The 60,948-nt window shown below is 30.5% G+C and overlaps 2 protein-coding genes across 2 annotated transcripts; one reads left to right on the forward strand and one right to left on the reverse strand.

Annotated features, from left to right (window-relative positions):
• Window positions 1–12,631: 12,631 nt before the first annotated feature.
• On the forward strand, window positions 12,632–17,822 carry LOC132752708 (RYamide receptor-like). Its single transcript, XM_060743072.1, has 2 exons — window positions 12,632–13,962; window positions 16,591–17,822. The coding sequence occupies exons 1-2, from the start codon at window positions 13,234–13,236 to the stop codon at window positions 17,026–17,028; spliced, it is 1,167 nt and encodes a 388-aa protein (XP_060599055.1). The 5' UTR covers window positions 12,632–13,233; the 3' UTR covers window positions 17,029–17,822.
• Window positions 17,823–41,578: 23,756 nt separating this feature from the next.
• On the reverse strand, window positions 41,579–45,437 carry LOC132752709 (RYamide receptor-like). The gene is made up of 2 exons (XM_060743073.1): window positions 44,378–45,437; window positions 41,579–42,485 (listed from the first exon to the last, which is right to left on the reverse strand). Exons 1-2 carry the CDS (start codon window positions 45,104–45,106, stop codon window positions 42,057–42,059), a joined length of 1,158 nt encoding a protein of 385 aa, XP_060599056.1. The 5' UTR covers window positions 45,107–45,437; the 3' UTR covers window positions 41,579–42,056.
• Between the last annotated feature and the right edge of the window lie 15,511 nt (window positions 45,438–60,948).

The raw sequence follows: 60,948 nt of genomic DNA on the forward strand, positions 1-60,948 counted from the left end.
AGATAGAGTTGGTGGACAGACATCTGTAGGATATCATTCGTTATTTCTAAATGCACTTTGTCAAAACCATGCTTAGAATATTCTGGAAACAAAAGGATCAGATTTCACAGATCATAACCGTGTAAATGGGTTAGTGTTTGTTTCCTAAATAAAAACTAGCTTATTGTATGTTATGATTTGAAGATATCATCACTTGCTTTAAAGAATAAAAGAAAAAGAAAAACTTCTCAAGTAGGCCTATAAGTGAAGTGACACTTAAAACTTTAAAAGGTAAGGGACAGTTTAGTTATTGTTACTCTTGGTTTATTTTTGTTACAGTTAGATTTAGTTGACAATTTCAGATCATCTCAATATTTTTGTTCGGGGTAATAAAATAAATAACACATGGGTTTGTGAGTAACAGTAAAAATATCATCCCTCGTAAAAATACTGTTAACAGTATTTTCCTCGGGATGATATTTTTACTGTTACCCACAAACCCATGTGTTATTTATATATTGTTACCAAACGAATTCAATTTACACATTATCAATGGCACTTACAGCCCATGTAAATTACTATAAAGAGGTCCAAATATTTAAAAAAGAGCCCTTATTGCGTTAGTACAGTAACGGAGTAGAAATATGATTATACATACTGAAAATTCGGTCATTAGTCGCATATAACATGTAAATTTTTACTAAAATATTGAATCTTTATATCTTTCCAAAAATCTTAGTACATTTTCTCAGGTTTGATTTTATCGAAATATTTTTGCTCATCTGGAGGCGTAAAGCTTAATTGTTTGTACCGAATTTGAATTTTAAACGTTTAAGTTTTATTGTTTTATATGTAAAAATAATGATTCAATGTTGAATATTCTGTATATAAATTAAAATGTATTTATCAAACAGACGTACAAAGGAAACAAGGAATTCTTGTTATATAAAACACAATCGCAACTGTTATACGCATACAAAGTACATTTGCGTCAGAATATGTCATTACCCTTATGTTGAAACATATCAATTATTATAGTGAATCATCATTTGAAAAGAAAAAATACAAACCGGCACTTTTGTATCTTCAAGAACGCAGTTTATTCATAACCCTAAGGGATGGTAAAATAAGTTGCAGCTAAATACACGAGGCAAGGGTAACATTTGGCTGGTGCACATTTTATTGCATTTATTTACCGTCGAAATGTATCACAATGTAAACATATTGAAATCGGCATCACATGCTTATGGTTTACTAGTTAATTAGCCATCGCTGATAAGAAGCAATATTTACACTTATATCAATCTAAATTATCTTTCCGTAATAAAACAACAAATATTACTTTAATATGACATTAGAACAGCATATATGATGATTTCACATTTCCTGTTTGAAGGTTTATAGGGCTTATCGTAACAACATTTTTGTTATCATATCATAACTATACTATGAGTTTTTATAAATGATAAAGTCACTTAACCATATAGAGGCGTACCATTTTCCGGAGGTCACCGTCATATTCCAATGTCTCCGATGCCAGTGACGCATTGGGTTCGTTTAAGAAGTAAGGTTGCAAACTGACCGCGTTTCAATGGCCCCAGTCCTTTATGTGTAGATAGATTTATGTATGTGTTTCCATAAACATACAACATTTTCGGAGCCGACAGTTCGCTATTTATGCATTTCTATGATCCCAATGAAAAATTAAATATGAAAAAGTTTGAGTCTCAAGTTAATGGAAACCTAAAACACCTTGTGCTCGCCCTAGAGACAAGGCAGGAAAATGTCGCATGCAAGATTTGTAACCGTTTTCGGAGACATTTAACAAGTCCTGGCTAATGCAATTTTAGTACAAATACTTAAGATGCACCTTTTTCCAATACATCGCAAAAAGCAAGGTCACAGATTTGCAGCAAAGAATAGTCTCTAAGAAGTTTTCAATCTAATAGAGGAAGTCATAACAATAAGTGTATAATTGTCAACGAACAGTTTATCGGGACCAACCGTAACCTGCATATTTCTCAATTTTCAATGCAGATTTCTTGGGTGGGGCCGGGGGTGTTGCGAAATTTGTCAAATTAACCCGACCTGTGTATCTTTGACTATAGCAAGTGTTATTACAAGTATAGAAACTATGTCTCAACATTTTTCTATTTTTTATTATTTCCCTTTCTTTTAAAAGCGATACAGAGCCTGCCGTATCTATCGTCAACTACTCTTTTCTCATTTTAGTGCACATTTGCTGCTGTAATAGCTTGATGTTTATTGACCATGTAAGACACATTGTACTTAACGTCACAAAATGCCAACGAAAGCATATGTTTCATTCGGCTCAGTGCTTCTTTTCTACGTATTTTTAATGAACCTTTTTCCGAAAAAAAATAAATGAATATTTGATGTTGCAATCGATTGGGGATGGCACAAGAATTAAGGTCGTTAATTGTCCGCGCCGAGCACGTTCTAGTATTTTATTTCTGTATTGAAACTCTTATTAAACTCCATTTGTAATATTTAAAATGTTTCAAGAACACATCATCTCATCTCCTCTGTTTAATGGATTGAGAAGAATCATTAATTAAACAATTGTGTTTGTATGAAAGATTAAAGGTGATTGATCCTTTTGTGACATGGCCTGCTGGAAAAATTAAAGTAATGTTGGCACATTTATTTGAATCACAGTATATAAAACGTTAAGAACGTAGTTTCACTAGATATACCCTTTACAGCGGAAAGTGATACATTATATACACCAAGCAAATAATTTGGTAAACTACTGGTAAATTTCGCTTGAAATTCTGTCTGAAGTACTATTAAGTTGGAGCAATAATTCACCTGGGGTTCATAATTGTCTGCTCAATTATTAAACATTTGTAATAACTTAATCGCGTCAATTAGGAAAGAATAGCATCAGAATAAGTTAATGAAAGCTAATGTCTAGACTCATTTAATGGTGAATCACCTATACATTGCATGGTATTACGATAACAAATATATCTAGTATACAGTTATAATGAAGTTATGCTAGTGGTCACTGCAACATTTCATTAGTGAGCTAACCCTTTTTGCATCGATGCTTTTCCTTTTTTTTTGTAGTCTCAAGTTTATATTTATTTATTAAGCATCTTTTGTAATATTCCTTTAAGTTAACTTCAAATGTGTTGATTGATATGTAATATATTTATAAAATGATTTACACGTCTACATTTTTATTTGTATTTTCTCATTCAGAAACAAGAAGCTACATACAGTCTGTCGAACTTCGGATCAAAGTTGCATCCCATATTACTATTACGCCAGTCAGTCAAGAATTAGTGCGTTACCTGTGTAAAATTTCGAATATGATTTTTTTGCAATGCGTTCGTTATAAAATCATAGAATACATTTTTTTATTAAGATTGTGCAAAAGTACTTTTGAAGGTTAGTCAGTGTAGAATTGGTAATAATAGGATCAATTTGCTTTCAAAAACAGTCTTGGTACACGTACCATTGTATAATAACATTTTATTGATGCTGGTGCACCGTTTTCATCAGTCAAACATAGCAATTTGTGGCGTTATATACCTCAAAGTCCCATAAACTCGAACGACAGTTATCAAAGGTAGCAGCTCGAAATGATGTATTCTTCTGTTGAACTGATTACCTAATACTTATGAAATGCAGTATAGAATATAGTATAAGCAGATCAAATCAAAGAAGAAAACGTTTACAGAAAATCATACTAACTGTATAATAGACTGACAATACCAAACACACGGCAGAAAAAATTCAAATCCTTTAAATCTTACGAATATCTTGATTCAAATTGATAATTATTCTATTCTTATAACCTTGAATAAATACCGCAATATTACGAATCGGTGAAAAGTAAGGCCAATCGACAATCCCTTTAAAATGCCATTTACTGTTGTAACTTGTTTGTTATTATAAAAATCCTTCAAAGGTGTACATCTTTAACAATATTTAAGTCGGCAAAGGAATATACAGTTACAAGGGTGGGAACCAAAGCAATCAATTTCTGAAATTACGTCAATACTGCACGTCTGGGTCATGATAACACTCTATACAACAACTATTAAACGAATTTTCACAATTTGACATCAGTCTACTTCCTTCCAATTTGCATAGTATCCCTCATTTTGCAAAACAATAAGCATAAGTGATTATTTACTACATAATCTTAGGTTTGATAGAATATTTAGCTGTTAAATTTTCATTGATTTTAAAGTGAGAAAAATTTATATCGTGTATAGCTGTTATATAAAATAGTTATTGCACAAAGACACTTGTACCATCATTTTATTCCAATGACACCTCTTGTGGCTAAGGGATTGCCTTTAAAGTTTAAGGCATTAGAACTACAGTCGTTGTTTATCCCTGCGTGATCATTAGTGGCGACTGAATTAAGTTCAAATGACTGGAGTCTATGCATCTATGAGTCTATGCAATAAACGTTTCGTCATGCCCAGCATTTTCACGTGGTCATAAGAAATTTTCATCGGTACCAGGATAAATAAATTATGTCCTAAAACTTTGTTTAAATCCTTCAAGATTTAGTCATTTATAGATTTAGTCAATATATCAGCCGCAGTAACCCAGGCATGTGAACACTTCATAATTAGCAGAGGAATCAGTGATCGTTAGTTATGACGGTGAAACCCTAAATATAACATTTGTTTTTGTCACTGTTTCACAAGAGAAAGCTTTGTTTTAAATTATAGGTCTAATGACGAAAGTCCGAAAAGACAGGAAAAATAAAGCGTCACTTTCTAAAATTTTAAATGAATGTTTTTCGAAATAATACTTGCAGTGTTTTTCATGAGATACAAACAAATTACCACTCCTAGCGCAAGCATCGGTGAGGATTGGTTGTTAATTATATCGTTGATTATTTACGACACATGTTAATCTATCAAACTCTCTGCAAGTCCTTTAATTTCTCTTGAGATCAATAAAGGACTATCATTAAGTAGGTTCATACATCTAGCAATTTTGAAAGAGACCATTTTATGGTGCCAGCAACGCCGTTACCTAAATAGAGTTGCATCACGATCATGATAGATTCAAATAAAACAATACAAAAGAATCAGAACGACCGAGGCATAATATTTATAATTTTGAAAATGAATCTAATTGTATTCAGTTTTCAATGTCATATGTTTATGTCCACGGTTTTGATCACAACGCGTATGTTTTTTTTTTTGTTTTTTTTGTTATCTTGCTTACTTACAGCGAATTGATTGTGATTAAAATGGCAACTAGCATTTTTTCGGACTTAACCTGATAACAGATTTATTGCTTTATTTACGTCCGTACGATTCCTGATCTGAGCGAGTGAATCCCAGCATGATGTCAGATTAACTTGTAATTGCCATAGGTATTTAACTTGTCATTACCGCAGGCAATCACGCCTCTATCTTAACTTTTATTAGGATTCATCAGTGATCAATTATGGCAAAATTTGTTACTTAGCTGTGAAAAAGTAGGTTAACATTCTTTTTGTCATTCTCATTCATTTGTGTCATTTGCTGAATTAGGTGAAAAATGTCTAAGAAACTCTTAAAAACATATTATTTTTATTATTTGTACACATTAAATATCTAGGAAATCGACTTAACTGGTAATCGTTTTGTACTTAGTCTACAAGAAGAAAACTCATTAACCTGACAAAGTTTACCTAGGAATAAATTCTGACATAACTGGTGTTTGTTCGCTCTGCAAAAAAAACATCCATGTATTTTTTACATGAAACAGTTAATCATTTCTATTCATTTATCATCTATTTCATATGAGTTATTTCATTTTTGAAATTAATTTTATTTGTTTTTTGTTGTTGTTGTTTTTGTTGTTGGAGTTGTTTTTTTTTTTTGTATTTATTTTGTTTTTTTTTTGTTTCTTTGTTTTAATCGTTTTTTTTAAATATAAATCTGTTTAAAAGAAGTATGTGAACAGGTTCAAGTAAACCTTTCAGTATGTGAACAGGTTCAAGTAAACCGAAAGGTACGCTTGTATCATTGATTTAGAAAAAGCACAATATTACTTTTGAATTTACTTGTCTATTTAACAGCTGTCTACGTAAAAAGATTTGAATGAATCAAATGAAGAGTTTTATTTTTTTCAAATAGTTGTTGTTATTTTTGTTCATTTTACTTTCCCTTCGAAATTGTTTATCATTTTAATGAATCAAAGAAGATGTTTTGTTTTGGTGTGTTTGTGCCTAAATGCTATAAGTACTTTAATTTTTTAATTGTTACTTACATTGTAGCAAATAAGCAAATAAGCATATAAACATCTGCATCAGGATCAATTACAAAAGTTGAGTCATGGTTCACTCTGCATTTGATTGCATTTGCACGCTATTGCTAGTCTAAGATTCTTTTACTTGCATTTGACAATTCAACAAATACTACGTTTTTTATATACGACTACTTTCAACTAATATCAGAAATTCAATTTAATTTCTTTATCAACACCTAATACGTTATTTAGTTTTGATTGATAACAATTCACGATAATTCTTTGTCTATTAGCAACGATATTGTCTTGTTGATTTTTTTTCTTTTAGAATGGAAATTCATAATCACATAATACATCAAAACGACAACTGTATTGCTCGATTTGTCATTCTAGCACTGTAATAGCTTTATTTAAAGTCAACTTTTCCTAGTCTGATTACCAAAAAACATCCTGTTACTTGAAAGGCAAATATCTAGACAATTTGCTTGTAAACCTTTGCTCAAAATTAATGAAAATGATATTCAATGAGAAATCAGTTGCATATCTCCCATAAATACATCTCCGTTTGATGGATTAACTTGTGCGAAATTGTGAAAGATAGAATAAAGCAGTAATTGAAACTGGAATGCTAAATTGTTTATTGTAATTTTATATTGCTTAGACTCACATATAATACTGTATAAGTTCTAAACAATGTGATTTTGAGAAATCAATTTATTATGAATATTGTTATATCTTAAATGTTCAATGTGAAATATGATTGTGTCAATGTTTACGATATTTTATGAACAAAAGGAGTTAATCAAAGCTTAAAAAGGGCATTTGTTACATGTACATGTTACTTCTATGTTACTTTTATGAGAAACAAACGTTTTTGAACGAAGTGTCCATAATCATACTTATTTTCGGACTTTCTGTAAAATTAACAGGGAAGGACTGAATATAACATTATTTTTCATTGATCATTTTAGAATTGCAACCTAAAATCGGTGAATCTCATTGGTTATTCTTAAACAGAATTTAATGAAAGCTCTCTTCATTCTTAGATAAAATTTAAAGGGATAGTTTATGCCAGTATAAAACAAAATGTAAATGATAGTTCTAAAACTACATGTACTGAAATAAGAATAGTTCTTTTACGTAAGTGATCACAAAATTTAGTAGTAAATTGAAATAGAAGTTGTCCTACTTTGGAAAATCATCAATATCAATATGCTAAAATTTTATTTCAATGTTTATACAAAATTGTTTTTTCTTAGCTACAAGAAATAATTATTATGTCATTGTTATTCAAATTCTGTTAACATTTCTTTATGTATTGAAAACTTGGAAATAACATAATTTTGCATGTTAACCAGTTTTACTTCGGCCGAGTATCTTTTTTAAAAATACTTCTTCTTTCAAATAAATAAATTGTAAATGATAAGGTATCTAAATATTACACACATTGTTAAAAAAAACGTTTCAGGAAGCATTTTATGACACAGATATTTTATAATTATGATATAATTATACATTGAACACCTTTGCCATCAATGTTTTTTTTCGAATGAAATAAAACAGTACTTACTGTCATTGGTGGACTACACAAAAGCGTCTTTGAAAATGTATATATATGTATTACCGTTTCGAAATGACAAAAGATCTGTAAAATGCCATCGTCTGTTGTAACTTCTACACAAAAAAATAAAAAAATGTGTCTACAAAAGATCACATAAAGGTTAGTAGACGATTCGATGATCAATAAACGTTGATATATGGGTGAAATGATTTGAAAGACGTTTTATGTCCGGAACATTTATTCAAAAAATTATAAGACTTCCTTTCTATCTGGTATTTATATATTCATAATTATTTTTCTGCTTATACATTTCTTTTCTCGAAGACAATTAATTTCATGGATTGCTTGATTGACTGAATGACTTAATTTAAATCAGGGTTTTTTCCCGAACATTTAAAAATCCTATACATATTGATTTAAGCGATAAACGAATTTGATATGATTTGCACTATACAATACACATGCAATTACGATAATATGTTCTAAATACATTTCAATTTCAGCCTTGAAGTCTTCTTTTCCCTATGGTATAATTAATGAGTAAATGCTAAAACTCACAAAATTATTGATAGATGTTTCCCTTTCCCCAGAATCTTCTTATTTTTGAGAATGTAGATGACAATTTTATAATAAACTTCCTCTGACAACATTTTAAAATATTTGTCGTTTGATAAAATTTTAGCTGATTTGCAGGATAAACAAATTTCATATTTTAGAGAATTGAAAATCACACTATCTAGATATTAATCATTGTCTTGCTCAGTCTGTATTAAAACCTCCCTAACCACTCCACATTATACTAGTGACTGACGGGATATTTAAGATTTAAATCCAAAAGCAATTGAAAATAATTGTTTTAAAATCGTCTTAACCCAAAACAAAAACCGTTAAAAGTCTTATTTATTTTGGTGATTTATACATTGAATGTGCAAACTCAGAATATGTTACTGTATCAGGTAGAAACATTCTAAACGTTCACGTTGATACTGTAATTAAATATTTCAGACTGCCCAAACATAAATAAGATTACATGTACATCAAATATAAAAGAACGTGCATAAATTGTAAGTCGGCAGACATGTTTGTACTTAATTTTTTATAAACGAATAAAGCATTAAGTCATGCACAGGGATATTCTTGGAATAATCATATCACAAACGATATAAAATGATGAAGAATGATACGCTTTAACCTCGCATCTGAATTTAGTATTAATGCGTACATGGACAAGCTTAACCAATAAGCATCGTTGCAGTGAGCATCGTTGCCAACAATTATCAACGTACCTTAGAAGCCTTTTTTATGTTTTCTTAAAACTTTTAAACATTTAAAAATTTCCAAATTATAAATAAGTTATGTCATATATCGTGAACTCATATAGTTTTTATTAACGGATTTCGAAGTTCAAAGTTATATAATTTTCCAAGTCAAGCTTATGTTTTGTGTATCCCTTTTGCTCAAATAATTACATCTAAATTGCCATGATAACTTAATAATGCGTGCTATTTGTGTAATACAATGATACTACTTTTGATTCTTTCATTGTGTTTTAGTAATAATATTTAAGTTCATTATTTATATTATTAAGTCTCACGGACACTGACAGTTTTACTGGTACAAGCAGAGAAATGTGAGAAAGCTATCCAGCTAGCTTACAAAACGTCAGTTGTTTTACTCCGGTGCTTGCTTTTGCCTGAAATAATGTACAGAGGGGCTTGAGGTCTTCCTTCGCCAATAATGCTGGTAAGTCGCCAAATGACCTATACTTTGTTGGTGCGACGTTAAACCCAATAAAAAATATATCATGTGTTCATACGTTCACCAAATTTATGATTCAATTTATTCTTTCCAATCCATTTTTATACATAGGTAAACACTCAAGCAAACCATTAGATACGTGTTTAAAGATTCACGAATGTTTTGAAGTTGTGTTTATCAAGGATACCTTTCAATTAAATAAAATGTAGGGGTGAAACGTCTTGAATATGACATTTCATGTCTGTATAATCTACTGACATTATAGTTTTCGAGTTTCATTTATTTAAATCTGGTTTGAATATTGTATATTTCTATCTTCATGGCATTTACATTCGATGCGATGTAATGAAATTTAGTATAATTATTATGATATCACTGTCTTTGATTTGCATTTTTCGGCTAATAAAATTTAGTGTCTGAATAGTTTGAAAACACCTGGGTTACGTAATGGTCACGGACAATATAATGAACTCCTATAATTACTGCCTTAAACTATCTTCGTGAAACCTGCAGTGCTTACCATATCAAGGTTCGCTGCGTATAAAACTGTGAATGGAAGATAAATTCGTACCATCACACCATAATACAGGCTAATTGCAAAGGTTAAAACTCATTTTGCAGTCATTAGCAACGCAGCAAATGATGTACATTTAAAGTTTTTCTGCAGTTTGGTGAAGATCAAGAAATTAGCTTTCTGAATATTATAGATACAGTTGTCTAAATCATTACAAATTCATAAAGGTTTGATACGATTTGATACCAAATCTTTTATTCCTGGAGCCTCCACTTTATGATACATTATGTATAAGTTATTATAACATGTATATATAATATATTTCATTCAATTATATTTTTTGTACATAATTATATATTTATCACAAATTTTCAGGTTGTAGAATAGAATTATAGTCCGTATACGAAGAGTATAACATATAAACAATGCTTAATACCAATCATACAGAAAAGACATTCATAAAGTTTACATACAAAAAGTCTGAATACGTGAATCAAGTCAAGTTTTCAATAGTGGCAATAGCTTTAACGCAGAAAAAATCATTTCATATGCAAATTATTATTAAGTTCATATTCATGAGTAAGGTCTTAAATATAGTCATGTTTTAAAAGATTGTTTGATACTCATCGATTATTATTTAGAATCATTCAACAAAATACCAAGGAGAAAACATTTCTAAGACTATGACTTCCATTTTAATTCTGTTTTAAAAGACTACTTATTTTCGTAACCATTTATGTATATTGTTAACTTTAACATGTTTATATATTCTGAGCACTAAAATATGTTTAAACTTGACGACTTTCAGTGGGGTACATTAAGTGAAATGATAAATAACAACAGTTTTATTTTTTCTATCAAAAGCTAAGTATTATGGATAAATAGATAATTATATGAACCGTTCGGATATTATTAAGCTATAAGTAGTCCTGAATCTTTTATAAGTGTATATACAATTATGTTCGCATTGTTCTCCTGTAACTAAATGTCAAACGGACGTTAATCATGCAGTTGGGGAGTGGAGAGCTTTCTTACTTCGGAAGACTCTTCTTTTTGAAAATTAAATTCTAAAGAAGTAGAACGTATTAAATGACTTAAGTGGTTCCTGCTATCAAACTAAAATCGAAAGGTATTTAGTGAGGGTAGGCAAGATCACGTCCAAGGTCTACCGAAATTTCAAAAATCAAAAGACGATATGGTTAAACTTTCTTATTTTTACGCAAAAAGGAGATAAATAACTTTAGAAGCCAATCGCTCTGTCCGATTATTTGGTAGAAACTGTTGACAGTTCTGTTTTTTATGAGTAGTTTTGTTAGTTCATACATAATATTTTTCTTTGATTTCTTAATAATATGTTTTGCTTTTATTATATAATTCTCACAGATTAATGTTATTGTGAAACTTAATTGTTTTTCCTGCATGTAATTAATGCCTGAACTTAATGTGGCATGCCTACATGTTGGAAAAAAATATATCTTAAAATGAAATTCAAGGGAAAAAGTACAATTTTGTATTATTTATATACTCACATTGGCGTGAAATTGTAAATGTATTAAAATTGAATATGAGAATATTACAAAATTTGTTTATTTTTAGCATTTCTGCATTGTTTGAAAAATGATAAGTGAATCTTAAGATAGCATGTGTGGAATTCAGGCTTCAAGACTTTATGCGTACACATACCAATTTTTAGGTTAAATCTTACTGTAAACAATTAATAATAATAAGGTTAAAACACTCATTTTGTACACTTAAGAACGTTATGGTTATAATAAGCACTTTCTTTGTACTAACTAACTACATGTATAACTATTGAAGGTTAAAAAGTAATTTGATCTTTCTGTATTATACAACATTTATTGTACAACTTATAAAGAATTATTTTTTGGCAATAGTTTAAATGAGACAGAGGAGTCAATTTTGATTATTTTGCCTATAAACTATGTTTGCAGATTTTTACGGGTACTAAGAAGAAGTGTATTGTTTTTAAAATTTGTATGGTAATAGTTTGATATTGAAATACCTTAAAGTTTGAACAAGCTTTTTCACCAACAAAACCAGTATACAAATTCAGCAGGTTAGAGGTTAATTTAATATACGTTTATATGATTTAATTTCAAAAACTAACTAAACAAAATGAAATTTAATATGCAATAGTAAATTGTTAGACTGTATTTGTCACCACTTGTTTAGTTCGTCTTCCTTCAGTCAGTATTCCAGACAAATGCAATATTGTTCTTTCTTAAGCTGATATCACAAGGTTTCCAGAATTCAGCGAGTGATTTGATTCTCTCTATTGGATTTTACATATAATGATTCACAGTTTGTTTTGATATTCACCGAGTAAATCATCACATCAGTTTGCGATTGCTCAATGATGTGTTGCTTGTTGAAGCCTTTTGATTTTTTCTGCAGAATAATTGAATATTTTTTAACAATTCCAGCAATTAAATTGAAAGGAGTTTATTTGCAAGTAAAGTTTTAACCGTTACGATTTGAAACAAATATAAATGAAAAAAGAACGGAATGAAAGGCGTGAAGTGATTTATTTTATTACAATGAAAATGTGCCGTACATTAATCTCATGTTAGATGATATTCGTTCTATTCTGGAATAAGTTGATAAATGTTTACAAATTGTTATGAAAACAAAAGTTGATTTTAAATGCAGAAAAGGTAGCAAAATGAATGATTTGACTAATGCACCTCATGGATATAAAATAAATGAGGGGAGTAAGCTCAGCACTTTTGTGAAATAAAATGTTTTACTTGGCGTATTTATATGGTTCCTTGTGTACATAATTTATAAAATTTAAAATGAAAAGCATAATTGATTTAATAAACAAGTTCTTTGCACTTTATTTTTAATAACCCGAACAAAATACACGTTAACAAATGCGATGATATGCAGTGGCAGATTGTGATATTTTCAAGAGTTATTAGGTAAAGGAATTCCTAAATACATGCGTTCTAAATTGTAAATTACGATATACTTTTGACGGATGATAATACGAGTAGTATAAAATTACTCGTCTTTTGGATTTATTAACTCAATGTAGATAAGAATAAATTTTCAATCCGGCATTACAAAGTATGATTTCACAGATCACATACTAGATTGAATGTTTATACATTTTAAAGTATAAATTAATCTAAATAAATTAAACTGTGTAAGGTACACATGTCACATGTGTGATAAAATGCAAGACGGTTTAGAAAGTGAACATAATTCAACGAAGGCATCGAATGAGGCATTTCAGATATCCGAATATGTACAGGTCTTAATAATCGTCATGTATTCTATTGTAACAATCATAGCTGTGGGTGGAAACGGGATTGTTTGTTATTTAGTGTATGCTTATAAACGAATGCACACGGTGCCGAACTATTTTATTGTAAACCTCGCCGTTAGTGATATAATCATGGCCGTGTTTTGTATTCCATTTACATTTATTGCCAATTTGATTCTTAATTATTGGCCATTTGGTGAGACAATGTGTCCTATTGTGCTATACATACAAGTTGTTGCTGTGTTTCTAAGTTCCTACACCCTCGTTGCCATGAGTATAGATAGATACATTGTGATTGTTCATCCATTCAAACCAAGAATAACACAAAAACAAACTGCGTTAACGATTCTTGGAATATGGGTGATGTCGTTTACTATACCGTTACCAACGTTTTTGAAATCAAGAGTGATTTACCATTCTAACACAAGCGGACAATGTCTAGAAACCTGGGAAAATAATACTAAACAATATTCGTACGGATTGTCCTTAATGGTTTTGCATTACTTTGGACCATTGACCATTTTATTATTCTCATATTCTAAAATTGGTTACAATATTTGGATTAAGAACATTCAAGGAACAGATAGAAACAAACGTAAACTTCAATTGGCAACCGCTAAGAAAAAGGTAAAGTGAATCTTTCGGTTTAAGTCTAGTGTCTAATCAATATTTTATTGAATAGTACTTGTATTATTACCCTACACATTCATTTTTGTAAAATTAAGTTTATGATTTTTACGTTCTCACTCATTCTTTAAGCTCGGTGCAATTAAACTTATAAAAAACACATTTTCTGGCCTTAGAGAATTTTGAAATGATATAACAACACGCCTGCTTCTTTCACGAATTAAACCAGCTTGTGGAATTAAATGTTAATCAAGCTTCTTTTAATTTTATTGATATCACAATTAAACTAGTTAATATCTTAAGGAAGGTTATGTTTATTAATGAGATTCTCGCTTCCTGGTGTTCGTTGAACTTGAATATATATTAAATCATCATCTTCCATAATCATAGTTAATTGGTATTCTACTTCAGCCGTCAAATATTTATGAAATATCATTTTATAATACATCCCACCCTTGTCTAATTTACTTCTGAAAATATTTTTCCATTTAATTACCGTCTGTTTATTCTTCATTATTTCTAATTTTACCATTAAAAATATTATTATTATAATCTTAACAACGTGAGATAAAAAGTAATATAAATCCAAAATAGCGAAAAACATAAAAGGCATATATTGACTCATAAAATATTCAATTATTATTGCTTTAGAAAGGGCAAACATGAGTAGTATACCATTTTAAAAAATAATGATTTTATATCATTTTAAATACTTGTTACCTGAGGAAAGGAGCTCTAATTATGAAATAATTTGTCATAAATATGTAAGCATAATACTATTCTGACTTACATAAAACTTCTTAATCATACTATTACATGTGCACATTTCAACAGAAGACACATGTCTTTTTTTCACTTAGAATAAAGGAACAAATCATATATAATTTATTGCTTATCCTCGCATATCAAATTTCTAATATCAACGTATCATATAACAATACAATTTGACTTACATAGCATGTAAATGGAATTTTAGAATTGATTTATTTTTATTTTTACAAGATATGGGCATTATACAGTTCATCCTAATTTTGAGTTGATCCTAAAACTAATCCTTATTTTGATCCGATTTCTTCTGTATTCGTTTCTCATTCGTCGAAAGTGTCCCAAATTAGGTGTGTTTCTTTGAAAATCAGCATGTTATCTTTACATTTTGAACATGTGCAATTTAATTCTAGAAAAATAATATTTATGTTAGTTTTTATGAAACAATTAAAATAATATCAGGATTATTTGATCCTGATTCTGATATGTTCTTAGTGAACACGGGCCAGATTGATCTGGCAATTGGCAAATGGGCAACTTTTTTGAAACTATCAAAGTACACCCCCCCTCCCCCCCCCCCCAAAAAAAAAACAACAAAAAAAAAACAACATTTCTGATGCATAAGTAAAAGAGATTGTATGCATTGTTACTACATGTTTCAATGTATACTAAACTTATTGTAACACCTAAGTGATAGGTCCAAACCCCTAAGAACACAGAAATTGATTTGAATTAGCTGGGAAACTTAAAAACAGGTTATACAATGTACAGACATAAATTGAACATTGTATGTTTGTGTTACATGTATCCTTGGGTGAATATAAGTGAAAGCATTACCTTGTGTTTTTTTCCATTTTGAGTCATTTCTAATAATAAAATTACTCATTTTGGAAATAAATGGTGTGAGCTGTGAACACAATTTATTGGTCTAGACCTACATTTATTGGAATAATTATATTATATGTTAATAAATAACTGATTTGATATTAGCCCTTTTATTTGTCCGAGGGCAGTCGTATTGGCCCAAGGCCGAAGGCCGAGGGCCAATACGACTGACCCGAGGACAAATAACAGGGCCAATATCAAATCATTTATTTATTGACATTTTTATTAAATAACTACATGACGTACTTATAATATTTCACATTTAATCCTCGGATATTTTTTTCTTATTTTAATTGTAACATATTTTAATTATAACAAAGAACAACTGTAAAAATAACTACATTATTATCAGTTTGTATAGAAAAATCTACATTTTGTAACTTATATTGTACATGTACAACAAAATGTCAGACTGTGAATGTTTAGAAACTGAGAATATTTTGTTTCATTTATGCAACCTGTTGGCGTGTACACATAGACTGAGTAAAAACAAAATGGCTGCCATTTCCCAGTTTCTTGCAGAAATCGATATCATTTTTTGGCCCTGCTTTATTAGCCAATCAAATTACTTCAAATACGGGCTTTATATCTATATCACTTTTCGGCCCAGGGCCGAAAAAGTGATATAGATATTGGCCCTGTTTTAAGGCAGGCCATCGTATTATTGAACGTGGCAGGTGCTTTTTTATAGGACTAATAACATATAGTTATTTAATAAATTAACTTAAAGTTATTTCCAGTCATATGTCAAAAACCCGTCCTTGGGGTCCCGTTTGAAAACAGATGGTTAAAATTTATCTGATATAGTGATTAAAAAACAATAATAAAACTTTAATACTGAAATAGGTAACCTTCGGCATATCTGTGTTACACGTTAAAATGCATTTGCCATTCCAATCCGCAGTGTTTCATTTGCAAGATACGAAACCATGATGTAGATCTGCGTTATCATAATAACATATTTTTGTTGTGTTTCAGATGATAAAGATGATGGTGACAGTTGTAATATTCTACGCTTTATGTTGGTTACCACTTCATACCATAACCCTAGTTGGTGACCATAACCCAACGATCTACAACAACAAATATATTCCTATACTATGGTTGGGTTTTCATTGGCTTTCAATGAGTAACAGTTGCTACAACCCAATAATTTATCTTTGGATGAGCCCTAAATTTAGAGCTGGCTTACGGATGGCTCTGAACAGCTGTTGTCAAAAGAAGCAGACGACATTGTCGTCTGACGAGGAAATTTACAAAAATATACAAATTATATTCCCGCGCCTACGATATGAATTACAAATGGAGGAAAGTGTGAAAAATAACAATAGAACTCCTAGATTGAAAATAAACTTTGAGGATTTGATGTCAGGAGAGTACATTATTCCAGACAGAAGCATTCATAGTGACACGTGACAAAATATTGTCCATTCTGATACTTTCTTAGAATGTCACAACTATATGTAACTCGTAACAGCATCTTCTTATATAAAATCATGCTTAAATGCCCATTCAGTTTCAAACATGATAATATATTAATTTTTCATTTTTTTATTATTATTTTTGAAGTGATCTGATATCATTCTCAAGCATTTAATCATTTGCCGTTTAACTGGGCCATCTTTTGCTTCATGTAGATACAGTGTATTCATATTTTTTTATTATAATTCAAAACACCACTTATATATATCTAACAGCTCCAAATCTTTAAATCATACAGTATTAAACATTTATTTGCCTTTTAAAGTGAAAAATTAATGTATAAATTTCGAGGGCATATGGCGCCTTTTACAACAGGTTGTATAAATGATTTAGAATCGTTATAATTAAATCGTCTTGCATTGGAGAATAAATGAGATTATGTTATTTAAGACGTATGCCGTCAGATTGTGTTGTGCTAAGATGTATTCCACTTGGTATGCAACGGATCGTTTCTGCGATGCATCCTTAAGTCATGTAAGCCTTTTGATTTAACGTTCTTTGCAACTGTTTCGTCTTATTACTTTAGTATGAAAGGAACGGTGTCTACTAAAATATATTATCTATCTTCAACTCAAGTATTTGTGGACAATTCTAAATGGACACTTTTTATTGAACGAATTTATTCTTAACTTGAGATTTGTTTTAATTATTTTAATGTTCGTTAAATGTTTTCATTTATGGAAATTTGTTTAATGAAATTGTTTTGGTGCAATAATGTTTTATTGAGCACTTTTAATTTCTATCTTCATAAAAAGCAACGTTTTATTCTGGCCTACGTGATTAGAAAATATAAATACCGCACTGCTGAACAAACAAAACGTCGATCATAGTTAAAGACTCATTATGCCCTGGAAATAAATATATTCATATTTCTTAAAGGTTTTACATTACATTTGTGTAGTTTTAAAGTTTTCAAAGTGTTACTCATTAACAGATATCCACCTGTTGCTTTTTGGCAGTCAGTATAGTTATAGTAATTTTGTATAGAAAGGTAAAAAACAATTTTGTTTTAAGTTTGCTTCTTTAATGACCAATACATAAAATCTAGCGCTACTTTTTATGTAAAAACATCTTGCATTCTCTAAAACAATTATTTTAACATTATAACACCCATAGTTGCATTACCTGTAAAGGTAAAGATCATTTGATTCTGGAGCATAATGTGCATTTAAGTAAAAGACACGAAACATTTTTATGAAATAAAAGTATTCTGAATCCTACATTTCAATGCTTGCTTGGGTGTTGTGTTCATGAATTTCCACAATGTTATGTTATTTAATCATGCTATGAAAATTTATATATTTTTAATAAAAAACTCTTTGTTTTGAAATTCTTTTAAATTAAATTTCTATCGAATATTATGTTAAAGATTTGTAAAACAAAATAATTGTAATATTTTTGTCACATGTTACTTAGGTTAATAAAATAATATTTTATAAATTATTTATTATGCTTACACGTGAAATTACTTTTTAATATATGTCAACTGTTTTTTAATGTATACGTACAATAAAAGTATATTTTGTTTTAAAAGATATGGCATATGATGAACGTTATTAAATTTATCGGCAGAATTAAAATATTAAACCTCGAATAGTTCAATCTAATATTTTCTGAGCTAAGATGCATTCTTCTCGGAGAAGTTTTGTTGTAAGAATGAGCATAATGTCACTTTAAAGTGACATCATTCTCATTTTTACATTGTCAAATTGACTTTAATTGACTATATATTTCAGTAAACTGGTCGTTATAATGGTGATTGACCAACACATTACATTTGAAAATGTTTAGGGTAAAAAAGTAAATCTACCTAAATACATAAAAAGACTGTCCCACTCTTTTTATAATTGAAAATTACAGATACATTCCGATGGATAATTATACACATTTCACAGGTCCTATTGAGCTATTTATCGTTCGTGTGAAGTAAATTATAAAATTGAAAGGAATTATGAGAAAATGTTATGAGAAAAACTTATTTTGACTTTCACCTGTTCACTCTATATCTCCTCATGGATTGGCATAATGTCACTTTAATGCACCTGAAAAAATAATTGTTGAAAATACATCACATTTGTACAAGCCATTTTCGCTGGATTTATGGTAGTTAGGATTTTCAAATTTAAGAAACAATAAAATTGTTAAATAGAAAACATAATTCTAATTACGACAATTGTTACAGGCAGGTGTTTCGTGTGTAGCCTTAAAACTGTCGTAACTTCACTGAATTAATGCTGCTATATCATGACTAGCTGCTTTGTTTTTGATATATTGTATAAATTTGCTTCTTTTTTACATCTGCATTTACATCTGCGTCTTGTAGTCTTCTGCTGTAAAAATTTACACTTATATTTTGAAATTTATACTTTGATCTTATTACACTGAAAATTAAAATGAAGAATACTTTTACTAATGAAATCGGTATAATAGTTCCCTTACGGAACGTTGCTAACTAGCTATATGAAAGTTAACTTATCTCATTATTTTTATTATGATATATTTTATCTTTAAGTTTTAAAATTCAATTCAAGACACATACAATATGTTCATTGCTATATTTAAAATGTGCATGCAATATGATCTGGGCAATTCAGCAAGGAACTACGTTGGGAAATAGCACAAAAAACAACAACAACAACAACAAAAACAAGAAAAAAAACAAGAAACAAACAATACATAACAAGTCAGTTGCAATAAGAGCATTACCAATTAATAATAAATTGCATTTAAAGAACATTGATAGTAAAGGTAAGCTATAAGACGTCCAAACTTAAATTATCCGAGGTTTGTTATAACTCCAAAATACAAAATCAAGATAACACAATCTATGAATATGATCAGATGTCAAAAATGACATTGATAACAATTAATTTAGCAGATAGAAAAAGATATAATGACGTTGGCCACTTTCAATCACAACTTTGTACCCTATGATTATTGTTATAAATTCACAATTTATATCGCGTGACTTTAACGATTCTGGCATTTGGGTGATGGATATTGTACGAAACAAAACTAATATTCTCGGATAAAATAAACACACGAGAAAAGAAAATCGTTTCATTCTAAGACAAATAATAGAAAAAAGAACTTAAGAAACCAATCATAATCAAGAATCATATACCTAAATGCGGTTTGAATGCACTAAAGAAAGTAATTTAAAATATTGTGTAAATATAGCATTATTTCATGTGAGTATAGAGTTCTTAATCACTTTGATTTAATGTCAAAGTTTTTAAGTGTCACTAGTTAATGGAAATATTAAGCGATTGAAAATGTTGAAAGATCATGACCTCCCCTAAAATTGATTCCGTTTGTGTGCCTTTCTCAGCAAAAACGTTTTTTGTAAAATGTAAAAAAGTATTGTTATCATAGAAAATTACTTTAAAAGAAATCTGCATTTCATTTAACTTAATTATTTTACAATATTTATAAAATGTGTTTTATTGACAGATTAGAATAAGTTTGGTTATATCTTTTTCCTGGATATATCAATTAGTCTATATTTGTTCACTCTTACATAAAAGTGCAAGAAACATATTTTAAAGAAATGTGAAGGTTTTTATAGCTGCATTATTGGTGTAACGTTGCGTGAACAATTTTGTCAGCCCCAGTCAGTCAACAGGCTAACCCGTAATATATTTATTATTTTTTCATCGCTTTTAAAGGGATGCGTTCTCCTATACACGTATAGCCGGTTGAAAACGAATTATCTTAAAATAAAATGTTGTTATAGCTGATATTCCACGTGTGTTGATTGAATTTCATGACATATTACGAGTACTAGTATTAATTGGATCTGGTATTGACGACGACAATTTTTCAGGCTTAACATCTTATCTAACTAATAAGTAAAATTAAATTCATCTATGATTACACTGTCTCTGTCCCATAGTTTCCTTATTTACTTGTTTACCTGATTCCATACAGATTCTAGTCCATTGCTCTTTTATCTTACAGTTGTTGAAACAAATATTCTTCACTGGAACAATATGTGATTACGAATATGTCTTAGATAGATTTAATGTAATAAGCCATCTGTCCGCCAATGATGTTATTGTTAATATAATTTCTATAATAAACTGATGTGCTACGATTTGTGATGTTTCAATAACAAGGCCTGTTTTATCAGCATCTAAACAAAAGAATCATGTGGACAACGACACAAACCGACACATAATTGAATAGAAAGAAGCAGGTCGTCGATGATAGAGTCTTCTGGAGTATCAGCTAAAAGAAAAGTATAAAGAGATGTAGGCGTTAGTTCAAACATCGTGTTAATGTTTATGGCTTAATAGCCTTGAAACATACCGAAATTATCTTCAGATATTCAATTATATTGCAAGTTGCAAAAGGCAAGTAGGCTTTTTTGTAAGAAACTTACTTAAATCATTTTACCAAAATAAAATCATATTGTCTAAGAAATCTTCGTTATACGCTGGCAATAGGTTGATATATATGATGTCATTATTCATTTAAATAGTTAAAATCAGAATAATCACGTGTCTAGAAAAGAAAGAAAAATAGACCAAGCGATGATTTATTTGTCTGGTGTCTGATTTTTGTATGATTTGTGTATGACTAACACATATTTCCAGAATAAATACAGTTTAATTTAGACTTCAAACTCATCTATATTCTGGTCGTCAAATGTAAGATTTAAATTTATACGTAGCATACAAAAAAGTAACAACTAATTGTTTGTGGCAAATTTGAACTTTAAACGTTAAAAGTAATTGTTTTATACGCAAAATAATGATTCAATATGGAATATTCTTTTATTTAAATTAAAACTGCAATTTATCGAACATATTTACAAAGGAAACAAGAAATTCTTGTTACATAAAACATGAACGCAACTGTAACGACTTTTCGCATATAAAGTACTTCCGCGTCAGAATTTGTCAATATCCTTATGTTGAAACATATCAATATTAAAACACCACTGGAAAAGAAAGAAATCAAAGCCTGGGTTTTTTATCTTCAAGAGCCCAGTTAATTTATGGCTTTAAGGGAGGTAAAATAAGTGCCAGCAAAATGCAGGGTTACATTTGGCTGCTGCACATTTCATTACATTTTTTTCACTTCCAAATGTATTACAATGTAAACATATTGAAATCTGCATCATATGCCTGCAGTTTGCATGAACTTGTTAATAAAATCATCGCTGATGCAATATTAACTTTAATATCAACCTAAATAACCACTTTAACTCTTTTCGTCATAAAACAACAAATATTACATCAATATCGCATTAGAACGGCAAATATGATGACTTCAGGTTTCCTGTTTGAAGGCTTATAGGGCTTATCGTAACAGCGGTTTCTCGTTATCACATCATCACTTCTTCCTGCCTAATACTGACAATGAGTTTTTTATAAATGATAACGTCTCTTAACCATATAGAGCTGTACCATGTTCCGGAGGTCACCGTCATATTTTAATGTCTCCGATGCCAGTGGAATTTTTAGGAAGCTCATCTTTATGTACAATAATAGACGCATTGCGTTCGCTCAAAAAATAAGGTTGCAAAATGACTGCGTTTCAGTGGCTCCAGTCCTTTATGTATAGATACTCTATGTGTATTCATACACATACATCATTTCCGGAGCCGACAGTTAGCTATCCATTTCTTTGATCTCAATCAAAATTTAATTATGCAAGAGTTTGAGTTTCACGTTAATAGCAAACTGAAACACCTTGTGCTCGCCCTAGAAACAAGGCACGAAAATGTCCGCATACAAGATTTGTACAGAGTTTTCGGAGACATTCACCAAGTCCTTACTTATGCAATTTTATTGCAAATACTTGGAGATGCTACTTTTTCCAATACCTCGCAAAAAGCAAGGTCACAGATTGGCCGCTAAGAATAGTCTCTAGGAAGTTTTCAATCTACTAGAGGAACTCATTACAATAAGAGTATAATTGTCAACGAACAATTTTCTGGTGTCAACCGTAACCTGCATATTTCTAAATTTTCACTGCAGATTTCTTGGGTGGGACCAAAGGTGTTGCGGAATTTGTCAAGTTAACCCGACCTGTGTATCTTTGACTATAGCAAGTGTTTCTACAAATATAGAAATTATGTCTTTTAGTAATTCAGTATTTTTCTATTATTTTCCTTTCTTTTAAAGGCGATACACGGCCTGCCGTATCTATCGTCAACTACTCTTTACTCATTTTAGTGCAAATTTGCTGCTGTAATAGCTTGATGTTTACCGAACATGTAAGACACATTGTACTTGTCACAAAATGCTAACGGAAGCATAATAATGTTTCATTCGGCTCAGTGCTTCTTTTCTATGTATTTTAATGCACCTTTTTTTCCGAAGAAAAATAAAATGAATATTTGATGTTGCAGTTAATTGGAGATGGCACAAGTATTAAGGTCGTTAAATGTCCACGCCGAACACGTTGCAGCATTTATCTGCATGTATTGAAACTCTTAAACTACTTTTGTAAGATTTTATATGTACAATTCTACGATTTGTTTTCGAAAAATACACCATTTTTAAAAGCACATATTCTCATTACTCTGGTTTAATGGATTGAGAAGAATCATTAATTGAACACTTGTATTTGTTTGCAGGAGCGTATCTACTCAAGGTCCATTGAGATAAAAGATTGAAGGTAATTGAACCTATTTGTGAGATTGCCTGCTGGAACAATTCTAGTAATGTAAGCGCATTTATTAGGATTACCGTATAAAAAACGTTAAGAAGGTAATTTCACCAGATATAACCTTGCAAGCGGAATGTGATGCCTCAATATATATATATCGTACCAAGCAAATAATTTGGTAAACTACTGGCATATTCCGCTTGCAATTCTGTCTGAAGTACAAAATGTACTACTAAGTCCGGGCAATAATTCACCCGAGGTCTGCTCAATTATTAATTATTTGTAATAACTTTAGCGCGTCAATTAGGAAAAAAAAGCATCAGAATAAATTTCGGAAAGCTAATGTCTAGACTCATTTAGTTGTGCATCACCTATACAATGCATTGTATTACGATAATAGATCCTAGTATATATATGTAGTGGCAATCAAGTTATGATAGTGGTCACTGCAACATGAGTGAGCGGACGCTTTTTGCATCGATGTTTAAGCATGTATGTAGGCTCAAGTTTATATTTATTTATTAAGCATTTTTTGTATTTTTTCTTTTAAATTACTTCAAATATTATGTTGATTAAAATATGTAATGTATTCATAAAATGATTGACACTAGACCTTTATTTGTATATTCACCATCAGATACATAAAAGCTACACACAGTCTGTCGAACTGCAGATCAAAGTTGCACCCCTTATTACTATTATCTTTACTTGTAGAATTGTAAAATAACCGAATGTCTTTCATCCTTACGCAGAAAGAAGGTTCTAAAAAAGTGATAAACTCATAGAATACGTTCAAAAATCATAGAATATGTACATTTTCTTATTAGGATTGCGCAAAAGAATTTTTGAACGTTATTCAGTATAGAATTGGCAATAATAGGAACAATTTGCTGTCCAAAAAACAGTTTAACATTTTCTTGTCTTGGTACACGTACCGTTGTTTAATAGCATTTTATTGATGCTTCTGCATCGTTTTCATCAGTCATACATAGCAATTTGTGGCTTTATCTATTCTTCAAAGACATGTAAAGTCGAACCAAGTAATCAATGGTACAAATGTGTAGCAGCTCGAAATAACGTACGAATGAAATGTTGTATGAAATATAGTACAAGCAGATCAAATCAAAAGAATAAAAAGTTTACCAACTGTATAATAGACCGACAATACCAAAAACATTTCCTAATTCTTTAAATATTAAGAAAATCTTGATTAAAATAAATAATCATTCTATTCTTATAACCTTGAATAGATACAGCAACATAACATATCGGTGAATAAGTAAGGTCAATCGATAATCCCGTTAAAATGTCATTAACCGTTGTAACTTGTTTGTTACAATAAAAAGCCCTTCAAAGTTGTCTACATCAAGCTAAAAAGCCATTCCCTTGATCAATCGAAGTATTTTTATATACAAATTACAACACATTTTAATGTAATGAAATATCGGTGACATTTTTAAGGCTTTATTACACTTCCTGTTGTATTTATTTATATATTCTTAGAGTGTCAGTTCTAATTTATTTATTTATTTTAATTTATTTATTTATTTATTTATTTATTTATTTATTTATTTATTTATTTTTATTTTCTTTCTTTATTGCAATACATATTTTTACTTAGCAACAAATTGATTCGACATAAACTACATCCTCCAAGTAATGGAGTTAAAAGTTTAAAATTTTGAACCTTGATACTATTAACTATTAAAGAAAATACTTGTTAAATGACCATTTTAGCCAATTAATTTAAACTGACCAATCATTCAATTAAAACTTTCAAATTTCTTTGAGAAATGTTAAGCATTGCATTGAAACACATGCACCAATTTAGGTATCTTAAGAAATAAAGAAAATCAATTATTATGTTTATGAACATTCAATTAAGGTTGATTACCTAAATTAAAAGATTTAAAATATTTCGACAAGAGAGTCGACAAATGTTAATAACTATCGCCTACGCCATTATTTTCTTAGATTTTATATCAAGTATTAGAATGCTATTAGATAATTTTATTTGCAAATTGATAAAGACAGTCTGCGGCTGGAAATATTTGAGCTGAAATTTGTCCGAACAAAAGCGTTAATCTGGTGCCGCATTGTAATTATGTAAGTGTAAATTAAACAAATTAAACGTCATCGTCTAATGTTACACTAATGACTAACAGTTAAGCAGATAAACGATTCATATCAAGACATATAACTATGATACGCAAAATTAATTAAATAAATTTAATTTACCATGATATCTATGTATATCTCCCGCAATTAATACAAAGTATTTTTCCTTAAATTGAATACCAAAGACCTTTATTTTCCTTTCTTAACACCAACCTTAAAAAACCTGCCTCATCAGTATTTAGCTTTTAGAAAAAAGAAATCGAAAGAAAAAAAAATACACAATAATAATTTTCTTACCAATCTGATGTTTACAACATATTTTGATTAGTGGAAAATGTGTCGAAATACCTTCTTTTAAGTAACATTACAAATAATCAGATTTTACTAAAAGCAGCACTGCGATATTCTTTCTTTAGTTTTTTTTAATATGTAATATGCATGTAAGGTTAGATTTAATAAGATACCACATGTCATAATTTTAGGAATACATACTTTTGTGATTGCCACATGTAATATTAAACATTTCAAAGTAAAAAAAAGAACTTCAAAACCCAAGTCTTCCAACATTAATTATGAAATGCATTCCAATTTGCGATCATTCCCCTAATTTTATTACAAGTTGTTTACAGATTATTTCGGAACTCTTTTCAGAAACCTTTTTCAGATGCAAAGTATAATGATCTATATATTTTTGTATTCAATAAGTTAAGTATCAGAATCCTCTAAAGTTATAATCTTTTCTGTATTATCAAGGGATCCCGGATTTCCGTATTTGTAACAAACTGAAAAGTAATGATGTTTTTAAAATACCAAATGATGTTTTTATACAAAAAAAAATTTAATTGCAATTAGCATTGCTGATAAAATATTGTTAAGTATCAGCTAAAAGTTTAAACGTGAAATATGTAGTAGATGTATCTAGTTTGTAAAGATTATTCTATTGTTTGCAAGTAAAATCTAGATATATTTTTTAAGTCTAATGGACATTTCCATCTTGACATTAGATACATCTGTCAACACTTTCCATTTATAGGTCTAAAAATAGAAACATCGCCGTATGAAGCCGCTTTCTATATCTATTTCAAAATAACTCCTTTAATCCCTCATTAAAATTTGAGATCTTATTCTCATTAGAATTCCCAAGATGTCAGAAGCGGGTGACATTTGCTAAAATATCTTGACATTTAAAAGGGAATGGTGGTATTTCTTGAATGAATTATACTTAAGCTTATTAAAAATCAGAGCAGTCAAACATATAAATGAATCGGTTAATCTAAAATATAATTAAAAAAGTAAATAACATAAAATATTACAAACACTCTGACGTGGAAAGGATAACGTTTCAAATATTAAAATAATAAAAACTTGATACAGCTCTTATCCAAACAACAAAATAGACATGTACTAACAGTATAAGTTTATGTGTACTGGTTTCTCTTTAAAATTTAAATGAATATAATTATTTAAAACTATCGACATAGGTTATTGACTGTCCTCAAATATTCTAATCAAATAAAACAATTTCTTCAGTAACTACTAAATCAATCCATATAAGAAATCAAATGATAATGTGTTCTCAAAAAATAAATTGGAAAAATAGATAAAATCTTAATACCGTTATCACTGAGTAATTATTTTTTGTAATTATATTTTGTCTGGTGTCTAAATTTAAATACAATCCAGATTTTTCTACACTTACCAATGTGCTCACTTTGGTTATAAATATGATAGATGTAAAAGAAGAAAACATACAAGTAAGCACGTAAACTGATTGGTGTACATCTTTAACAATATTAAAATCTGAAAAGGAATATACAGTTACAATGGTGGGAACCAAAGCAATCATTTTCTGAAACCTTATGTCAAGTCTGCCCGTCTGGGTCATGATAACACACTTTAAGACAACTATTAACCGTATTTTCACAATTTGACATCAGTTTACTTCCTTCCAATTTGCACATTATACCTCATTTTGCAAAACAATAAGTATAAGTGATTAAATATTACGTAATCTTAGGTTTGATAGCAAAATACAACGGTCAAATTTTAATTGATTCATTCTGAATTGCGAAAAAGGTATATCGAGTATAGCTATTATATAAAATAGTTATTGCACAAAGACACCTGTGTCATAATGTTATTTGGTTTAAACATATTTATTTAAGCTCGATTGCGAAACAAGTTCTTGCAACTGATATTAATCACTTTCGAGTTCGCTTCCTGGAACCAACCGGTACTGGTGTCATATGGAGAAACATGGTCGTGACCCGAGTAGGGCTCGAACCCATGATCTCTGGGTTGAGAGGCAGACACCTTAACCACTAGGCCACCGCTCCCCTTAATGTTATTTGAATGGCACCTTTTCTAGCTAAGGGATTGTCATTAATGTTTGAGGCATCAGAACTGCAGCCATCGTTTATTCCTGCGTGATCGTAAGAGGCGACTGAATTAAGTTCAAATTACTGGAGTCTATGGATCTCTTAGCTCCGTCAGGTTAGATCTTTTTGACCCGGTTGTTACTTTAAGTTTATAACAAACGAGGTAAGCCAAAATAATCTTTTTGATTTCGGCGCCATAATCAATTGTGTTGGTGTCCCGAGAAAACATTTAAAACAAACAAACAAAGATATTCCAATAACTGGCTATTAATCATATCTCTTGTTGTTGGTCAAGGGCATAAATGGATGTATACATCATACAATAAGATCGAACAAATAAAAAAAATGAAAAAAGGATTAAGTTTCCGTTACTACAAAACAAAAAAGGATATTGTCATCCGCAGCATTGTCACACAATCACAAGAAATTTTCATCGATACCAAGATACATACATGTATAATTATAATGTAATTTAACTGGGTGTTTACGTTAATCCTGTCCAAAAATATAATCTAAACTTTTATCAGTAATCATTCTGGGCTAAATCATATTGCAGGTACGCATAAATAAAAGCATAACCCAGGCTTACTCCTTACGTGTACACTTCATGTAAAAGTAAATTAGGGCCTGTGGGTAACGCCGATGAAAAGCTTAATATAACTTCTTTCTATTTGTCAGGACAGAAGACAGGAACAGTTATGAAGTACTTAGTTCTAAAAACGGATTTTTAAATAAATGTTTCTCGACATGGTAACTGCAGTGTTTTTCATGCGATACAAACAAACCTTCATCAACTCTTCTACCGCTAGTATCCGTAAGATTTTATTCTTAATTATATCACTGATAACAACACAGGTTAATCAATCAAACTCTCACCGAGTCCTTTGATTTCTCGTGGGGTAAATAAAAAGACTACCTTAAAGTAGGTTTATACATCTAACAATATTGATACTTACAATTTTATGATGCTAACACGGCCCTTGTCTTAACTGGGTTACATCAAGATCAAGACAGATTTAGGTTTTGTGTCAAATGAAATAAAACGAAAACATTTTAACAACCAAGGGCTGCATAAAATTCGTCTATGTTTTTGTTTGTTTGGGTTTTTTTGTTGTTGTTTTTTCTTTCTTTCTTGTTAATACTTGCTAACTTATGACGAATTGATTGTGAGTATAAGGACAACAAACATTATTTTGCAGATTTATTGCTGTATTTACTTCTGTAAGATTCATGATCTGAGCGAGTGAATCCCAGCTTGATGTCAAATTAACTTGTAATTACCGCAGGCAATCATGCCTCTATCTTAACTTTTATCAGGATTCATCAGTGGTCAATTATGGCAAATTTGTAATTAAGCTATGAAAAGTAGGTTTATATTATTTTCGCCATTCTATTTTTTTCATTTGCAGGATTCAGTGAGGCAAATGACTCTGTAAAATTTTTACCCTGATTATGAGTTTACACATAAATATTTAGAAAATCTTTTAATTTGATAATCGGCTGGTACCTTACAAAGAAAACACTGATAAAGTTTACCTAATACGTATAACTGTATTTTGTTCGATCGGAAGAAACATCAATGTATATTTTACCTAAAACATGAGACAGTTCACCATTACGAGTGGTGTTCAATTATGATTGTAAAAGGCCAATAGTTCGTTTACACGAACTATGTAAATGTATCAAATAGACGGTTGTGTAAGCTCTCAACTGATACAATACAAGTGTAAATCAGTTCAATCTAGCTTTGACGATAGTTCGATTCACGCTATCTATGTATACTGAAGATAAACGGTTGGGAAAAGGTCTCCTTTCAGTGACCAAATACCGTCCTATATCAAGATACGCTGTATTCTTGGTATACAGGCGATAGACATATTTAATGAAATGAAATATGTCGTGTCATAGGAACAATAAACTTTTTGTTTCATCTGTCATACGGTTGTGTAAAAAATTGGATTCAGTAAAAGATGCACCTCTTGCACGCCGTCCGAAAACTGCAACTTCGCCAAAAATGATTGAAAAAGTAAATGATTTGATTGCTACTGATGCAAGATTTACAACTAGGTATATGTCGAAATGCGTTGGTATCTCTGTAGCAGCCGCTCGTACGATTCTCTAAGAAGTGATTTAAAATGGGAAGCATTATAGCCAGATAGATCTCCGTACAAAAGAGCAAAAACTTGCTCGGGTAAGAATATCTAAACAATTTTTGAAACAGATCCCCAATTACAACCGATCTTTTAAAAATATCATGACTGGCGATGGCGATATTCACTTTTATGAGCCCAAGCGAAAGATACATAACAAGATCCTGCTATTCAAATTGCCGGACGCGTACCAAAGGGAAAATCTGTAAATGCCAAGTTTTACAAAGGCAATGTCCTTCATAAATTAAAGAAATATTAAAAAACCGTCGACCAGCAACTGGTCTCCGTGGGGTCGGGTTGTTACATGACAATGCTTCGTCACACAAAGCGGTCATTGTACGAGAATATCTGAAACCGTGCTTCCCACCTCCTAATTCGCCAGGTATTGCCCCTTGTGACTTTTTCCTATGTCCGAGTATCAAGGCTCAAACAAAACCTCGCTGGAAGAAAAACACGAAAAATTCTAGGTTCGGCTATTTTCCAGTGTCTGAACAATATACCTCGAACAGGCTATGATAACGCCTTTAAATAATTGGATTAAAAGACAAACGCTTTGTATATCACATGGTGATGGGTATTTTGAAGGATTGAGATAATTATTCTGGCACCGTTTGTTAAGCACTTCTGAAAATTGGCCCTGTTGCATTCATATTTGAATACCCCTCGTACATTGTATTATCCATTAATTTCATTTTTGTTCTTGATTCAAAAATCATTGATTTTTTTACTTACAGTATATTAATTGTACGGCAATATGTTTAACGTTTGTTTTCTTTTCGCTTTCCCAGATATATCATCTTTATATGTAATAGGCACATTTCCTTGTTTGATTTTCTGGTGACAAACAGGTAAAAGCAATTCATACTATAAATGGATGCTTACGTGCGGCAATTGTTTTCGCCACAAAAGGGGAAAAACAATCGTTTAAGATGAGTCATGATTGAGCTGAAACCCGTGGCTCCTTATTTATTGATCACTAAAATTTCATATTACGTCTTTTGATATAAGACGAGTTTCAAGTGAGATCAGAAATTCAATTAGATTTCTTTGTGAACACCTGATACGTTATTTAGTTTTAAATTGATATTCTAAAAATGCACGGTAATAATTCTTTGTCTATTTCAAACGATTTTGTTTTGATGATAAATGCAAATACGTAATCTCACTAGATATTAAAACAATTGTTACAATTGTCTTTCTCCATTTGTCATTCTGGCATTGTAACAGCTTTATTCAAAGGTTAATTGTTCCTGTTCTAATATTACCGAGACGAAATAACACCCAGTTACTTGAAAAACAAATTTCTAGACAATTTACAGGTAAACTTTTGCTCCAAATTAGTGAAAAGGATATCCCATGAGAAATCGGTTGAATATATCCCATAAAACTTCTCCGTTTGATGAATTAACTTGCGCGAAATTGTGCAAGATAGAATAAGGCAGTTATTGCAACTGGAATATCAGACATTGGTTATAGTTATTTTATATTGCTTAGACACACATATAATTATGTGACAGTTCACAATGTGTTTTGTGGGATCAAATAATTAAATATATTGTTTTATTTTTCCACCATGAAGTATGACTGAACACCTGTGTCAGTATTTACGACATTATATCATCAAGAACAATTAATTATATATTAAGAAAGGCGTTTGTGTACATGATACTAATATATAGGAGAAATAAACTATTCTGAACAAATGGTATGATATATTGAACACCGTTGCCATATAGAGGATATTTGTTTGTTTTGCATGTAAGATTGAAATATAATTTCACTGAGTGAACACCAGATGCAATATTTTCACGAGTGGCGTAGCCACGAGTGAAAATATAATAGCTGGTGTTCACGAATGAAATATTTTTCAATCTTATATGTAAAACAAATAAATTTTCTTTTTATTTCATGCTTTTTAAGTGATTTTAAGTTTTTTTTACTGGTTTTGCCGCGTAACGTCACGCATTCTCCTTTGTGACGTCATCACATCATGACGTCACATAATCAATTTTGAAATATAGGTCTGTTAAATTTCTTTAATTTTGTTACGTTTTTAACATGATGTATGATGACATCGACTTTCTTTTCCTAAAGAAGCAAAATTTACGCACGACGGCATTAATTTCTGCCTGTTATTTCATTTAGTTATGATTTTCTTTTCATCCGCATTCAGATATAGTCCGGCTACAGTGAAAATTATATTTTATAAATTTCACTAGTGGTTTATCAGAATATAATCATCTGATATATTACAATAAAACACTGGAAAGCATGAAATAAAAACATATAGCAAATACGTTCCGTATGCGCACCATTTGGTCACCTTTCATATTTTCATTGGTGGACATTTATTTTAGTGTGTGGGGGTGATAAGTATGACTGTACAAAACAGTCTTTGAAAAGATATCTCAATAGATCTACTACCGATTTGCAAAGACAAAAGGTGAAGATAAAAGAAAACGACCTTTAAAATGTCACCGACCGTCTGTTGTAACTTTTATGTTGAAAAAAGACCTACTGTTAATTCTTCTCAAAGGTGTCTACAAAAGATAACATAAAGGTTAGTAGACGATTCGTTGATCAATCACGTCGTTTTATGTCAGGGACATTTATTTAATTCATTATAAGACTTGCTTTTTTCTTTCTGTTATTTATATATTCTTGATTATGTTTCTGATTATACATTTTTTTCAATTAGCTTCAAACTGATATGGCATGAATAACATACTAAAGATATCTTAATTAAAGAGAATGTTTGCTTTGTTGAATGATAAGTAACTTTATCTGTGTCATACTGTCAAAGATTTTTCATTGTTTATGTTTCAGTGATTCTATTATTAATTCTAAAAGAAAAGTATTGAACTACTTTGTAAAAACTGTGAAATGATTGAGTGTATTTTGCAATTTGTTACTTTGGTAAAATCAACATTGACCAAGTGTGTTTACATAAAGTTGTAACGTGTATTTCAAATATTAACTAAAAGAGCATTTTACAACAAATTGTCTGTTTTACATTATGGTAAAGCCTTATAATATAATTATGCTCAAGTAATTTTTTATTGGCAGAAAACAGACAAAATTATTTCTTACCTTAGCACATCTCGCACTATTTACCTGGATGGAAATAGGAATTATAAATGCAATATTATAATGAATGTTTTTCAAGTTTGCTCGCCAGCCATGTCAATTACCGAGCAAAAAGCACCTGAACAAGCCATTATTTTCTAGTGGTTGTTATCTAAAATCATATCTAAAATACCATTGATACATGTTTATTCTTAGAAATAAAACGGTATAAATTAACGATACAATAAGTAATATCATGCCACTTAACATCCGATAATATGGGAAAAATGAAGATGTGGTATTTGTCCTGACTCATTTATGTCCATTCATTGCTTTTAATCTTTATTGTATTTTAATGAATTTTTTTAAATCCCATTTTAATTTATGATAGAATGTTATTTTATTATACCAGTAATAAATTCTAATTAAAACCACTTCCTCAGATAAACAACTGAACGGATCTTGAAAATCCTTTCATGCAAATCAAAACTCAGAGAAAATATTAATTTGAATGCTTTCACACATTAAATATACTGTTTCCTGTTTATTTGCGACTTGTGAAATAAAAATAGGTTAATATCTTTTTTGTTGTTCATTTGGTATTATAAAAGAACATCATTAAAATTTTGTCAAATGATATCATTTGTATATATATATATATATATATATATTGAGATGAGATAAGCAAACATACATCAAACAGTTTTGCTTAATAAATGGTGTTTTCCCCGATGGTATTATAGAAATACATACATCGTCCTTATCAATCCTAAAGCGCAATATATTCAGTATATTTGTTAAAGTGACTTTATGCTTATTTTGTAACTGTCGATCTTAAATAAGTTAGTAAATTATTATTAAATAATACTATTTTAAAGGGAATTGAACAATAATGATTGATAATTCAAATATTTAGGACTAAATATACAAAAAACTGCCTGAAATATTAAAAGACTGTCCCACTCTTTTTGCAATATTAGTTACCGGTCATTTTCAACAGATACCCGTGTTTAAAAATAGTTATGTGGATCAAGGGATTATTAATTACACAGTTGTCTTTAATCATAAAATTGAAAAGAAGTAAATTGTGATAAAATGTAGAAATTTTTTACTTTTACTGGCATAATATCACTTAAAACATCAATTTACAGATTAAAACTATAGGTTTTGTTTACATTTCAACTTATTAGTCTAAGTCCACGGGGGAGAAAATTAAAAGCAACACCCTAGACAAACCATGCCCTATTTGAAACAAATGAAAATGTGTTTCGGACAGGTCATGTAAAGTAAAGTTTAATGTGAAGCATTTTATATTTGTAGTAAATATTCAATTGACTCATTTCAAGTGCACTGCAGGCCAGCGCGAATATTTCTGAAAGAAAAAATGTTAATGCATGCTTAAGATAGCGATTCAAATTCTCACGTGTGTCTATGCAACGGCATACCATATCTCTTTTTATCTTCTTTTTTCAACAAGAGATCTAAATAGACAACTATTTATTATTCAAAGCATAAAGCGATATATAGTACATTTGTTGTTCTTTTCTTATTTATAATGATTGTCTCAAATGTATGTATGGGTTTGTGTTTAGATATGCACTAAACATATTTGTGGGATCTTAATTTGTAATAGTCAAAATCTTGAGGGTGACCTTACAACAAATTTCAGAAAAGGACAAGGCAAACTGATAATTAAATTCCATTGTTTCAATCGACATAAGAAATGTAGTCATCAAAATAAATAAAAAAAATTAATCCTCTATCACTCCCCTTCTCTGGAAACACTGGCGTGCGTAGAACAATTAAAATGTAGTAATTGTAAAGGGTTTTATTTCCCACATGGAAACACTGAGTCACATGCGTAGAACCAATTTTACAGTCAATTTCAAAGCATTAATTTTCCCGTCAAATACTCACACGTTAGGGTCATGAACTGTCAAAGTAATTGCTCCCTCTGTTGAAGCATTGACATGCAGCGATCAATTAAAATATAGCCATACGTATTCGTTCTTGTTTCCTTCAAATTGGCGATATTATTGATATATTGCAATTAAGATACTAAATAAGTAACTACAATGATGAAAAACAAGACACCTGGTTAATTCAACCGGTGTTTTATAAACAGTTTTTAGTGTCTGATTTGTAACTACTTTATTCTGTATAATTATTCAAAACTGAAGGAGTAGAAACGTTGGCTTAGTTGCTTATGTGTTCGAGTCCTACTGCACATATGACCTTGTTCGACCATTCGTCAAGACGATTTCGACAATATTTGAATATAATATTTAACTTATATCAACTGTTCTTTGTTAAATTGTCACATTGAACCACTTATCTTCTCTAAGTATTGTTGATTCTATCAATTGTCTTTCAACTAATTGTCGTGTCCAATTTCAAATATGATGTGGCTGCTGTGTACTTATATTTTCCATTTTGTTTTGTTCGTTAAGTGAAACATTACACCAATAAGCTCCTCAATTAACCTTTAATTTGATGTGCATATATTTAGTGGGAGTTTAATATGGGACGTGACATTTTGCTTTATTGGTTTGTCGAAATGCTAATAGGAATATTGGACAATATGGTTTTCCCTTACAGTTCATCGGATTACTTGACCTATTTCAGGTATGCATCGTGTGCAGTGATTCAGCACGAAGTCATATTACTGCTCAATCTAGATCTCAAAAAGTAAGGATTTTCTCCTTTTTCTCAGTCAGATTGTTACATAAATAGCTTGTAACCAAATTATTTAACAAATTTAAACATGTTTCATATCAAAATGTGATGCAAACTTTAGATTTAATATATACCTGATAAGGTAATGCTTTTGCTTTATAATCAAAAAGGTATTTGTTGAGTTTAAAGTAATTTTAAATTGTTAAGCTACTTCAGGATTGGATTGAGCGTTTTAACTTACAATTGCATAAAAACCGCGCAGGCAGGTATACAACATAGTTTTTTTTGTGACTACACGCCGTTGGTACACGTTTTTTAATACTCGTGACTCAGTGCGCAGTGATAAACAGCTTAATGCAATGACGGCTCCGGTAGTTTTATAATAAAAACATAAATGCCAAATGAGATCGAACAAGCGCGTTGAAAGCATGACAGAGGCAAAAGTTACGTTATATGAAGTATAGATAACGCGGAATTATAGACTTAGTCGTTGGAATACCACCAATGCATTTTTTTTCGTGCAATAAAATCTGCAGAAGCCTTCGCAATTATTGTATCCCTCGACCAGGGGAGTCGGTGGGGGCTAAAAGGATTTACATATGTCGTCGTGCTTCTGCAGAATAATGTAAATTCACAAAAAGGCGCATTTACCCTATATCATTAAAATTTTGTTTAAGAATGGGTGGTTTTAATTTTAGCAATCTGCCTTTTTTTGCGATTATTATACAAAATGAATGTACGTCATCATCAAATATACTTAAAAAGAAAAGGAAACAAGTTAAAACAAGAACACACATATACTTTTGAATGCCAAATTGCCTATGAAATTTGGTACATAACCTGATAACAGCTTCAAGAAAAAAATTCAAGGGGTAATATATAAAATAGTCGTTATTTATTGGTTTTTAATGCAAATATTCAATCAACTTTAATATATTTATGAGGCATTTGATTTGGAAAACCTGTTTTCATATAATCGATAATTTTTGTTATAATGCATTATATTTTAATGCCAGCCAGGCTGTTCGTAACGATTGCCAAAAAAGAAAAAGAAACTGTTTTAAATTTTAATAATAATGCAACAGCCTTGCAAAATATATTAAAAGTAGAAAATCGAGAACTGGTGAAAACCACAGACTAGATTATGCCACTGTTTTATAATTGTAATATGAGCTATGTAACATCTCTTCAGCAGGAAATTGTTGAGCTGCAATATGTTGGATAACATAAGCGTTGTTTTTTTATTTTATTTTTTTTGTGTGAAAATTTTCTAAGTCTGATGTATAACAAATGTATAATCATTCGACAGATATTGTATTTCTATTGTATTACTGCGAAAAAAAATTAATAAGACTTCGTGGCAGAGGTGTAATATTGGTGATTATACATTTTCATTTGAGCATTGTCATAACTTTATCAGACGTCACATGACAGACTAGATTACGTTATATGTTAGACAAATATTAATTTTAGACGCTGCTCATATCGTTAAATATATTTCAAAATAACAGCACTGCTAAAGACTGTAATTTTAATTTTATACTGACAATAAATGAAATGCTTCTGATATATCAGTAAAGATTTCTTTTTCTTGATTGAAACAATAAGCTTTTAAAATGTCTTCACCTTCTCGGTGCATGTATGTCGCTGAGAAGGCTTATGGTATCGGCAGAGGAACTTGGAATGGCGATAAATAAAGACTAGATCTTGTTACAGCGGACCAGATGCCGAATTCCCTTAAAGCCGAAGGAAGTGGCCCTGTATTGGCCTAATATTGTTTCAGGTTATTGTACATTTAGGTTCCCATTGACCGCCGGGCGTTTGGTTAATTATACGTTGAAACTGCAATAATATTTTCCGAACAAATATTCTTCTGTTATTTTAAGTAGGGACAATGAGTTCGTGCATGCGTGATTTACTCATAAGAGAATTAACTATTATGTTTATTTCATACTTGCATTTTGGTAGTATTTTTTTAATTAGAATAATACCTTTTACATCAGATATATAGATGAAAGGCTGCCCCCACTAATTCTAAAAAAAATGAGCATTACCGATAATTTCCAAAAGATACCGAAATCATAATTTACAGACGTTACAAAATTCTTAAGATGTCGTAGTCATACGCAATGATTGGTAGACTTTTTATGGACAAATAATTTATTGTATTACACCTTCTTAGCAACCAGGCAAATTCAGTATTTTTTCTCTCCGTTTCTTTTGATAGCTCTTATTGTTAACAAATTGTCATGTCTTGAGACGTTTTGGTGTTTGATATAATGTTTCTTTTCAATTCATTTCGTATGAATTAGTAAACAGTGATTTCTTTAAAAAGTTGTTGATTTTTTTTCCTTTTATTAAATGATGGTATAAAACGCGTCTACGCACTTCAATCCAGAATAATTCATCTTTTGTACCATAAATACTTGGCTGGCCGTTATATTGAGAAAATGCGATATCATTTCTTTGTTTATAGTAACCTTAATGTTGAAAATTCCAGACACTTGATTGACAGTAACAAACTTCTTTATTATTCTGTCTTGATGATTATTTCTAAATCATATCAATGACTGTTACAATTCAGAGCTTTCTGCTTACATATGCATACATTATTGATCAGATGGCGTATTTGTACCACTTGATATTCACTAGAAGCAGATAGGGACGTTCCAAAAGTACCCACTACTTTTTCGTGATTAAAAAGTCTTGAGTGTCTATTGCCGTGCGTAAACACATTCATATTTATATTTTTTAGGATCAAATCTTGTTTATTTGACTGTAATTTTGTAATTTGGCAATACACACTCGATTGCCTTATAGAGGATACATTGGACACTGCACTGTTAAAAACAGGACATGTATTGCACATATTGGAAGAAACGTGTGTTACACTTCAAAGGCAGTGTATGGCTGTTAAAAAACTGACTACAGAATAATGCCATTTGTGCCTGCTAATATTTGCTTATTTACGGTAGCACAGTGGGGACATGTCAAGTAAAAAATCTATCTAGCTAAATAATAAGTGCAAATTGTAAAATCTCATAGAAGTTTCCTCTGCGCAACCACACTTCTGACTTTTTGAGGTATATCAAAGAGAATGTTATGCCAGAATTGTTTAAAACGCATGGTGTTAAGCACGTACTCATTATTCAAACCTATTGAAAACTAATTTCAACTTCGGTTTAATGACTATTAAATTGATCAATATATATCAAGGAAAATGAACATATGACGTCACTGTGTAAAATGAGTACGTAATAACATTTATTTTAAAATGTTTGTAAAAGAGAAACAACAAGTTTGCATCAGAAATGTTCTTAAAAAGAAACTTAGGTCTATGTAAACTACTACGGAAAAGGAAAAACGAATAGAAATAAACGACGTGCAAAATATTTCCATTGCCAAATCCATAAACGTAATTTTATTTTAAAATCTTTTCAATGAATCTTGCAAACACTTACGAAGGTTGATATTAATATGCATTTTATTGTACATATTTCATATCCACAATTATATTTCCATAGTTACCTGATTGATAGACCTGTAATATTTTTTTCTGATTAATTATTTGAATGAAAGAACTTTTTTTTTGTTTCTAGAGGATGATCATTGTAATGAGAATTTTGTGCAATAGTTGGTAACAATTGCTCAATATATTCAGAAGGTGGAAACAATTAACAAAGATGTTTAAGGCATACTTTCTACAAAACATAAAACATTGTACTCTGACAAAGGCTGCACGTGTTAAAATCTTATAGACTTAAAATGATTTAACCTAATGTTTATCCAATAAAGCATACTTTTCACAAAACATAATACGTGCACTCATGTGTTCAAATCTTATAGACATTAAATTATTAAACAAGAAGCGCCGCAATGCGACGAAAACCAGGTTTTCAACGACCAAATCTTGATGTGACAGCAATCAATAGGTCAAAGTACACTGAAGTTAATGAGTAGAAGCTGAAAATTCTATTGTAAGCAAATGACCTTGAACTTGCTCACAGATATCAAAGTAGCAATCCAAAGCTGCCACTCAGCAAGTTTATTGTCAAAAGGTCAAAGCAAACTCAAGTTATAACATGAAAACTAAATACATTAACCTTGACCACAGACACCTGGGAAGCAATCCCAAGCTGCCTCTTTATATAAGCTACCCATTCATCAAGTTTGGTGTCAAAAGGCCAAAGCAAACTCGAGTTATTGAGCGGAAACTGAATTTCTATTTTTAGTAACAGTGACCTTGACCTTGATCACAGACACCTGGGTAGCATTCCCAAGCTGCCTCTTGATATAAGCTATCCATACACCAAGTTTGGTGTCAATAGGCCAAAGCAAACTCCAGTTATTGAGCAGAAACTGAATTTCTATTTTTAGTAACAGTGACCTTGACCTTGATCACAGACACCTGGGTAGCAATCCCAAGCTGCCTCTTGATATAAGCTATCCATACACCAAGTTAGGTGTCAATAGGCCCAAAGCAAACTCAAGTTATTGAGCAGAAACTGAATTTCTATTTTTAGTAACAATGACCTTGACCTTGATCACAGACACCTGGGTAGCAATCCCAAGCTGCCTCTTGATATAAGCTATCCATACATCAAGTTAGGTGTCAATAGGCCAAAGCAAACTCAAGTTATAGAGCGGAAACTGAATTTCTATTTTTAGTAACAGTGACCTTGACCTTGATCACAGACACCTGGGTAGCAATCCCATGCTGCCTCTTGATATAAGCTATCCATACACCAAGTTTGGTGTCAATAGGCCAAAGCAAACTCAAGTTATTGAGCGGAAACTGAATTTCTATTTTTTAGTAACAGTGACCTTGACCTTGATCACAGACACCTGGGTAGCAATCCCATGCTGCCTCTTGATATAAGCTATCCATACACCAAGTTTGGTGTCAATAGGCCAAAGCAAACTCAAGTTATTGAGCGGAAACTGAATTTCTATTTTTAGTAACAGTGACCTTGACCTTGATCACAGACACCTGGGTAGCAATCCCAAGCTGCCTCTTGATATAAGCTATCCATACACCAAGTTTAGTGTCAATAGGCCAAAGCAAACTCAAGTTATTGAGCGGAAACTGAATTTCTATTTTTAGTAACAGTGACCTTGACCTTGATCATAGACACCTGGGTAGCAATCCCAAGCTGCCTCTTGATATAAGCTATCCATACACCAAGTTTAGTGTCAATAGGTCAAAGCAAACTCAAGTTATTGAGCGGAAACTGAATTTCTATTTTTAGTAACAGTGACCTTGACCTTAATCACAGACACCTGGGTAGCAATCCCAAGCTGCTTGATATAAGCTATCCATACACCAAGTTTGGTGTCAATAGGCCAAAGCAAACTAAAGTTATTGAGCGGAAACCAAAAGTTGACGCCCGCCCGCCCGCCTGCCCGCCCGCCCGCCGACTTCGGCATTACAATAACCCGGTTTTTGTTGAAAACCTGGTTAACAAACTGCTCTTTTCATTAAAGTTAATAAAAATCAGTTATATATGTATTTAATGTGAATACCAATAATGCGTTCACTCACATTCACAAGAACACAATACGATACAAAATCAAAACTTACAGTATTTTAGTAAGATAAATCATGTAAATATCAAGAAACGTATAAGAATTGAGACCTAGTAACTGTTCCGTAGAACTTTCATTAAACTTTAAATTATTATATATACCGCATAAACAATATAATTCATCAATCAAAATTGAAGTATGTTTAGCCATGTTTTGTATATACGGCATCTGTTTCGAATTATCTACCATTCGCCTGAACTTGCTTTAATGAACCATTTACTTCTCAAATGCCAGTCATGAATTGTTAGACACATGTACAAGCACTATAAAACTTCAAATTTCATTTTATAAGGCTTTTCAGCATTTTTTATATAAAAGAATAAACAACATATTCTTCCTTTTGGTGTACCTCTATTGTAAAATTTGATCACGTGTCACTGTGAATGCTGCTTTCCGGAAAAATGTATTCCCCTGACTTCAAATCCTTTATTTTCTGTCGTATATTTCTCTTATTATTCACATGTCCTTCCATTTGAAATTCATATCGTAAGCGCGGGAAGATAATTTGTATCTTTTGGTAAATTTCCTCGTCAGACGACAATTTCGTCTGCTTCTTTTGGCAACAGCTGTTCAGAGCCATCCGTAAGCCAGCTCTAAATTTAGGGCTCATCCAAAGATAAATTATTGGGTTGTAGCAACTGTTACTCATTGAAAGCCAATGAAAACCCAACCATAGTATAGGAATATATTTGTTGTTGTAGATGGTTGGGTTATGGTCACCAACTAAGGTTATGGTATGAAGTGGTAACCAACATAAAGCGTAGAATATCACAACTGTAACCATCATCTTTATCATCTGAAACAAAAAATGCAATATTAGTTAATCTACAAATATATCTGTGTACAAGACATATGCGAAAATTACAAAATTCTTACCAAATGTAGTACATCTAAGAACCGAATTCCATATGCTAACAATAAATAATATACATAAGTTGTCAATAGAAATAATTTTAATAAACAGTTTAGACAGTTAAAATGACCAAACGCAACTTTTTAAAGTATTGTAAGCCATTGGCAAACAATAATTGGGTATATCGAAATAGAAAAAGCAAAGATTATTCTAATTTAGCATGAACCAATTATGTTTAAGTGTCTGTAAACGCTCAACTACCTTTAATAAGATATTTTGATTCAAAATGGAATTACAATCATTAATAACATTATGTACTTAATTTACAGTGATAATATTACAAAATCGGATATACCACTTAGAAATAATGACTTGATTGCAATAAATAAGATATGTTATTGCTTTTAAGGGCGATGTTCTTTAGAAGCACAAGTCATGAAAATAGTCCTTTTATTAATCGTTCGTGATTTGTGGTGGCAATATCGTCAATGAACATTTATCATGTTGAATATATATGAATATTTGGTTGATGCATTTAGAATTTAACTGTTAATTTATCTTTTCTCGGTTAATCAATTTATCAAATCTAAGTAAATCGACAGTATTAAAGTATGTTTTATCAAAATTTAGCATAGACATTAGACACACGGAGTCAGAGATAGGCTAATTACGTGCATAAATAACATCTAAATTGAATATTGGGCTGGCTAACATATGAAATCTTGGAAAAACATCTCCTTAAATTAGGAATTAATTAATGTGGAAACATTGATATATGTTTCAAACACTAATCTACTTATATTAAGTGTGGTTTCAGTTGTTGGGGTGGAAACACTTAGCACTAATTAAGGCTTAAATAAAGCTGTAATAGAAAGATCAGAGGATTTTCAAAATTGCTATTAGCGGTATCGATCAATGTTGCACAAAAACTCAGATAAACTTATTTCAAGTACTTATCACATAAGCCAAGGTGCAGGAATGTAATTAAAAAACTGAGCATTACACAAGGGTATAAACAATGCAACGTGACCTCATTTTAAACACAAACTCCTGAAAATATTTATATTGCAGTTTTAGTATATTGGTTTAAAATGGGCAAATTTTCGATAAATATTTCAAATATTGATAAAACATTATGCATCTTAAAAAACACCTAAAAATATTTCTTGAAAAAAAATCTTTCAAATCTTTCAAATATATAGATTATTTTCGATTTTTAGAATAAATAAGGTGTTAGTTAGTAAGAAAAATATCAGATAATTATCTGTATAACTAGTTTAATGTTATCAGTTAACAGATAATAAATAAGAAACGCAATGGATATGTTCAAAACAATCCTTTATCAATTAAGTGTAAATTTATTTAGTTATACATTGTTTGTATATTCTAGTTAATATATTTTATGTATAAAACAGAATAAAGTACATGCTAATCTACAGTACTGTATATCTACAAGCAGACGATATTTGCGTCATGCGTCGTACAAGAATTTGTGTTATACTGCAAGCGCCGTCAAAACAAAATGAACCTTCTCTTTCACTGTAAGCAGCTTTTTACGGGGGTTTGAAAACTGTTAGCAGTTTCTTACGGGGCTTTGAAAACTGTAAGCAGTTTTTTACGGGGGTTTGAAAACTGTAAGCAGTTCATTTGTATGAGGGTTTGACTACGTGATTCAACCGCCCTAAATAGAATTGTGTGATAAAAATGCATTTAATATTAATGACTTATGTATAACTTATTAGAGAGTCTGAAGTAAGCATCAAATCTATTGCGCACTAGTACTTAAGGTTTTAACGTTTGTAAGCACAAACCACCGCTTCAGATTTTATACTTACTTTTTTCTTTGCGGTTGCCAACTGAAGTTTTCGTTTGTTTCTATCTGTTCCTTGAATGTTCTTAATCCAAATATTGTATCCAATTTTAGAATATGAGAATAATAAAATGGTCAATGGCCCAAAGTAATGCAAAACCATTAACGACAATCCATACGAATACTGTTCAGTATTATTTTCCCAGGTTTCAAGACATTGTCCGCTTGTGTTAGAATGGTAAATCACTCGTGATTTCAAAAACGTTGGTAACGGTATAGTAAATGACATCACCCATATTCCAAGAATCGTTAACGCAGTTTGTTTTTGTGTGATTCTTGGTTTGAATGGATGAACAATCACAATGTATCTATCTATACTCATGGCAACAAGGGTGTAGGAACTCAGAAACACAGCAACAACTTGTATGTATAGCACAATAGGACACATTGTCTCGCCAAATGGCCAATAATTAAGAATCAAATTGGCAATAAATGTAAATGGAATACAAAAGACGGCCATGATTATATCACTTACGGCGAGGTTTACAATGAAATAGTTCGGCACCGTGTGCATTCGTTTATAAGCATACACTAAATAACAAACAATCCCGTTTCCACCGACAGCTATTATTGTTATAATAGAATACATGACGATGATTAAGACCTGTACATATTCGGATATCTGAAATGCCTCATTCGATGCCTGGGTTGAATTCTGTTCACTTTCTAAAACGTCTTGCATTTTATCACGCATGTGACCAGATTATTACCTTGATGTAGATAATTTACATATTAAGATGTCTTATTTAAAAAGTATGTCATTTTTACTATAATTTTCGATCATAATGGATGAAACTGTGATAATTGATACACTATGGTATTGATAATGAATATCATTTTTTTAGTATGTAAAAAACAAACGTTTCATGATGGAAAGGTCATTTAAACTGCATTGTATCATCAAAAGTATTTACACGTTTAGGCATTTGAATATTTTGTATTATTCCATTGTTCTAATAATTTTCATGTTGTTGCTTTTTTTATCTTCCACTCTATATTATGTATCATGTTATTATTTGTCGTGCAGTGTGGATGTTTTCAGAAAAATGTCATATTACACAAATATAAAATAGAACAATTTATAAAAATCCAAAATTATAACACAAAAAGTTTTAAGAAAGAACTTGTCTTAGCGTTATTTCATACAACAGTTTATAAAATTTCCATTGTCTGTAAAATATTTATATCCTTTTTTTTCTTTGTGTGTGTGTGTCACAAAATTATTTTTGTTGCCATAAATTGTTCACATTGGCATAAATTCATTTGTAATTGTTTTACATGTATTGTGCTGTTCTATCTTTTATTAGTTTCAAACTTCCCTGTTTCATAGTTTCTCACAATAGTTTTGTACCGCAACCTTACAGGTGCATCTTCAAATTAAAATAGTATTGTTCTTTTTTCAAAATTTGATAAAAATCCACGCAAAGTAAAAGGATCATGTCAAATGTTTTGCTAACCAAAAATAAGCAATCACAAATAATAAACACACGATTAAGAAACCGTTGATATTTTTACTCCGTGAATACCAAAACAAAGCTGTTATATAGTATGTAAAATCCGATAGAGAAAATCAAATCTTACTGCAGCTACATTTGCCTGCTTCTATAGAAGGAGTGATTGGAGCAGAAGATAAGTAGCATTACCCTCGTCTGAAACAGTGTATAAAGAAAAGGCTTTTTTTAAAACAGTTTATTTGTTTTCAAAGAAATCTACACGTCAACCACCTGTTTCATTTGTTTGTAAAGAGACAATTATAGCTACGTTTTGAAACATTTACATGTAACTTAGTTTTCTGTAAGTTTTAGTAGCTCATTACAGAACAACATGCGTTATTTTGACAATTTTATTAACAACATCATATTCCTCATCATCATCGCCATCATAGTAATCATTTTCATCACAATCATTAGCATCAATAATAACAACATCATAATAATAATGATAGTTATATAAAACAACATCAACAACAACAAAAATGATAATAATAAAAAATATTATCACTCATTTATCGGACAAACTATCCTTTTGGCCCAACACTGCCGTGTATAAACCACATATTCTTGCATACAATGTAATTGTCCTAAAATATTAATACTAAATCGAGAACATTGTACATATCCTTTAAGTTTTTGTTCTAAATTGCTTAAATGACAAATCGAACAACATATATTTTTGCGTGCAATTATTTTGATTCTTGTTTCCGCCCCATGCAATTTGAAACGACGGCATATATAATAAGGCGAGTTACAGCCTTCTTAAATCTACAGAAACACTTGTAAAATTTAGTGTGCGCATAAGGTCTGTTTCTAAACAAGTACATGAAGTAAGTAAATAATTTGTATTTTTGTATATTTTAGAACAACATCATTTAGGTAAATAACAATTTAATATCATGAACAAATGATCCAAAAATTCTTCACTTAAGAGCTGGTACACGTAGTCTGGCTAAAGGTCGGATCTTCTAATAAATAAGGTATTTCTTGCATGTAGATCTGATTGCTACCGTATTTGTTTCACCTTCATTGTGATTCGGATTTCCCAAGAAATTTAATTTAGCCATGCAATCAAACCTCATTTACACCTAAGTATCAAATATTGCTGTCAGTGGAAATAAAACAAATTGTTGATATTTGTTAGAAAAAAAACATGTTTGAAGTTATTTGAAACAAATACACAGGAAATAATAGACTCCGTTTTTACTGGGCAAGATTATTTTGCCAGTTTACCTGCAGGCTTTGTGGACAACGCCAGGTTTATTATCGAAATCGTGAAAATTACCTACTCGGTATTGGGTTTCCAGCAGTACAAAATAGACACTGCATCGCTTTATAAATTGTGAAAGCTCGTCGATTATTAGCTGCTTGAAAGGTCACGAGGTGGTGACCTCATATTGGTTTCCCGCAGGGTTAATTGAGAGCTGATTTTAATCAGATTATGTTGCATCTACCTTGAATTCGCGTCGCAGAGCAGCTTCCGACATGCTTGGCTTATTACATCAAACTAGGCTCGAAATATTACGTGATTAGCCAAAAAGATGCAAGTGTCCTTATACATATACAAGCAGATACTATCTATTTATTATCATTTTTTTCTAGTCTTCACATATCAAACTATCCTAATTTTCTTGTCAATAATAAAGTTAATCTGGTTCAAAGACTCGACTTACTAGCATCATTAGCTATCTGGATAATGATCAAAACAGGTTTTATAATCGGCAAAACAAAAATATATATTGTGCCAATTTGCGGCAACATTAGCCATATAGCTGTCATAAATATCATTAAAAGGGTAATATAGTTACTTATGAATGCGCTCAGATTTGTAAAATAAGTCAAGCCTCTAAAATCAAGTTATTATCTTTCTTTTTAACTCCAAACATAATAAGCTCGTACACATATGGATATTTACCGATCATATTTTTAGTTGATAACATAATTATTTTGGTTACAGTTAATAATTGTTACTATTTTAGCCGCACGTGCGCCTCTAGCCCAAGATCCATTCTATTTTTGTTTGTTGTTTCCCTCTATTTTATTTATTGTCATTATTTTCTTTTATCTCTTATTACCACTGGCTGAAATAAAGAAAGAAAAAAGCCTCACGAACTGTAAACGGTTTTAAAGTTAGCAACCAAGAGTGTCCACACGATAACCATGGTAATTAAATTAATCAATACACCATGGTTTTTTTGCGAGATCATGCAACATCACATTTAATATGGTTAGTTTATGATAGAAAACATTAGCTTTATGATTTGTATCTTCATTCTGTATGTTTGTTATAAAAAGCATGTTTGAAAATTACACGCTAAACGGCGATACTAATACAATACATATACTATCTTTCGTGGTGCGGTGCATAGGCCCTCAATACGTATCTATCTTCAATGTCAAACCCCTCAGTATCGTATAATATTTTCTTAACTCATCAAGGAGCGTGTGAAAATTGTTTTCTTCAAAATTTCGTATGAATAAGTAAGCAGCGAATTCCTTTCACTTAACTGATGCATTGACATTCATTTTGTTGATTTATTTTCTGATATCAAATGCTATTATGAAAATGACGTCGAGCTTTTCTATCCAAAATAATTCATCTTGTACCCTAAATGCTTGACTGTAACATTGGGAAAATCATATATATAATTAATTTTTTATAACCATAATGACGACATTTCCAACTTCATTATTATTCTGTCCTGATTATCATTTCTAAATCATGCAAATAAATGTGGATTCTCCATATGGATACTTTATTATTCGTTATGTTAATTTCCCATAGGCCTCTGGGAGTTATTCTTACTGTTAATGCAAGTGTACCACATGACTAAGAATGTTGTACTGTTACATAAGTAACAGTGGGTCACAATAAAACACTGGGTAATGACAACTATTAACCGTATTTTCACAATTTGACATCAACCTACTTTCAATTTGAATATTATTCCTAATTTTGCCAAACGATAGGTTAAAGTGGTTACATATCAAGTGATCTTAGGTTTGATAGAAAAGGACAGTGGTCAAAATTTCGATGACTTAAGTAGGTGACGAGTATAGCTATTTTATTAAATATATATAGCAAACAAAAACAACTTCTGACATCATTTAATTCCAATGACACAAATTGTGATTGAGGGGTTGCCTTAAAATGTTGAGGATTGAATCAGAATTGCAGCCATCGTTTATCTCAGCGTGATCGTATGAGGCGATTGAATGGGTTCCTATAATTTAAGTCTGTGCATCTCTGAACTCCAGCAGGTGAACAAATATATTTCAATAACTGGTATTATTCCTCATGGTTTTGGTCATGGACAAACAATAGTATATACATTGTACAACAAGATCAAACAAAAACAACAAAAACACGTGAGTCATAATTCAGTTGAAATGAAATGCTGCAATCCGGGGAACTAATTTATCAATTATTTAAATTTCGTATTGCAACAAGACTAATTATTTTGAACTGGAATATCAGACATTGTTTTTGGAAATTTTATATTACTATATTTTATATTATTTATATAACTATTATTAGTTCACAATGTGTTTAGGGAAATCAAATACATGTAATAATGAATCTTGTTTTAATTTTCCATCGTGAAATATTGACCACCTTGTCATTAATTACGAAATCATATAAAAAATCAGTTCATTATATATCAAGAAAGGTGTTTGTGTACATGATACTTATATATAGGAGAAATCAATTATTTTGAACGAAGTGTTCATAATCATACTCAATCAAACCGAGTCTATAATTAATATGTAATTTTGTTGTGATTAATGCTCCAGAGAGATCACTTTGTTAGAAATAGATTATAGATTGTATGATACATTGAACACCTTTGCCATAAATATATAGCATATATGTTCCGTCTGTGAATCATTTGATCACATATTATATTTTTTTCATTGGTGGACATTTTTGGGAGGGGGAGGGGGGATTGATAGTATGCACGAAAAAGTATTTGAAAAAATCTCATTATTAAAGCTACGCAATGGAAAGAGGTTAGGATAAAAGACAACGACCTTTAAAATGTCATCGACTGTCTGTTGTAACTTTTATGTTAAAATACAAGACCTACTGTCAATTTTTTCAAAGTTGTCTACAAAAAAAATTACATCAAGGTTATTAGAAGATCAATCAAGGTTGATATATGGGCGAAGATATTTTAAGGTCGATTTATGTCTGGAACATTTATTCAAACAATTAGAAGACAAAAGTTCCTTTTCTATCTGTTATTAATATATTCTTGATTTTTTTTCAGATTAATATTTCATTTCACTTAGCTTCAAACTGGCATTTACTTCATACTAAAAATTTCTTAATTGTTAGGATTCGATTTTTTCCAGCGATTTGCTTTTTCTGTATATAAATTTCGGAAAAAAACATTAATTTTACCAGCCTACCGTTGAAAAGCCATTTGACCAATTCCAATTCAAATTCGATTTTGTACAACTTGAGAGGGTCTTATTTGCACATGAAATGGCCTGAAGCCCTAACCCAAGTAATATGTCCAGGAGATTTCCGCATGGCTTGGTCATTTTTGCACCGGCGATTTGTTCTTTCTCTATGTAAATTTCGGGAAAAAACATCATATTCACGAGCCTACCATTCATAAAACAATTTTACCAATTCCGCTGCAAATTTGATTTTGTACAACTTGAGAGGGTCTTCTTTGCACATGATAAGGCTTAAAGCGCTAACAAAAGAAACATGTCCAAGAGATTTCCGCATGGCTAGATCATTTTCCAGCGATTTACTTTTCCTGTATATAAATTTCTGAAAAAAAAACATAAATTTTACGAGCAAAACATAATTAACATAATATTATTAATAATAATGTGACAAGAGTTTAAGTATTTTGCCATTTGTGACTTTGGTAAAATAAACATTGACCAAGTGTTTTTTTTTATAATATGTGTATTTCAAATATTATCATGAAACATTTTACAACTTAGCCTTTTAACAAAATAGTAAAGCCTGCAAAGTACAGAGATGGTGGGAATTGTTGAAAGTATACCTTGAACCGTTGCTAGTTTGGCATTGGCATAATACTTATCCACAACTGCGTTATTATGTATTTTGTCATTTGGTGTATAAGATTTATTTGAACTTTTAATATTGCATATGCATATTGCAGTTATTTTTCTTTTGTTGTGTCAGGCAATTGAATTTCAAAGACATTCCATTATTAATAGTTTGGTTGTTTATGCTTTTTACAATGTCTCTTTGATGTTAACCTACCATACACTGATAATATTGTTATGCATAAGTAACACGTTTTGCAAAAGAAACAGGCGAAAATTAATGATTTCCTTCCCTATCACATCTGAGATTATTGTAACGGGTTGAAAAAAGAATCATAAATGCGATAATGCATGCTTTTAAATTTGCTCACAATTCACGACAAGCCATTATTTTCTTGTCGTTGTTATCTCAGAATCATACCTAAAATACCATTGATCCGTGTTTATTCTAAGTAAATTAATGATACAATTAGTAATTTTCATATCACTTCAAATCCAGGGGATAAATTAACATGTGACATTTGTCCCGACTCACCCCTGTCAATCAGCTACTTTTAATGTTTGTTGTATTAAAATTTTTCCTGATATCATTTTAATAGGCAGTAATAGGCTAAAGGTCAGGCCACATAAATTCCTCACCTTAAGGTTGCACAAAAAAATAATACTCTGTTATAGGTAATCTGTCCATGTGAATGTGAGAAATTTGAAGCAATACGCAACATTGTTGTTAAAGTCGTTTTTTAATCGCAACTGAGACATAGTTTTCATTGATAAGGTCTCGGCACATTTTAAGATGATACGGTTATATTTCGTAAATAGTAAACATTGGTGGAGTAACTGTAATTACTATGTTTTTATATAACGAATATTTAGAATGTAAATTTATTTAATAACTTAATAAGTCGTTAATAATTCTAGGCATATAATTCCTTTGATACGATGCCTACAATGATTTCAAATTATCATAGAAGGTTCCTTAATTATATCAGATATATATTCAAATTAAAATCACTTCCTCATAAAACCAACTCAGAAGAGAATATTAATTTGAATACTTTCACAAATTAGAACAAACTATTTCCGTTAATTTGAGCATTGTGAAATAATAACGCATTAAAGTGTCTTTTTATCATGTTTTGCATAATTGTACATCATTTGTCAAATGAGATCATTTGTAGAGTCAAACAGACATGCATCAAACATGTCTTTAGATAAATGGTGGTTTCCCCGATAGATAAACATAAATCATCATGGCCAGATCGTAATATTCAGCATATTTGTGACATAATGTTCATTTTGTTACTGTCGATCTTAGATAAATTAGTTGTTAATTTCAAAAGATTTACTTTTCTAATGGGGTTAAATTACAAATATTAAGGATAAAGTATAAAAATTGCCTATTTAAAAAAAACTCAGCTCACTCTTTTACAAATTGATTATTACCGAAAAAGATACCAATGTTCATAAATATTCATGCGGGTCACGAGTGTTTTAATCATAAAATTGAAAAACAAATATGATATATGTAAAGTTATATTAAAATTACATGAACACTCGTCAGTTACATTTGGATTTGCATAATGCCATTTTAATTAAATATCAATTTTATGATTTAAGCGATAAGTGATTTGTTTACATTTTAATTAATCATTCTGAATCCGTTGGGGTAAAACAGAAAAAATCAATACTCAAAAGATATGTGCCCTATTTAACATGATTGTATTTGTGTACGGAGAAACAGGCTGCCTGTCGCTATCTATTGATATAAATAAAGAATAGTCATGTTTTGGGCTCGATTAAAAAACACGATGTAAATAATCTACAAAAGAAATTATCGTCTCTATTATATAAAGTTACATATAATGTTTCAAAAGCTTTAAGTGAAAATTATATGAAAAAGAAATTTCCTTGGACTGCAATCTCAAGACAAATTTTCATTAAATGCGGTTTATGTAATAAATGGGGTAACGAAAAATGGTTAAAATTAGCAATGAGACAGAAACTAAAATTACGTGACTCTCCGCTGTTTACTGTGGTAATCCATTTACTAAGAAATTTAAGAATTTGTGGTTTTGATATAGTGTAAACTGAAGTATGGTTAAGCAAATGGAAAGAACAAATACATTTTCACAAATTATTTTCACCACTGAAATTATATATACATTATAAATGTTCAAATAGCCTCTACTAGCATTGTAATAATGACTAACCGTATTAATTCATGTCAGCCTGAAATGTGTGTTATAAAAGAAATTTGAGTTTATTTGATTGATTTGTAAAAGAAAGCTTATTGTTAATTGCTACGTCAAGATGTATTGTTAATAACTTCTCCGAAAACATTTGTACTGTATTATGAACAATTTATTTTAAAAAATGTCTTACACTTTGCCTTTATCATGTAATAAAGGCCATATGCTATATGCAGTTAAATGCCAAATAAATTATTAAATTGTTTTAATTATAAAATATTGTTTAAAACAAATGAAAATGTATTTTGAACAGGTCATGACAAAATAAAATTTGATGTTAAGCAAATTACGATATTATCGTATATAAGCAGTTAGTATTTCATTGAGATCATATATTTCTTCAGGTAAGCGCATTTCTGAAAGAAGAAGGTTGTTGTATGCATAAAATGCCTAGGCTAAATACTCACTAATGTCTTTCAAACGGTATAACATATCTCTTAATTTATTTTCTCCAACAACGGTTCTGAATTGACAACTGATTTTATATGCGATATATAGTACATTGCTTTTTCGTATTTCCAATGATTCTCTAAAATTTATGCGAATTTGTTTAGATATGCACTAAACATATACATGTGATGCTTTGTTATAGTATTGAAAATGTAGACTGAGGTCTTAGAATAAATTTCAAAAACAAATACAAGAAAATTGATAATCAATTGATCTTGATGTATTTCCTTGGCAACATGTGACATAATTCTTATATTGAGTTTTTCACAAAAAGAGGAGAAAAGCATTAAATTAAATAGTTATAGAATATTATTTATTAAGTAGGCTGATCCATTGTTTCAAACGACATAAGAAATGAAGTTAATGAAATCAAATAACAAGTACTTAGCCTTCACGATCCTTTCCCCTTTGAAACATTGACATTCATAGAGCCATTAAAATGTAGTTATTGTGAAGGTATTCATTTCCCACGTTGAAACACTGACATGCGTAGAACACATTTTGTAGTCAATTTTAAACAATTAGTTTCCCCGTCAAAAACTCACATTTTAGCGTTCATAACTGTCAATGTATTTCCCCTTTTTAGAAGCACTAACATACAGCGACCAGTTAAACATCGTCAAAGTGTTTTGTGTTCCATCTATTTCTGTTTAAATATTGAACCCTTTCAATCTGATTATATCATTTATATCAAGCAATATAAATACTAAATGTGTAATTATAATCATCTCTCTGATTGACCGGTGCTGCATTAATGAATACAACAAGTAAGTGTCTGAATATAATTTGTATCATTATACTCGTACATAAGCGTTCGACTTATTCTGAATTGAATAAGTATGTTGTTAGGGCAATATTCGAATGGAATAATTCTATCAATTGTTCTTTGTCAAAAATGTCGCATTATACCACTTGTCTTCTCTATGTGTTGTTTCTATCACGTGCCTTTCAACTAATTCTCGTGTACCCATTTCAAATATGCGTGGCTTCTGTGTAATTATATTTGCATTTTTTGTCTGTTTCGTGAAACATGACACCAATAAGCTCCTCAATTAACCTTTGATTTAATGTGTATATTTTTAGATAGTGTTGGATGTGAAACGTGACATTTTGCTTTAATGGTTTGACAAAATGATAAGAGAAAAAATAAATGGACAAATATGGTTTTCTCTTACAGTTCCAGGGGATTACTTGGATTACTTTTTCAGATAAGGTATCCTGTGAAGTGATTCACAAAGTCGTTTGACTGCTAAAATAAGACTGCTAGAAATAAGAATTTTCGCATATTTTTCAAAGATAATTCTCAAAGGAAGTATTTCATGTAAATAGTCTGATAACCAAATGTTTAAAGAAAATAACTTGAACATGTTCCATAACTAAATGTGATGCAAATTTTAAGTTTAATGTAGACTTGATAGGGAAATTTTGTTGACAATGGTTGACTTTAAAGTTATTTGATATTGATAAGATCCTTTATGATTGAAATAAAAAAAATCATTTAAAATTTCAATTGCATAAAAACAGTGCATACACGGAGAAGATTCATTCATACGCGGAATTATAGATTTAGACGTTGCAATAGCACCAATGCACTTTTCTCGTGCATTAACATCTGCAGAAGCCTTCGCACTTATTTTATCCCCCGCCCTTGAAGCTAAGACTTTTGATATGTCCTCGTGCATCTGCAAATGTTAATGCACAAAAAAGCGCATTTACCCTATATTATTAAAATTGTGTTTAAGTATGGATGGTTTTAATTAAAGCAATCTGCCCTTTTGCATTGTAATGAATAAGCCTATCAGGAGATGACTGTACGCCATCATCAAATATACTTAAAAAGAAACAAGTTAAAACAAGAATACACATATACTAGTACTTTTGAACGCTAAATTGCCTTTAAACATTTTTTTAATATCTGATAACATCTTCAGGAATTTCGAAACAATAATTCTCCAGGTGTAAAACATAAAATAACAATAATTTATCAGGTGAAGTATTTAATGCAAGTATTTAGTTAACTTAAAGCTAAAACGTTTGGTAGTCTGTCATGTCTGGTAAAGTTATGATAATACTCAAATAATAATAACAAATTGAATATAAGTTATTGTCAGAATCACACTTTTAATATGAAACCTAATTAATTATTTTGTCTTTCACAGTAATCCAGTAGAAATACACTGTCTGTCTTGTGATACATCAAACAATATCATCTTAAATATATATATTGTTATAGACTTAAAAAATCTCCACAAAAATGAATAAATAAACAGATAAAAACACGTTTTTTATCGAACATATTGCTGCTGAACATGAAGAGATGTTACACTGTTATATCAATTTCTGATAAACAATCTCAGCTCATATTTTACTTGTAACACATAAGCATAGCCTGTGGTTTTAATAGCCCTCGACTTTTTACATTTAATATTAAAGTTAGATGCATTATCATTTTTGTCACAGTTTTCTTGTTAGACAAATATTACTTTTTAGACGAGCCAACTACTGCTGCGCATATCGTTACATAAACATGTATATCAGGTGTCAGAACTGCTAAAAACTGTAATTTTGATTTGTCATTGAACATACTGATCTGTAGAGATAGAGAAAAGACAATAAAAAGTATATGTGTTTCTTGAATGAAACAATAGGCTATTACAACAGTCAACATTACAATTTATAAAAAAATCAATTATAATGTGCTTAATTCCCTAAGCTTAGTAATCATAGTAAATAATTACGCTAACAAAGCACAAGGTATCGACAGAAGAACTCGGAATCGCGAAAAATAAAAAAGATTATAACTGCGGACCAACTGCCGACTTCTTGATTAAAGCCGAAGGGAGTGGCCCTGAAATGTTGGCAAGAACGACGAGGAAAGTGTGCTAAGGTGCCTGGGTATTTTTTCTTTTTTTAATTCAAACAATACTTTTCCAGCAGATATAGAGCTTCATTTGCCATAAGTACATATTCAGGAAGAAAACTGTTTCTGTTGTTCACAAGGCGTTTGACTTCAAATGCATTTAAATTACTGATCATTTCTCCAATATTGGTTGCTTGGGGGCGTGAGGGATGTTGCACTTAATCATTATCCCTCATGTGCAGACATTTTTAAATTTTAAGCCGTGTAACTATGTCATGAAGGAAGTAAATACTTTATTTTAAACTTTAAATTATTCAAATATGAATATAGTTTAATATCTTCTTGTGTATAATAATTAAAAGAAGTTACTAAATTCTTAAGATAACATGACCATTGACGATGTTTAGTAGCTTTCTTTTGATGTGTAAACATTTATCTTATTACACTTTTTAGCGACCATACAAGTTACGTATTTTTCTTTACGTGTTCATTTCATAGTTCCTACTTGTTAACCTATTGTCTTGACAGATTTTAGTATCTCATATAATGTTTTTTTTCAAATCATCACGGAACGTGTGCAGATTATTTTCCTCCAAAGTTTCCAATGAGTTAGTAAACAGCGATTCATTTTAAGTTTTTTTTTTATTTCAAATGATGGTAAAAAACGCGTCTACGCGTCTCAATCCAAAATAATTGCTCTTGTACCAAAAATGCTTGACTGTTATAATGAGAAAATTCTATTTTTATTTATTCCTTTGTTTATATCAACCATAATGGTGAAAATACTAGACAGTTGATTGAAAGTAACAAACTTCTTTATTATTCTGTTCTGGTGATTATGTCTAAAACATATCAATACTTGTAAAATTTGAAAACTTTCTGCTTACATATGCATACATTATCGACCAGATGGCGTATGTGTAGTGGTACTTGATTTCCACGAGAAGTAAAAAAGGACCGTTCAAAACGTACCGACTACTTTTTCGTGTTTAAAAGCTAGAGCGCCAATGTCGGTGCGTACACATACCAGTAAATCGTAACATTTCGATAGGATCAAATCATGTTTGTTTGACTGTAATTTTGTCATTTTGCTATACACACCCGATTGCCTTGTAGAGGATACAGAGGACAATGCACTGTCAAAAACAGGACAAGTATTGCACATATTGGACGAAACATGTGTTACACCTCAAAGGCAGTGTATGGCTGTTAAAAAATTGACTACAGAATAATGCCATTTGTGTCTGCTAATATTTGCTTATTTACGGTGACACAGTTGGGACCTGTCAAGTAAAAAATCTATCTAGCACGAAAATGAGTGTAATTATAAAATCTAATAGATATTCCCTCTGCGCAACCACACTTCTTACTTTTTGAAGTATATCAAAGAGAATGCTATACCAGAATTGTTTAAAACACATGGTGTTAAGCACGTACTCATTAAGCAAACCTCTTGAAAACTAATTTCAACTTCGGTTTAATGATTATTAAATTGATCAATATATAACATATGACGTCACTGTGTAAAATAAGTACGTATAACATTTATTTTAAATTTTAAAATGTTTAAAAGAGAATCAACCAGTTTGTATCAGAAATCCTCTTGAAAACGAAACTAAGGTCTATGTAAGCAATTACAGATAGACGAATAGAAATAAACGGCGTGCAAAATATTTCCATTGCCAACTCCATAAAAAAACTACACGTAATCTTATTTTAAAATATATTTAATAAATCTCGCAAGCATTTTAAAAGAATGTTGATATCAATATGCATTTTATTGTACATTATTCATATCCTCAGTTATCTTCCCATAGTTACCTGATTGATAGACCTGTAATATTTTTTCTGATTAATTACCTGAATCAAAGAACTACTTTTTTGTTTCTCGAGGATGATCATTGTAATGAGAATTTTGTGCATAGTTGGTAACAATTGGTAACATACTTTGCACAAAACATAAAAAGTTTCACTCTGACAAAGGCAACATGTATTAAATTCTTGTAAAAACAACTGGTCTTTTCATTAAGTTTAATAAAAAATCTTTTAGATTATGTATTTAATGTGAATACCAATAATGCGTTTCACTCACATTCACAAGAACAAATACGATAAAACAAAAAACAGTATTTTAGTAAAATAAATCATGTAAATATCAAGATACATTTAAGAATTTAGACCTACATGCAGTGCCTATTCTATAGAACTTTCATATAACTTTAAATTATTATATGTACCGCATAAACGATACATAATTCATCAATCAAAATTGAGGTATGTTTAGGCATGTTTTGTATATACGGCATCTGTTTTGAATTATATTCCATTCGCCTTAACTTGTTTTTATGAACCATTTAATTTTCAAAAGCCAATCATTAATTGTTAAATAAATGTACAAGCACCATAAAATTTCATTTTATAAGGTTTTTCAACAATTTTTATATCACGTGTCACTGTGTATGCTACTTTCCGGAAAAATGTATTCTCCTGACTTTAAATCCTTTATTTTCTGTCGTGTTCTTCTCTTATTATTCACATTTTCCTCCATTTGAAATTCATATCGTAAGCGCGGGAATATAATTTGTATCTTTTGGTAAATTTCCTCGTCAGACGACAATGTCGTCTGCTTCTTTTGACAACAGCTGTACAGAGCCATCCGTAAGCAAGCTCGAAATTTAGGGCTCATCCAAAGATAAATTATTGGGTTGTAGCAACTGTTACTCATTGAAAGCCAATGAAAACACAACCGTTAAGTTTTTTAAGTCATATCTTTCTAACAGAATACAACTAGTTAATCTTCAATCTCAGACAATGAAAATAATTTCCGGTGTTCCACAAGGCTCAATATTAGGACGTACCTTTATTATTTCTAATATTACATAAATGACATAGCTTTCATTGGTAATGATATAAAAATTGATTTATACGCAGACGATTCTACTCTTTATGAGTCCGGAGATAATATATCAAAAGTAGAAGTAAAACTTCAAGATCATTCAAATAACATTGAGAAATGGTGCAAAATAAATAATATGGCCTTAAATCCAGATAAATCCAAATGTATGGTAATAGGAACAAGACAAAAAGTAAATATTATGAGAAAATTGTATCTTAAGATAAATGAAATTGTTCTTGAAAATGTAACTGATCAAAAAGTCCTGGGTATTTGCATAGATAACAACTTAAAATGGCACTTGCAAATTGACAATGTTTGTAAAAAACTTAACGGAAAAATTGCCTTATTGAAAAAAATATCGTGCTTTTTGCACTTTGATATGAAATTATTGTTTTACAATGCACATATATTGCATATTATCGACTATTGTTGTATTATATGGGGTAAAGAAAACACAAACTACATAAATAATGTTTGTAAATTACAAAGACGAATTGCTAAAATCTTTTTACAGCAACCACAAAGATCTCCGTCAATGAAGCTATTCGAAGCTCTTAACTGGTAACCGCTCCCTGACAGATGTATTATTATTATTATTATTATTAGTAGTAGTAGTAGTAGTAGTAGTAGTAGTAGTAGTAGTAGTAGTAGTAGTAGTAGTAGTAGTAGTAGTAGTAGTAGTAGTAGTAGTAGTAGTAGTAGTAGTAGTAGTAGTAGTAGTAGTAGTAGTAGTAGTATTATAGGAATATATTTGTTGTTGTAGATGGTTGGGTTATGGTCACCAACTAAGGTTATGGCATGAAGTGGTAACCAACATAAAGCGTAGAATATCACAACTGTCACCATCATCTTTATCGTCTGAAATAAAAACTATTGCAATATAAGTTTATCTACAAATACATCTTTAAAGACATATGCGAAAATTACAAAATTCTTACCAAATGTAGTACATCTAAAAACCGAATTCCATATGCTAAAAATATATAACATACATAAGTTGTCAAAAGAAATATTTTTAATCAACAGTTTAGACAGTTAAAATGACCGAAACTTTTTAAAGCATCGTAAGCCATTGTCAAACAAAAACTGGGTATATTGAAATAGAAACAACAAATATTACCCAATTTAGCACGAGTCCATAATGTTTAAGTGTCTGTAAACGCTCACATAAAATATATTGATTCAAAATGGTATTACAATCATTAATCACATTATGTACTGAATTTACAGTCATGTGATAATATTACAAAATCGGATATACCACTCAGAAATAATGACTTGATTGCAATAAATAAGATATGTTATTGCTTTTAAGGGCGATGTTCTTTAGAAGCACAAGTCATGAAAATAGTCCTTTTATTAATCGTAAGTGATTTGTGGTGGCAATATCGTCAATGAGCATTTATCATTTTAAGTATATTAGAATATTTGGTTGATGCATTCAGAAATTATCTGTAACAGTCAATTTATTTGTTATCTGTTAATTAATATATCAAATCTAAGTAAATCAACAGTTATAAAATAATTACGTTGTTATATCAAAATTCAGCATAA

Source organism: Ruditapes philippinarum, unplaced genomic scaffold (assembly GCF_026571515.1).
Source record: "Ruditapes philippinarum isolate M1 unplaced genomic scaffold, ASM2657151v2 ctg170_1_1_1_1, whole genome shotgun sequence".
NCBI lineage: Eukaryota > Metazoa > Mollusca > Bivalvia > Venerida > Veneridae > Ruditapes > Ruditapes philippinarum.

Bases quoted from the DNA above. Each gene is read 5' to 3' on its own strand.
- LOC132752709 (XM_060743073.1), bottom strand. From the start codon at position 45,106: ATGCGTGATAAAATGCAAGACGTTTTAGAAAGTGAACAGAATTCAACC. The intron at 42,486-44,377 runs GTAAGTATAAAA...TTTTTGTTTCAG, and splicing joins TGGCAACCGCAAAGAAAAAA to ATGATAAAGATGATGGTTAC.
- LOC132752708 (XM_060743072.1), top strand. From the start codon at position 13,234: ATGTGTGATAAAATGCAAGACGGTTTAGAAAGTGAACATAATTCAACG. The intron at 13,963-16,590 runs GTAAAGTGAATC...GTTGTGTTTCAG, and splicing joins TGGCAACCGCTAAGAAAAAG to ATGATAAAGATGATGGTGAC.